The 72,089-nt window shown below is 33.9% G+C and overlaps 3 protein-coding genes across 5 annotated transcripts in view; 2 read left to right on the forward strand and 1 right to left on the reverse strand.

The window, feature by feature from the left end:
- Positions 1–12,455, forward strand: part of LOC108342839 (flowering time control protein FPA) — a 17,670-nt gene extending 5,215 nt beyond the window's left edge. For 2 of the 3 annotated variants that reach the window (XM_052879760.1, XM_017580691.2), the window contains exons 3-4: positions 8,505–9,691; positions 11,022–12,455. In XM_052879760.1, coding sequence (XP_052735720.1) covers positions 8,505–9,691; positions 11,022–12,297 — 2,463 coding nt within the window. In that variant the 3' untranslated portion in view covers positions 12,298–12,455. Of the gene's footprint in view, positions 1–4,632; positions 4,702–8,504; positions 9,692–11,021 lie in introns of all 3 variants that reach the window. The other variant, XM_052879759.1, reaches the window with a different exon arrangement.
- A 25,205-nt stretch (positions 12,456–37,660) lies between these two features.
- Positions 37,661–39,851, forward strand: LOC108342494 (cation/calcium exchanger 2). The gene has a single exon (XM_017580277.2). The coding sequence runs from the start codon at positions 38,010–38,012 to the stop codon at positions 39,708–39,710; it is 1,701 nt and encodes a 566-aa protein (XP_017435766.1). The 5' UTR covers positions 37,661–38,009; the 3' UTR covers positions 39,711–39,851.
- A 12,736-nt stretch (positions 39,852–52,587) lies between these two features.
- On the reverse strand, positions 52,588–55,296 carry LOC108342591 (uncharacterized). Its single transcript, XM_017580382.2, has 7 exons — positions 55,139–55,296; positions 54,945–55,031; positions 54,615–54,809; positions 54,336–54,503; positions 53,927–53,980; positions 53,555–53,701; positions 52,588–53,294 (listed from the first exon to the last, which is right to left on the reverse strand). Exons 1-7 carry the CDS (start codon positions 55,283–55,285, stop codon positions 52,923–52,925), a joined length of 1,170 nt encoding a protein of 389 aa, XP_017435871.1. The 5' UTR covers positions 55,286–55,296; the 3' UTR covers positions 52,588–52,922.
- Positions 55,297–72,089: the final 16,793 nt, after the last annotated feature.

Below are 72,089 nucleotides of genomic sequence, written 5' to 3' on the forward strand. Positions count from 1 at the left end.
TAGAAGGACTGGCTGGAATGCACTATGGAAAACGACAAGTTCCTCCCAAGTCCCATCCATTAGCCGGAAAGGCCAGAAAGCTAACAAACTTCTATATAATTTTTTTTTCTTTTAGAAAACTACACCTTTAAATTTATCTATATTTTCAAATTAAGTATTATGGTCGTGCAGTTTACTATCAAGAGACCTTAAGGATATGCATTCTTTAAAGAATTGGTTCAGAACCGAAGATCTAACTTGAACTGAGATGTATAATTCATCTTGTACATTACCAAAGGCAATTCAAATCACAATTTTAGAAATGGAAACATTGGACATGAATGGGTAGAGCAAAGACGAGAAACTTCAAGCGTAATTTTTATGTTCCAATGATTGAATACACGCAAGCATTTACAATATTGAGCTGTTTGTATTTGTTGAAGCTCAAACTTTGGAATTTCACTTGGTTTCATTATTTCAATTCTTATAATCTCGGAAAGGTTGCATATACCAACCAATCCGAAACAACTATTTACTTCTGGTAAAGTATTGATGACCCTTCACTTAATTGCTTAGGCTTTTATTAGATTTTTTCTTTGACATGATATTAGAGCTTCATTGGTCTAGTAGTCATGGGTTTGCTTATTAAATTTTTAAAAAAAGGTATGATAGATTGTGCATTGTCCACATCTAAAGTCCAATGGGTTCTTATGATTTAGAACCAAGGATAGGGCATTCACGAAGGGTTTGTTTAATGGTTGGATGAAAAGGATAGAATGAGATAAATGATCATATCTTCAATTTGTTTGGTGCGTCAATATGATAAGCTGATCTTTGTTGCGGATTCTATGAAGTTCATTAGTTCAAAAGTTAACCTAACGGGAAGTTTGGTTGAGAACATGTAGGATTTAATAAAGTTTTCTTCCTTTCATACCTCATAGTTGCTCAGGTTCTTTATTCCACAATCACTACCACAATCGTCGCCGCAGCTTCTATCAACACTGCTATAATCACCATTGCGATGAATGATACTGCCAATGCAATTACCATCCATGCCCGTCATTGTTTGCAAATAAAGTGATCACTACCATCAATTTCAACACCATTTCAACAACCACCATTGCCACCATAATTGTACATCATCATAGTATTGCCACCATAATTGCACTACAATAAGTGTTGTCATTGGTGCAACTATTATCATCACCGTTATCACTGTTTTCATTGTCAATGGCACCACTGTTATCAACATCGTTATTGCTGTTGTACCTTCAGTATTGTCACAATAATCTTTATATCACTGTCACCACCATTATTGTAAATGCATCATTATCAGTACAACCATTGCTGCAATTGTTGTCTCAGAAAACATTTATATAATTGCAACCAATATCTTATCACCACTACCCTTTTTCGTTAGAGTAACTTTGTCTATTTACATATATTTTATATTATCTGGTAGCTTATCTTGTGTGCACCAAACACAACAAACACAAGACAAAATAAGAGCTAATACTCATCATTTCTTACTCTTGCTTTCCTCTTATCCTGTCTATCATCACAATCAATTTTTTTAGTAGGTTAAGCTTTTAGGAGGTTCAAATATGTGGGTCTAAACTTGTGAAACATGCTACGGAGAAAGCTAATCTCTTGGAATGTCTGAAAAAGATGCCCCTTGAGAAAAAATATTTGCAGAGCATTTAAGAAAATACAAGTGAACTGCTTGATTCCAAATGAATCAAGATGTAACGGAGGACCAATAATAAAGATTCTATCATGTTTCTAATCATTCATACACCAAATAACTTTAAATTGAACGTTGTGCCAAAATCTTTGCACCTTGGAATTGTTGGATGTTCTTGGGCAAATTTGATCTTTACCAAGAACACCAAAGATTTCCAAAGATGCGAAATTGTTGGGCAATGAACGAGAACTAGTTTAAGAAGTCAATATGTACATCATTTGGTAATCAAGAGACTAGGCAATTAGTGGTCTTCAGATTTGAAGTAAATCATGGATGTTATTATGACCATAATCCATTCACTTGATTCCAAATGGAGCGCAAAAGGAAAGAATCATTATTGACTGCTGAAGTTAGAAATTAAACTTGCAATTACAAAATGGTAAGCTTGGGCTGTCAAGGGACCATTTTCCTTTGTTTGAGTCTGAATATAGTAACACTTAAGAGAATGTGATTTAGAAATACTTTTTTCCAACACACCCTCTATAATTGGTTAATATTTATTGAAAACTATAAAACTATTAGTTAAACCCATTAAATAAGGATTAGATTCATATTATTTTGCAAATCTCAATCAATTTTAGTCAGCAATAGTGAAGTATAGGATGCAAGGTAACTACATATCTTAAGTTAACATAACTTTGATTAGCATGCATGAGTTCACCACTGATTTGGCAAGCCACACTCATAACTTTAGAATTTTACAATGTAGTTAGAGATGTAATTGAAATCCATTAAGCAGTCTTCACTCAGTAGCTTAAGCTTTTGAGAGGGTTGGTTCAATATGGTGTCAAAGTTCTTATGACCAAGTGTTCAACCCTATTTTTCTTATAAGTTACATTTCAGTAAAAGGTAGGTGCATTATCTGTGGTTTAAAGCTCAACAGGCTCTTGCAAGAGCGCTTGTGTTAGAGATCTAATATAAAAGCATTCATGTGTCTTTAAAGGTCTAATGTAAAGTCATTCATGTATCTTTACCTTTTAGCTTTTGCTTATGGGAATAGTTGGTTTATGATGTTATAAGTAGTCTTTGGAGGAAAAAACGCAAAGCAATCTTGCTGTCAAAGGAAACGTAGAAACCAATTTCCTATATGCAATCTTTTCTGTTTCTGTATATTGAAATAGAGATTTTTTTTTCTATTTTATAAACCTCTAGGGATTTTATTGGATGGAATATATGGAAAAAGGAAACAATAAAGGCAAACACTAAAGTGAAATACAAGGGATCAATGTCATGGTTGTCTCTATTTAAAATTATGTGCTAAGGCATGGAAAGTTAGCAAATTAAGTTTCGCTGACTAGAGGGCATGGAAGAGAACAACAGCATTAACAAATAATAGTGGTAAAACAAATCAATTACTAGGAATTGTTGTATAAGTATTGTTATTTGTACATCAAACAATTAATTACCACTGAAATAAAATTAAATTGACCCTGCAAATGAAAATGAAAACCTGGAAACATACCCAGATTATGAACTTCTGAATCTTAACATTGCGAGGAAAAGTTATGATATGAATACCAATTATTCCCAAAACATAAGAAAAGTTTGAATCATTCCATCTGGGCTAAGTAATATTCCTGTCTCCTTTCCTTATATTGAATGACTAGATATTATGTGTATGGTCCTGTATTCTGGATATTTTGCATAGATGTTTGATTATGCATATAAACTGTCTGTCCAACTCAAATTGTAGAGCGAGATACAAAATTACATGGTCAGACTTTTGAAGGTTATAGGGTTTCATATTATGTTTTAAACCGCAGCTTAGACAAGTCGTTAAACCTGTCTGAGCAAAAACGGACATAACTTCAGGGTGAGTTTATTGTTGGATTATATATGCCTTTGACTCGGATTTTATGTCATTAAACTGGCTTCGAACTGGATTAAATTGTGTAACTCTGGTCCCGAGCAAACTGGTTAAAATGTTGAAATATTGCATGGAAAGGACAATCCTGAGTCGAAGGTGCTAACTATGCTGCAAAAACTATATTTGACTAGATGAGCGCATGGCTCCAGATTATTTATGGTTTTAAGGAAATTTTAGAAAACTCTTAAAAAGTAAGTAGATCGAGAATCAAACACTTTGCACTGGAACTTTATCCTTGCATTTTCACCAGGAAACCAACATCAGTATTAATATCTTATATGAAGAAATGTTAATATATACATAATCTTAATTATTATTTTAATCTCCCCCATTTTATGTGGTTCTACTGCTGACCTATTAGTTCAACCTTTAACTGATTAATCCAGTATCTAAACCAAGTTAATGACTATTATTATTTTTAAAACACTGGTTTCATGAATTTATGTGTGGTCTAGTATAATAGGATAGCACTCTAGAATCCTTGTAGTTGATCCTGTTTGGTGAGCATAAGTATTGATGTTAAAAGATAATTTCGCAATCAGATATTAAATTTTACAAGAAATAAGTTTACTTTTTACTCGTCAAGTATCCAATGGATTGACAATTTGTTCCATTTGCTATGTTATTTGGAAATTCGGACTAGGAATGAAGTCATATATCATTATTGTTATAAATGTAAAGAGTTTTTCAATTAAAATGTTAAACTTTTAAGAGATTTTTTCTGAGACACGGTTTCAATGTCCAAGTGTTTAGCAGTTCAATCTTTGTTGTCCTTGTTCTTTATAGTTAAATTAATTTAGGTCTGTTAGTGTATAGCCTTATAGTAGGCTTTAAGTAGGGAACCTGTCCCTGTAAGACAGTTGCACCTATCACTGTCAAATAGTTACTTTCAGCAGTTAGAATTTACCTCTTGTATCTTGCTCTCTCTATATATAGAGCCTCTGAGTACACTACTCTCACAGTCAATAGTACAACTTTGCAGTTCTGCATTCTCATAATTATAACTATTGATTTCTGATTTCTTATGATGATCACGATCTAGGGTCAGAGAGCCCTGCAGCCTGGGAGCTTCAAGGTCAACTTTTGCTCACCTGACTTCAACCCTCTCACTGTGTGTATCTTGACATCTGTTGACTATTCTAATTCATTCCAATTATGCAAGGGCTGGTTAACTCAGAAGTGAACCTCTCAATGTCAAGAAAGGATATCAAACAGTCTCACTTCTTTTCAAATCAAGCCATTTCTGCTTGCTTGAAATCCATTGGTGGTCTGTTCCACAGCTGAAATTAAAAAGTATATCTAGGCCTAGGAAGTAGTCCAAGTCACCAAAAGCTCTTTGGAGAGACATGAATTGAGTTTGGAAATCAATTGCTGAAGAAGAGCAGATAAGATGAGCTTAGCCTCAGCCATGTTGGCTTTGGCTTAGATCACTAATGTATTTAGCTGAACTGGACTACTTCAGTGTTCTCAATTCAGAATTCTCTCCAAAGGAGTTGAGTTCGGGTGACCCTTATGGGACTGCTTCCTAGGCATTGAGGTTTAGCCTCAACCTGATTGACCACTCTATGTTTTACAAAGTAAATGCATCATTTTGTTATCCAAAACCACTGTGGCTGAGGCTAAACCTATCTCATCTACTATGGTGGGAGGCTATAAACTAACTAAACAAGGTTGACTTTTATCTGATACATCCTTTCCCAGATTATTCATGGGGCACTTTGATAGGCCCCTAAAAGGAGAGTGGAAAAGTAGGAAAGGGAAGGGGGGAGGAGACTCAACTAATACTCCAACTTTTGGAGTTAGGCACCTGTTTGTTTAGTTTTGTCAGCTAATCTCTATGTTAGAACATTTCTGTGAATGCTATCATGACCTATGTAGTTCTATTCAGTGTGTTGTGCTTGGAAGCATTATTCCTCTTCGTTCCAAACTCAAGCGTAAGCCAATATGATTGATTGATCTATGTGCCTCTCTTATTACTTTTTTGTATTCCCTTGGTCCTGTGATACAATTCAATCCTTATATGGAAAAATCTCAATTTGAGGAAAGCCTTAGATGGCTTCTTTATGAAAAGAACAATATGAATTTGGGTATAGATGGTTTTTCTTTTTTCTTTGTGACATTTACCACATTTCTGATCCCTATTTATTTTTTAGTGGGGTGGTATGCTATGAGAAGTTACAGGAAAGAGTTACAACATCTCTAATGATTGTCATATTCCCTATGCTAGATCCTCTATTATTCTATGTTCTCCCTGAAAGCATGTTAATCCATATGTCATGTGGAGCTGATAATCTTCTATTTGCTAGAAAAAAGCTTTTCCATTGTTGGAGCTCCTATTGTTCCTGCTCTAGCTTCCATTCCAGCTCCCTTCGCCTTGAAGATCATCAAATTCCATCCAACTCACTCTGTAGTTTCTATGTTACTTGCTTTTTGTACTTCTGCATGTTGGGAATCTAATAGAACGAGATTTTCTATTTGGATTTGTTGGAAATCCCTTATTGACTAGAGATAAGATCAATTTATAGTATATAAGTGGGTGCAGACCTCACCTTAAAAGTTGGTTTTGTGGAGTTAAGTTAAGCTTAAAGTTCATTTTTTAACATGGTATCAGAGCTATGTTAGGGCCTATCTTAGCGATATTTTTTGTTTGTTGGACATGTTCTTTCACCCGCTATCGGACTACCCATTAATGTCTAGTCTCACGCTCAAGATGTATATATCTCAGTGTGAGGAGTGTGGTGGAAGTCACATATCGACTAGAAATAAGGTCAATTTATAGTAAATAAGTGGGTGCAAACCACACCTTACAAGCTGGTTTTGTAGGGTTGAGTTAGGCTTAAAGTCCACTTCTTAATAGGCATTACAAGTGACAACTATATTTTTAACTTGGAAAATAACTTTTTTATTTACTTGGAAATCAAATTGAGCTTCCGCTATTACTTATTTGTGTTTCTCTATTTATTATGTCCCTATCAAAGCTCGTCTAGTAACTATGGGATATACTCAAGGTTATGGCCTTGACTATTTTGATACTTTTTCTCCTGTGGCTAAAACTAGTACGGTTTGTATTTTGCTTGCTATGGTTGCCATTCGTTAGTGGCCACTTTACCTTTTGGACATTAAAAATGTCTTTCTTCATGATGAGCTAGAAGAGGAGATATACATGGAGCAACCTCTTGGGTTTGTTGCTTAGGGGGAGTCTGGGTTAGTTTGTAAATTATGTCGTTCCCTCTATAGCTTGAAGCAATCACCTCAAGCTTGGTTTGGTAAATTTAGTCGTGTTGTGCAAAATTTTGGACTGAAACAATGTGAGGCGGATCATTCAGTGTTTTATGGTCATTCTTCTCTGGACAAATGTGTTTATCTCATGGTGTATGTTGATGATATTGTTATTATAGAGAATGACGTCACTTGAATTACTTAATTAAAGAATCATTTGTTCAACCACTTTCAGACTAAAGATCAGGGTCATCTAAAATATTTTCTTGGTATTGAAGTGACATAGTCAAAAGAAGGTGTCATCATTTCACAAAGGAAATATGCTCTTGATATTTTAGAGGAAACAAGCCTGACAAATTGCAAGCCCATTGATATTCTTATGGATTCAAATCAAAAGTTAATGAGATATCAAGGTGAATCTTTCTGAGACCCAGAGAGATATAGAAGTTTGGTTGGAAAACTCATTTATCTTACATAACATGACCTGATCTTTCTTATCTGGTGGGAGTTGAGTCTATTTATGCAAAACTCACATGTTGACCATTGCAATGTAGTGATTCGCATTCTCAAATATGTAAAAGGAAACCTAGGACATGGATTGTTGTATGAGAACAAGGGAAGCATTCATATCGAAGGATATTGTGATGCAAATTGGGTTGGATGTCCAATTGATCAAAGATCTACTACAAGATATTATGTTTTACTTGGAGGGAAACGTGTATCTTGGAAAAGTAAGAAACGAAGTGTTGTTGCTCGATCTAGTGCTGAAGCTAAAGCTGTACTGTGACAACCAAGCAACCCTTCACATTGCCTCAAATCCAGAGTTTCATGAGAGAACAAAACACATAGAAATTGACTGTCATTTTATTAGAGAGAAGTTGTCCAAGGAACTTGTTACAGAGTTTGTCAACTCTAATGAACAACTCGGAGACATTCTACCAAATCTAAGGGGCCTAGAATTCAATTTATATGTTTCAAGCTTGGTGCATATGATCTATATGTTCCAGCTTGAGAGGGAGTGTTGAAATGTAATATGTTTTCTAGTAGGCTTTTTAGGAGCCTTCTTTTTTTAATTTGTATGTTGAACTACTATCCCTTATAAATAGGGTAGTATGATGTATTAAGGTTGAGAGAACCGTAGTAATAAAATTTTAGTTTCTCTCCCAACTCTTTAAGTTGTTCAAAGAAGGGGGAGATAGTTGTCTTCGGACATTGCTATCATTTTCATCTTGCAAGGTGTAACCTTCGTTTATGTTTACTCGAGAGGATATTAGAGGTTGGTATTAGGTAGTTAGACTTCAAGGCTAATGTAAAGCTTTGTTGAATCTTCATGACCAGGGTCAACGATGCATTGGTCTTTCATATAGACTAGTGGTATTGAATGATCTATAACCGATTCTACCATGTAGGATAAAATTAAGTTGTACTTGTATTGAAGAGCTTGGAGTGATTGATGATTGCCATGATGTATTATGTTCATCCATTATTTTTGTATTTTCCCATGAAGTCTTCATAGTTCATATTAGTAAATTTCTTTTAGTTTAATGTCTTTCTGTTGGATTTTTAGATGATGATAACCACTTAATCTTCAAAATTGGCATCTGGTTATGGAATAAATATTTTCCTTTCAGAATGTTAAAAATAGATAATGAAATGTATGATAATTTCACCAATAAGTTTTGTTCTTAATCACAGGATAAGTCATCGGCAGTACCACGCGATGAAGATTACTCTTGGGTTGAACGGAACTCAACATTAAGGGGTTCTCCTTTGTCACAAAGAGAGTTTAGGGGACACCATGGTAGTCCTGGGCTGCAGTATTCTGACAAATCTAAGCTGAGTGACAAAAATCCAGAACCCAGTGAGGTCCTGTGGATTGGGTTCCCGGCTCAGTTGAAGGTGGACGAATCAATTTTAAGAAAAGCTTTTTCCCCATTTGGTGAAATAATGAAGATTACAACATTTCCAGGTCGTAGTTATGCCTTTGTTCGCTTTAGGAGCCTTACATCTGCATGCAGAGCAAAAGACAATCTGAAGGGGAAGTTATTCGGAAATCCCCGTGTTCATATTTGTTTTGCCAAAAGTGAAACAGGTTCATCAAACAGTGAGAGGAGATCACTTAATGGCCCTCGCTCTCCAATTTACAAGTCAAGTGGTCGTGATGGATCTTCCGATAACCTCAGACAGGATCGGAGCTTCAATGGTGATCGCAGCATTGGTTCCCCAAATCAGTTCCGGAATTGGGATTCTGATCCTTATGATCACAAAAGGGGTTCTTCATGGATGGGTGGAACTAACACATATGAACAAAGGAAAGTTGGAGAGAAGGGGAGAACACAAGGAGTATCACAAGAAATCTATGAACTTATGAATAGTCCATCAAGAGAAAGAGATGATCGATTTCCTCAAAAAGGTGCATTCTACGAAGATTTGCGAGCCTTTACAGATGTTCATTATCTACGTGAGGCTAAAAGGCCGAAGATTGGTTCTCCTCATCTTGAAAGAGAGCTTCCAGAGTATCCCTTCTCTGAATTAGAAAAACAGAAACAAGTTCTCCCAAGACTTTTATCTGAGTTACCCGCACGTGAGCCTTTTGATAAAGGCTTTGACACTGGAAATTTTACTTACGGCCAGACTCTTGAACGCCCCCCAAATTCACCTCTGCCTCGTTTAGATAGACAAGAAAGCTGGAAATCTTATGATAATTTCCAAATGGGTTCCGGTGCTCAGCAGTTAACTTATGTTGAAAAGAAAAGATTAACGCCTGAACCCGATACTTCATCTTTAACGGAGTGGAAATGGGAAGGAACTATTGCTAAAGGTGGAACCCCTGTCTGTCGAGCACGCTGCTTTCCTGTGGGGAAAGTCCTAGATATCATGCTGTAAGTATAAACTATTTTCAAAAGATGTATTTGGTTTTTAGATTCAGGTAGTTTTAGCTTTGAAATGTCTATATCTATATCTATACTTATATACATATACATATTTTTCTTTTTCTGTTTCTTAAGTAGTCAAGTTCTACTGAGACCCATTAAATAGAACTGCTTTCGAAAGGGTTAAAATAACATTGAGATGTGTGAGGGTAAAAAAGGAAAAAATGGCCACTATTATACGAAATATTCTTGCTGTCTATTGGCCCTCGCTGACCTTGGAATTGGGTCAGTCTCCCGTCTTAAAAATGTTGATTACAAGAAAAAAGAGGATACAGTGATATAACTAAATTTTGTAGACATTTTTATTGTCTAAAGCTTATATTTTGCTGAAAACATAGCCTCATTGGTTTTTACTTGTCGGAAAACTTACTCGATACCAATTGGCATTTAGATAGAATTTTGCAATATCCATATAAGGATTTCAGATAAATGCTCGTGTTATTCTTATGTAGAATTAGTTGGGGGTTGGTTTGTTCAGAACTTCAAAAAGAAGTCATCGCTGGAGCTTTTACTGATTAATTTAAAGTAATTGAGAGGAAATTAAGAATTTAGAAAATGTGCATTTAGAGGTAGAACTTAATCTAGTCATCTAAGTATATAATAGATAGCTGAGATGGTTGTTTATTAATTATGAATTTATGCAGCAAGGTTATCAAATTAAACATACATCTTTATTTATAATGCATACATGTGTATAGCATCTTATTAATGTTCGAGTTAAAACACTTTTCTTCAATAGAAGTCCTAAACGGACAATAATACAGGAAACATAAGTGAATCCAAGTGTCAATGTGCACAATGGAGAGTGTAATTATGAAATATAGGTAATAAAGGAGAGATTAATTATAAATATCTTAATTACCACAGTTATGTGGATCCTAAAATAGGCCCATTGCAATTCCCAAGATACAATATCCAAATATCTAACAAGATGCATAAAAAAGAATTCATTAGCAGATAATCAAGAACAGAATAGGAGGATAATGAATCCCCCTAAAGCAACCAGAGAAGACATAATGGAACATTAATAAGCTTAAAAGCAGCTCTAACATCTTTGTATGTAAACAATAGAATTCTCCTCTCAATAAATTCGTGACAGCCACATAAAGACCAAAAGATCAAAACCCTGCTTTGAAATGGTGGTGAGGGAAAATTCTGATTAATAACTCTTGCTTAACCATACTCATCAATATTACAACCACGTTAACCATGTTTACTATCATTAGTGTTCTCTTTCACATGTTTATGTTGGGTATTAATGTCAATACATTGATTTCAGACCCGAATTCTTGGATTGCACAGCAAGAACTGGTCTAGATATGCTTTCAAAGCATTACTACCAAGCAGTTGGTGTTTGGGTTGTTTTCTTTGTGCCTGGAAGTGATGCTGACATGGAATTCTACAATGAATTTATGCATTATCTGGAGGAAAAGCAGCGCGCTGCTGTTGCCAAGCTGGATGACAAGACCACTTTATTTCTTGTGCCTCCATCCGAATTTTCAGAGAAAGTACTGAAGGTACCTGGTAAGTTGAGCATATCTGGTGTTATTCTGAGGTTGGAGAATCCTGTTTTAAATCATGGTCCAGGACACATGCAACGTGAAATGACAAACGAAAACCTGTTGTCCTATAATGAGAATATACTGCATCTGAAGTCATCATTTCCTTTGGAACGTGTACCTACATCACCATCTATTTCAGAATTGGGTAATTCTGGAATCAGCAATCTTTCATTTCTAGGAAATAAATTTGCAGCAGCTCCATCAGTTTCTGATTCAGTTAATGCCATGGCTACCATGTCCGAGTCTCATGACGAAAGAAATCGCAACTATCCTGTCCAGCAGCGAAATTCTGGACCAAACTGGTCTTCTCAAAATCTGCAGAACTTCTCAAGTAGAACTCAATCATTGCAAGCATCAGGTGGTACTGTAGAACATGTTGCCGATGAACGCCAACTCACCATTCCAAGAGCAGTGACAGATGTAAACTCAATTCAACATTCCAGTGGAACTTGTGTTATTCCATTTTATGGTGATAACAAGTTGTCTTACCCAGATATAAGACATTTAGATCCTTTATCAGTGCCTGTGGGAGCCCTTCCACCAGAACAGCTTGCACAACTAGCTGCATCTCTTCTTGAGCAGCAAAGGCAATCAGGAAGCTCTTCGAGTACATCTGCATTGGCCGATCGTGATCCGCGCCAGATTAACAGATTTAACACGTCTGACATCTCATCCAGATTTAGTACGTCCGACACCTCATCCCGACCATCCCAAAAGTATGCCACAGAAAACAATCTCGTGAGTTCTGATCTGTCAACATCTCAGCTGGGTCAAATGCTACAGATGCAAAAACAGCAACAGATTTCAAATGCGCCCCAGATGTCACAGATGGTTCAAAGGGAACCACAAAGAGAGAGTACTGGAAATCAGCTGGTGGTGACTGATAGCAGCTTGCAGGAAGATTCTGATTCAGATCCACAGAAACGTCTGCAAGCAACACTTCAGCTCGCTGCTGTTCTTCTACAACAAATCCAGCAAGGAAAAGGAAGTTGAACGGTCCCATGATTTCTGTTGCTTTCTTGGTTTAACGTCTTAGAATGACTTCAAAAATTAGAAAAGGTGTTCATGGCTGTAAGTAGGATGATCACATTTTCAATTTTATGGATCGCAGTGGATTGGTAATGGAAATACTGCATATTTAGTTTTTTAAACCAACCTTTAGAACTTTCCATAAAGTTATTATTATATTATTTCTTAAAACAGCTTTTTCACTAAGAAATAATGTTTTTGAACCGAGATCACTCGTTTAATCCGGCAACACATTGTTTGAGGTTAAATGGTCAAACCGAGATCAAACTGGAATCAATAAATTATTTTAATGACTAAAAATACAGAACAATTTTTAAAGTGTATAATCATTTTTTGAAACTGAGTTAAAATAAAACATCAATTTATGTCTTTAACTGAAATGTGTATTGTATTTAGATTGAAATTTTGATAGTACATGTTAATAACAAATTTATTTGTAGAAAAAAATGACAAACATTTTAGGTTGAATTGTACTTTTTAATAAGATTTAAAATTTTAATTTATTGCTTTTTTTAATTAAAATCGTTTTTTACCATTTTAACTGGTTTTTGAACAGCTTTTGATCTATTGCACTTGTCTGATCATCTTCGTATATTATTGGTTATTGAAATGTTGTATTGTTCATTCGGTTTCACTTCTAATAACTTTGCCCAATAAACATGTCATACTTGTGTTTGTTTTTTTCTTTCCCAGCACACTTTCCCACGTTTGTATGCTTATTTTCTCTCCCTTGCACAATTTAATTACACAATAACAATTAAGATCAATATTAATGATAAAAATTTCAATATTGTGAATTAGGAACGAAATTTATTATTATATTTTTTTAGAATCAATTTTCAAACCGTACAAACAAAATAAAAGATATTTATATGATTTTAATCATTAGTAGAATTTCTTAAAGAGTATGAACAAGAAAAGAAATAACAAATCAAATCAAGGAGATAAATCAAATTCATAGAATTATCTTTATTATGTCTCGATAATAGAAGAATGGGACTAAGTCTCTGTATCTCGAAGGATGCACAACTTCCCCTCCACTATACATATACCATATAATAAATCCAAAAGTCTTAATTCTTTTATGTCTAGTAAACTTGAGTATGCAGTATAGTTGAAAATATAAGATGTCATAATTTTCATCCCCTAACCTACATGGTGGAACAAAACTTTTGTTAAATATATTTTAGATTGGAACACCATATGAAAATAGAAAACATGAGTGTACTAATATAAATGTATCTAAGTGGTTAAATGTTATAAGAACTTGAAAGTATAAAGAGTTTGAAAGGGAGAGCTTGAAGTATAAGAACTTTGAAGTATAAGAACTAAGAAAGCATAGAGTTTGAGAGTATTGTAATCCTTGAGTTGTTGAACCATAGTTGAAGTCGAAAGAAAGAAAAGAGAATCAAAAAGTAAGAAAACAATTGAAAAAAAAAATTGACTTTTTATACAAGTTAATGCTAGAACTAATAGGTTAACACTCCAATTTGTATAAAAAGTGACATTTTTTTATATCGGTTGGAATTTTAACCGGTATAAAATGTCATACTTTTTATACTATTTGGTTAGTTAATCAATATAAAAAATCTAGATCATATAAAAATTTATTCTTTTTTTTAGCAAATTTCCTATATCGGTTTCAAAACATGTATAAAAAGAGAATTTTTTATACTAGATATAGCGAGTATAAAAAGTTGAATATTTTCTATACTTCATGATAAAAGATGTGCATTCATTCAGACAAAAATCTTGAATAGGTCATTAATATGTTATTGGTTTCGTGAAATATAATGTTCAATTGTTGTTTGTTTAAATATATGTTCGAGACAAATATGTGTTTTATATGTTTATATTTTCTTAATGCATTTATTTTCTTGTGTTGTATGACATTCAATAAGGTTGAATGGGTCCTAGATGCATGTAAGATATTGTGTAGTGTATGTTCAATTATGTGCATTCACTTTATAGAATTTAGTCTCCAATACATAATGCGGTGACATTTTTGAAATGAATAAAAAAATTATTTATATCAATTCTATTTATAATTGAGATAAAAAATGGACGCGGTGATATTTTTGTTATAAATAAAAAAACTTTTCGTACCGATTCTAATCATAATCGATATAAAAAGTGAATACAATAATAATTTTGTAACAAATAATTTTTTTTTCTATTTATAATTAATATAAAATATAATTTTTATTTTCTTTTATTTCCAAAAACGAAAAATATCCACTCTCTATTTTCGTCACAAAACCTAACAACTTTTTGCATGAATAATTTGATATATAATACTTAGTATATATTATTAAATTTTTTCTTTACATAGTATTATGATGTATTTATAGCCTCAATTCACCGAAGTTGAGGAATGTATACAGTAGAAAATGCCTGCAGAAAAAATTATCATCGTTAGATCTCACCCATCACTTGAGATGCTAATGTTGAGTACAACTTTTATTTCTTGTTTTCTATTTTTGGAACGGTATTGAACTTTAGACATTTACTAATTAGTTAATTGAAGGAGATTAGAAAATAGATATTTAATCTTTGGGAAAAGAAATTAGTAATTTTTATAAAAATAATTGTACAATGTTTTGATAGAAAAATGTTACTTATCTCAATAAATAAAAAGTATATGTTAACTGCTTATGATGGTTAAGTGCAGATGTTATATAGGAAATGGTTAAAAAAACATTTTATTAGGTTTTCTGGTTTAGTTTCAGCTTAATTCAATATCTAAAAGTGTCTAATAAAAACACAATCCCATGTCAGCACTTAGATGAACAAATTAAACCAACGCCAAACAAAACTCCTTCCATCAACAATAACAGTGTTGAATTTATTTATCTTGCTCCCCATATGTAAATCTACTATCAATATATTGGTAAGATTAATATTCATATATATATATATATATATATATATATATATATATATATATATATATATATATATATATATATATATTTGTATGGTATACGGATCGGTCTCAAGAATTACATTCTTGACCAAACAGTTAGTAATAATGACCGTTTGGTCTATTCTCTATGTCAACAGTTAATCAGGTAAAATGGGTCTGTGAGCGATTCGACTGTAATTGGGTCAGTACATATACTATTGTTATTGGGCCAACGTCAACCATAATCTTATTGGGCCATTAGGCTGGAAGAGTAAGCAACTAACGATTCCATAACAATAACAGACTGGTTAAAGAAGACTACGAAAAGCTATCAACCACTTGGCTTGAGAGCGAAGAGCCTGGGGCAGGAGGTTTAGAGGTCAGAGATCAAGGGAGGTGATAACAGAAAAGTTAGTCTCTCGGTCCTACTCAATTATATACAGAAACATTTTGGCGCCTTCAAACTCGTGAGTGACACCAATCCTAAACTTTTGGATTACAATTTCACCATCTCGGTTCTTTTTTCTTCCTTGAGCGGTTATGATGTTTTGCTAGCCTGTGAGAGGAATTCTCACTTAGATATCATAGTCTTGTAATATCACTTGTGCTGTTTCACCAAAAATAAAATATACTGTGCCTTCAATAAGACACTTCACAAAAAAAATGTTTACCCAGCATAACATATAAAGTGTCTTCATATCCCAACACCTCAAAGTTGTAAAATGCAGAGAAATCCCCTATTAACGCTAGGGCAACGACTTGTTCGTTTAAAGGTCCTGTTGTAGCGTTACATTCAATTATGTACATTCATGAATTCAATAAGTGTTAGCTCCCGTGCAATGCCACGTTCAATGTCGTACGATCATTGGTACAAATTTAATCTCCATTTTATACTAAACGATTGTGCACAATCTAATGAACTACACAACTCTGTGTTCGTAGACACCGACACACATTATTATTGGATTTTGCACTAGACATGCAATAATAAATATTACTATTTTAAATGTATTATGAACAATTTAGTGAACATAATGATCAAAATAACATCTAAATAATCTCACTTATATGAATTCAAACAACTCAATCACTCCTTACGAAAATACAAAAGACTTATAGAACTTTTATTGTATTCATGTATTACAATAGAAACATCTTAAGAAAATATTACTACTTTGATTGTATGCCAAAACATTTTTTGCATCTACTTCACAAAAAAAAAATGTTTACCTTGCATAACATATACAGTGTCTTGATATCCCAACACCTCATAGTTGTAAAATGCAGAGAAATCCCCTGTTACCGCTAGGGAAACGACTTGTTGGTTTAAAGCTCCTGCTCTATTCTTGAAAGTAATGTTACTCACGAGAAAATGTGTAGTTTTGACAACTAAGTTGCAGTGTCCAAGGTATTGAGACCATCACGCCCGTTTTTAGTTCTCGTAATGATAGTGATGCCTCTTCCATCCCCAACCAAAAAGAGATTAGTCTTGTTAGAAGGAAATATCAAATTCTCTTGGTATATGCCCCCTTTTATTTTTATAATAATTCTCCTGAAACTCAACACATGAGGAACTTCTATGGCTTTAGAAATGGTAGTGAAATTACCACTACCGTCTAAAGCTACGACCACATGATACCTCAAGACCTCCAAGTCTTTTCCATCCTCTAAAAGCCCCCGACACCATTTTGGGGGAATACTATAATTGACAATGACCAATAAGGTGACCAAGACTAAGAATGAGTTCTTCATGGCTAGGTTTAATAGAGGTTACTCCTAAGAATGTAGTACGTGAATAAGTTTAGTTGAAAACAAACATATGCATACATATTTTTTCTGTTATTGTTATGGAATCGTTAGTTGCTTACTTGTCCAGCCCAATGGCCCAATAAGATTACGGCTTGCATTGGCCCAATAAAAATAGTATCTGTACTGACCCAATTACAGTCCAATTGCTCAAAGATCCATTTTACTTGGTTAACTGTTGACGACACAGAGAATAGATCGAATGATCATGATTGCTAATCGTTTGGTCAAGAATGTAATTCTTCATACCGTTCGACCTAGATCTTATATACCATACAAAATATTAATTTTTTCGAAATAATTAAATTTTTGTAATATTTAATGACTTAATACTATAAATTGATAAATAATTTATTTCATTTTTATCATTTGATATTAATCTTATAAATCATAAAAACAAAACTTCAAACATTAACCCATAAAACACGTTTCAAACTGCAGTCTTCCAATTTTTTCTTTCTTCTATGACTTTTTATTATAAATTATTATTTTTTGAAACAATATTTGTGATGTAAAATTAACATTATTAACTATTATAACAAAAAAACTGAAAAACATTAACACATAATATCAAATTCATTTCCTTGTGAATATATCTCTACATTGTACATAATTGTTATATTTTTACACATATATATTATCTATTTTTTTTTATATATATACCATTAATTTGTATATCTCTTGAAGATGCACAACTTCATCTCCACGATACATATATTATATTATAGACACAAACAAACAAATAATAAAGGCTACCAAACCCAAAAGTCTTAAGCTTTTTATGTTGAAGTCTGTAGTAGTTGGGTAATATAAGGGAGTAGAGTTTTTCCTCCCATAACCTACATGGTGTAAGGAAAAGTTTTGTTAAATATATTTTAGACTGGAACACCATCATGAAAATTTAAATGAAAGGTAATAATATGAATGTATCTAAGTGGTTCACTATTATAAGAACTTAAAAGTATAAAGAGTTTCAAAGTATAAGAATTGAGGGAGTATAAAGAGTTTGAAGTATAAGAACCGAGAAAGTATAGAGAATGTATAGAGAATTTGAGAGTATTGTTACCCTTGAGTTGTTGAGCCATAGTTGAAGTTGAAAGGAAGAAAAGAAAATCAAAGAGTAAGAAAACAATTGAAAAAAAAATGACTTTTATATTGGTTAATGCCAAAACTGGTATAAAAAAAGGCATTTTATACGAGTTAACACTGCAATTTGTATAGAAAGTGAATTTTTTTTATACCAGCTAAAGCTTTAACTTGTATAATAGCATTATTTTCCATACTGACTGGAGCGGAAACCAGTATAGAATGTCATACTTTTTATGCCAATTGGTTAACGAATCGGTATATGATAAGTCTATGTAAGGATTGATGCATATGTGTTTTATTGATTTGCAAAGAATAACTAGCATACAATATATAGACTATACAAATATCTAGATCCTACAATTAAGGAGAGAATATATCAATTATTCAAGACATAATCAATTATGCAGAAGCTAAATAAGATAAATTACAATCAAATATATTATTTCCTATAAGTCTAGATCATATACAAATTTATCCCACTCCCTAGCGAATTTTCTATATCGGTTTCGAAACATGTATAAAAAGAGGACTTTTATACAAATCTATAACCAGTATAAAAAGTTGAATACTTTCTATACTTTGTGCTTCTACCATTATAGAAAGTCTTTCTACAATACTGCAATATTCAATTATGTGCATTCATTTTCAGAAATTGAATCTACACCATGTGTTCGGAAGAGGTGCATTCAGGCAAAAGCTTGAATGGGTTATTAATCTATTATAGGTCTTGTGCAATATGATGTTCAACTTATGTTCCTTTAAATATATTTTGTAGATATATAATGTGTTATAGGTCTCGTGTAATATAATGTTCCATGTGTTATATGTTTTATATGTTTATATTCTTGTAACGTATTTATCATCTTGTGCAGTGATGTTCAGTTTAGTCTATTCATTTTGAAATAGTCAATCTTGACCATTAATTAAAAGGTAGTGCACAAATATGCGCAATCTATCACTTTCAAAAAGGCTTAACTTGTCATAAATGTATGTCAAATTCGTGTAGTGTTACATTCAATTAGGTATATTCATGAATTCAATAAGTGTTAGGTCCCATGCAACGCCAAGTTTAATGTCGTACGATCATTTTCAAATTTAATCTCCATCTTATAGTAAAAGATAGTTCACAATCCAATGCATTATGCGACTCTATGTTTGTAGACACCGACACACATTATTATTGGATTTTACACTACAGATGCAATAATAAATATTACTATTTTAAATGTATTATGAACAATTAAGTGAACATAATGATCAAAATAACATCTAAATAATCTCACTTACAATTATGAATTCAAACAACTCAATCACTCCTTACTAAAATACAAATGACTTATAGAACTTTTATTGTATTCATGTCATACGATCATTGGTACAAATTTAATCTCCATCTTATACTAAACGATTGTGCACAATCTAATGAACTACACAACTCTGTGTTCGTAGACACCGACACACATTATTATTGGATTTTGCACTAGACATGCAATAATAAATATTACTATTTTAAATGTATTATGAACAATTTAGTGAACATAATGATCAAAATAACATCTAAATAATCTCACTTACAATTATGAATTCAAACAACTCAATCACTCCTTACGAAAATACAAAAGACTTATAGAACTTTTATTGTATTCATGTATTACAATAGAAACATCTTAAGAAAATATTACTACTTTGATTGTATGCCAAAACATTTTTTGCATCTACTTCACAAAAAAAAATGTTTACCTTGCATAACATATACAGTGTCTTGATATCCCAACACCTCATAGTTGTAAAATGCAGAGAAATCCCCTGTTACCGCTAGGGAAACGACTTGTTGGTTTAAAGCTCCTGCTCTATTCTTGAAAGTAATGTTACTCACGAGAAAATGTGTAGTTTTGACAACTAAGTTGCAGTGTCCAAGGTATTGAGACCATCACGCCCGTTTTTAGTTCTCGTAATGATAGTGATGCCTCTTCCATCCCCAACCAAAAAGAGATTAGTCTTGTTAGAAGGAAATATCAAATTCTCTTGGTATATGCCCCCTTTTATTTTTATAATAATTCTCCTGAAACTCAACACATGAGGAACTTCTATGGCTTTAGAAATGGTAGTGAAATTACCACTACCGTCTAAAGCTACGACCACATGATACCTCAAGACCTCCAAGTCTTTTCCATCCTCTAAAAGCCCCCGACACCATTTTGGGGGAATACTATAATTGACAATGACCAATAAGGTGACCAAGACTAAGAATGAGTTCTTCATGGCTAGGTTTAATAGAGGTTACTCCTAAGAATGTAGTACGTGAATAAGTTTAGTTGAAAACAAACATATGCATACATATTTTTTCTGTTATTGTTATGGAATCGTTAGTTGCTTACTTGTCCAGCCCAATGGCCCAATAAGATTACGGCTTGCATTGGCCCAATAAAAATAGTATCTGTACTGACCCAATTACAGTCCAATTGCTCAAAGATCCATTTTACTTGGTTAACTGTTGACGACACAGAGAATAGATCGAATGATCATGATTGCTAATCGTTTGGTCAAGAATGTAATTCTTCATACCGTTCGACCTAGATCTTATATACCATACAAAATATTAATTTTTTCGAAATAATTAAATTTTTGTAATATTTAATGACTTAATACTATAAATTGATAAATAATTTATTTCATTTTTATCATTTGATATTAATCTTATAAATCATAAAAACAAAACTTCAAACATTAACCCATAAAACACGTTTCAAACTGCAGTCTTCCAATTTTTTCTTTCTTCTATGACTTTTTATTATAAATTATTATTTTTTGAAACAATATTTGTGATGTAAAATTAACATTATTAACTATTATAACAAAAAAACTGAAAAACATTAACACATAATATCAAATTCATTTCCTTGTGAATATATCTCTACATTGTACATAATTGTTATATTTTTACACATATATATTATCTATTTTTTTTTATATATATACCATTAATTTGTATATCTCTTGAAGATGCACAACTTCATCTCCACGATACATATATTATATTATAGACACAAACAAACAAATAATAAAGGCTACCAAACCTAAAAGTCTTAAGCTTTTTATGTTGAAGTCTGTAGTAGTTGGGTAATATAAGGGAGTAGAGTTTTTCCTCCCATAACCTACATGGTGTAAGGAAAAGTTTTGTTAAATATATTTTAGACTGGAACACCATCATGAAAATTTAAATGAAAGGTAATAATATGAATGTATCTAAGTGGTTCACTATTATAAGAACTTAAAAGTATAAAGAGTTTCAAAGTATAAGAATTGAGGGAGTATAAAGAGTTTGAAGTATAAGAACCGAGAAAGTATAGAGAATGTATAGAGAATTTGAGAGTATTGTTACCCTTGAGTTGTTGAGCCATAGTTGAAGTTGAAAGGAAGAAAAGAAAATCAAAGAGTAAGAAAACAATTGAAAAAAAAATGACTTTTATATTGGTTAATGCCAAAACTGGTATAAAAAAAGGCATTTTATACGAGTTAACACTGCAATTTGTATAGAAAGTGAATTTTTTTTATACCAGCTAAAGCTTTAACTTGTATAATAGCATTATTTTCCATACTGACTGGAGCGGAAACCAGTATAGAATGTCATACTTTTTATGCCAATTGGTTAACGAATCGGTATATGATAAGTCTATGTAAGGATTGATGCATATGTGTTTTATTGATTTGCAAAGAATAACTAGCATACAATATATAGACTATACAAATATCTAGATCCTACAATTAAGGAGAGAATATATCAATTATTCAAGACATAATCAATTATGCAGAAGCTAAATAAGATAAATTACAATCAAATATATTATTTCCTATAAGTCTAGATCATATACAAATTTATCCCACTCCCTAGCGAATTTTCTATATCGGTTTCGAAACATGTATAAAAAGAGGACTTTTATACAAATCTATAACCAGTATAAAAAGTTGAATACTTTCTATACTTTGTGCTTCTACCATTATAGAAAGTCTTTCTACAATACTGCAATATTCAATTATGTGCATTCATTTTCAGAAATTGAATCTACACCATGTGTTCGGAAGAGGTGCATTCAGGCAAAAGCTTGAATGGGTTATTAATCTATTATAGGTCTTGTGCAATATGATGTTCAACTTATGTTCCTTTAAATATATTTTGTAGATATATAATGTGTTATAGGTCTCGTGTAATATAATGTTCCATGTGTTATATGTTTTATATGTTTATATTCTTGTAACGTATTTATCATCTTGTGCAGTGATGTTCAGTTTAGTCTATTCATTTTGAAATAGTCAATCTTGACCATTAATTAAAAGGTAGTGCACAAATATGCGCAATCTATCACTTTCAAAAAGGCTTAACTTGTCATAAATGTATGTCAAATTCGTGTAGTGTTACATTCAATTAGGTATATTCATGAATTCAATAAGTGTTAGGTCCCATGCAACGCCAAGTTTAATGTCGTACGATCATTTTCAAATTTAATCTCCATCTTATAGTAAAAGATAGTTCACAATCCAATGCATTATGCGACTCTATGTTTGTAGACACCGACACACATTATTATTGGATTTTACACTACAGATGCAATAATAAATATTACTATTTTAAATGTATTATGAACAATTAAGTGAACATAATGATCAAAATAACATCTAAATAATCTCACTTACAATTATGAATTCAAACAACTCAATCACTCCTTACTAAAATACAAATGACTTATAGAACTTTTATTGTATTCATGTCATACGATCATTGGTACAAATTTAATCTCCATCTTATACTAAACGATTGTGCACAATCTAATGAACTACACAACTCTGTGTTCGTAGACACCGACACACATTATTATTGGATTTTGCACTAGACATGCAATAATAAATATTACTATTTTAAATGTATTATGAACAATTTAGTGAACATAATGATCAAAATAACATCTAAATAATCTCACTTACAATTATGAATTCAAACAACTCAATCACTCCTTACGAAAATACAAAAGACTTATAGAACTTTTATTGTATTCATGTATTACAATAGAAACATCTTAAGAAAATATTACTACTTTGATTGTATGCCAAAACATTTTTTGCATCTACTTCACAAAAAAAAATGTTTACCTTGCATAACATATACAGTGTCTTGATATCCCAACACCTCATAGTTGTAAAATGCAGAGAAATCCCCTGTTACCGCTAGGGAAACGACTTGTTGGTTTAAAGCTCCTGCTCTATTCTTGAAAGTAATGTTACTCACGAGAAAATGTGTAGTTTTGACAACTAAGTTGCAGTGTCCAAGGTATTGAGACCATCACGCCCGTTTTTAGTTCTCGTAATGATAGTGATGCCTCTTCCATCCCCAACCAAAAAGAGATTAGTCTTGTTAGAAGGAAATATCAAATTCTCTTGGTATATGCCCCCTTTTATTTTTATAATAATTCTCCTGAAACTCAACACATGAGGAACTTCTATGGCTTTAGAAATGGTAGTGAAATTACCACTACCGTCTAAAGCTACGACCACATGATACCTCAAGACCTCCAAGTCTTTTCCATCCTCTAAAAGCCCCCGACACCATTTTGGGGGAATACTATAATTGACAATGACCAATAAGGTGACCAAGACTAAGAATGAGTTCTTCATGGCTAGGTTTAATAGAGGTTACTCCTAAGAATGTAGTACGTGAATAAGTTTAGTTGAAAACAAACATATGCATACATATTTTTTCTGTTATTGTTATGGAATCGTTAGTTGCTTACTTGTCCAGCCCAATGGCCCAATAAGATTACGGCTTGCATTGGCCCAATAAAAATAGTATCTGTACTGACCCAATTACAGTCCAATTGCTCAAAGATCCATTTTACTTGGTTAACTGTTGACGACACAGAGAATAGATCGAATGATCATGATTGCTAATCGTTTGGTCAAGAATGTAATTCTTCATACCGTTCGACCTAGATCTTATATACCATACAAAATATTAATTTTTTCGAAATAATTAAATTTTTGTAATATTTAATGACTTAATACTATAAATTGATAAATAATTTATTTCATTTTTATCATTTGATATTAATCTTATAAATCATAAAAACAAAACTTCAAACATTAACCCATAAAACACGTTTCAAACTGCAGTCTTCCAATTTTTTCTTTCTTCTATGACTTTTTATTATAAATTATTATTTTTTGAAACAATATTTGTGATGTAAAATTAACATTATTAACTATTATAACAAAAAAACTGAAAAACATTAACACATAATATCAAATTCATTTCCTTGTGAATATATCTCTACATTGTACATAATTGTTATATTTTTACACATATATATTATCTATTTTTTTTTATATATATACCATTAATTTGTATATCTCTTGAAGATGCACAACTTCATCTCCACGATACATATATTATATTATAGACACAAACAAACAAATAATAAAGGCTACCAAACCCAAAAGTCTTAAGCTTTTTATGTTGAAGTCTGTAGTAGTTGGGTAATATAAGGGAGTAGAGTTTTTCCTCCCATAACCTACATGGTGTAAGGAAAAGTTTTGTTAAATATATTTTAGACTGGAACACCATCATGAAAATTAAAATGAAACGTAATAATATGAATGTATCTAAGTGGTTCAATGTTATAAGAACTTAAAAGTATAAAGAGTTTCAAAGTATAAGAATTGAGAGAGTATAAAGAGTTTGAAGTATAAGAACTGAGAAAGTATAGAGAATGTATAGAGAATTTGAGAGTATTGTTACCCTTGAGTATTTGAGCCATAGTTGAAGTTGAAAGGAAGTAAAGAAAATCAAAGAGTAAGAAAACGATTGAAAAAAAATGAATTTTATATAGGTTAATGCTAAAACTGGCATAAAAAAAGACATTTTATATGAGTTAACACTCCAATTTGTATAGAAAGTGAAATTTTATACAAGTTAACACCCCAATTATGCAGAAGCTAAATAAGGTAAATTACAATCAAATATATTATTTCCTATCATTCTAGATCATATACAAATTTATCCGTCTCAGTAGCGAATTTTCTCTACCAGTTTCAAAAGATGTATGAAAAGAGGACTTTTATACCAAATTTATAACTAGTATAAAAAGTTGAATACATCGTGTGTTCGAAAGAGGTGCATTCAGGCAAAAGCTTAAATGGGTTATTAATATGTTATAGGTATTGTGCAATATGATGTTTAACTTTTGTTTCTTTAAATATATTTTTTAGATATATAATGTGTTATATGTCTCGTGTAATATAATGTTCCATGTGTTATATGTTTTGTATGTTTATATTTTTTAATGTATTTATCATCTTGTGTAATGATGTTCAATTGAGTGTGTTCATTTTGAAATATTCAATATGGACCATCATTTAAAAGGTAGTGCACAAATATGTGCACTTTATCACTTTCAAAAAGGCTTAACTTTCTATTATGAATAATTCAGTAGATATAATGATCAAAAGAACATCTAAATAATCTCACCTACAATTATTGCGATGAATTCAAACAACTCAATGATTCCTTACTAAAATACACATGACTTATAGAACTTTTATTGTATTCATGTATTATAATAGAAACATCTTAAGAAAATATTACTACTTTGATTGTATTCCAAAACATTTTTTTCATCTAATTCTACTGATTAAATTTTAGGGTTAAATATGTTTTTAGTCCTTAAACTATCAAGCAAATTTGTTTTTAGTCTCTTTTTCAAAGTAAGGTACATTTTGATCATTCTCCTTAAGGAAACCATGATTTTTCGTCCTCCAAAACAACGGCATTAAAGTGAAGCTGAGATGGCCAACGATGGAGTGCCACGTCAATTTTGTTTTTTGTCACTCCTGCCATGTCAGCATCTCCTTCAACCCTTCTCCACAGAACCCAAATTTCCCTCAGAAACCCTAGTCGCCGTAATGCCGCAAGCCGCTGTCAATGATGCACTGCCAACACAATGTCACGCCGACCAACCACCATGCCGTTGTGAAGCCGTCGCCGCAGAAACCCTAGCCACCACCATCCTTAAATTCAAGATGGTACAATATTGCGATGAATCAGAAGTAGGAGAATAAAACTGAGAAGATATGATTACTCAAAACAACTGTGAGTCTAGAGGGACTACATACAGAGGAGCGCTTCGGTGACATCAGAGAGCATGTGGACAAATCCCGTGGCCAGAATCACTCTGGCGACAAAGGCCTTGGCACCTACGAGGGCTGTTGTCGCGAAGGAGAAACACGATGGAATTTCTTCCCATTAGTATCACGTTGGAGGTTCTGATTTAGGGTCTGCTTGCAAGTTTGAGGGCGTCGCAGATGGAGGTGGTGACGCGCTGTGGGGGTTGCACGAGCTCAAGGCATGTGTTAGGGTTTCTGTTCTGGGTTTGATTTGGGGTTTTTTAGGCTGCTGCGTTTTCTGAGTTTTGTCTTGCAGGTCAGGAGGAGAAAGTCGCGAGGAGCTTCGCCGTTTGCTTGTTCGACGGTGTCGCTTGCGGCGTAGAGAAAAGTCTCACAGTGCAGGTTTCCTAGAGGATTGAGGGTTTTGCGATTCTGATGGTTATGGCTGTGGAGGCTCGCAACGACGACGAATTGTTGCTCATGGTGGTGGTTCGATGTGAGCTTGGAGGATGACGAGGTTTTGATGATGGCCTCGCGATGATGAAGGGAGAGTGATGGCGAAGAGATTGAACTCCTAATGTTACTACGCTCGTTGGGTGGTGACGCGATGAGGTTGCTCGCGTCTGGGTGTTGATGGTGGAGGTGTGTGATGGAGGATGGCGACAGCTAGGGTTTCTACGGCTGCAGCTTCACGGCGACATGGTGGCTAGCCGACGCGACATTGTGTTGGCAGTGCAGCATTGACGGCGACTTGCGACATTACGACGACTAGGGTTTTTGAGGGAAATTAAGGTTCTGTGGAGAAGTGTTGAAGGAGATGCTGACATGGTAGGAGTGTCAGAAAAAAAAAATTGACGTGACACTTCACCGTTATCTAGCTCAGCTTCTTTTTAACGGCGTTGGTTTTGGAGGACGAAAAATTATGGTTTCCTTAAGGAGAAGGATCAAAATGTACCTTACTTTGAAAGAAGGACTAAAAACAAATTCACTTGATAGTTTAAGGACTAAAAACATATTTAACCCTAAATTTAATAAAATCAAATGAAACAAAAAAAAAACAATTTACTTTCTTAAGTTTGCACTAAAAATTTCACTCAATTAAGTTATAAGAAGTAAGTTTTGTAAGGTAGGTAATGAAGAATAAGATTAGTAAGAATCATGGATATTTATGAGAAATTTTTTTAAATTATTAAAGCAAGGTTTTAATAGATTAAACTTTCCTATTCAAAAGATTTTAGGCTACTCTACTTTAATATGTTACTCAATTTCACAACTGATTTTTGAACACTTTTTTACTTTTAAGAGAAAGTTAATTATGTAAGTGATTTGAAGAGCATTCCCTTGTGTTAGTGAGAAATATTGTTTCTCCTATATTTTTTGTTTTGCTACTTAACTTGTGTTTAAGATAAATTTGTTTCATTGTGTTTTCTAGTTTTTGTGTTGTGTTGCTTGTAATAGAGTTCTACAAGTGGTGATAGAAGATGTTGTAGGAGGCAAGATCACGTGTATCTTGTTTTTCTTGTTTTCCTTAGGTGTTATTGTAAAATTTGAAAAATATAATCCATTGGTGTAACCAGGATATTTTGTCAACTACGATTTAATTCTCTGTTGTGAAAATGGTTGTCAACAAGTTTCTTTTAGTTGAAGGTATATTAATATACCACATGTTTGAAGATGTTAACTATCAATTTTAGACAGTTATAATGAAAATATTCATTTAATCAATTAATCAGAGGATCTAAGATGCTGTTTTAAAGGGAACATTATTCATTTTTAAAAATATCGTTTGTTAAAAATCAACAAGTCATAACATTTAGGCTATGTTCACTTTCAAGTATTGTATTGTTAACATGAATTTGCGAGGACAGATTTTAAACAGATTTCATGTTCATTTGAAATGATTAGCGAGCAATTGAAAACGAAGAAAAACTACATAAGTGAATTTTTCAATATTTGATGATATGCGTGAATTTGAAATGATTCATGATCAAATGTCCATGTTACCCCATATTACTTCTGTTTTCATGGATTCAGTTGGCACTCACCCAATGATAGCTTATAAATGCCTCTAGCGACATCATCCTAGGAAACATGTGATATAAAAGTAACCACATCTATCAAATTAATGTTTTTTATATAAACGTAAAATCTTTATAAAAACAAACTTTTTTTTAATTAAGTCATACTTTATAAATTAGGGTATTTTTCAGCACTGCTTAAATACCATTCATCCATATATGGGATGAGGTGAGAGTCACTTTCTATTTTTGTTTTCATTTTATTTCATAGTAACTTAATCATATGCTTGTAGAAAATTAAAATAATAATAATAATAATAATGATAAAATAATAATAATAATAATAATAATTTTTATAATTATATATAATATTAATACTTACAGTTTTATATTACTTTTACTATTAAGGGTATTTTGGTAATTTTTAATTTATACTAATTAAATAATTTTTTTATCTGTCATATTGGTCAAATACTATACTAATTTTCATAAATTTTACTCTCAAATCCAATCTCACTCACCTTCAAATTTACTCAAACAAACAACAATCAATTCATCCTTAAATCCCCTCAAATTCATTTACTTACTCTTCCCAAATCAATTTTCTAAAGTGAACACAACCTTAATGTTATTCATAGATAATAAAATTTAAAATAAAAATGTTAATAAGAAATAGAAGAAAAATCAATCATTATAAGTTTGTCTTTATCAAATTATTATAATTAATACTTTTTTTATAATATATTTTACTTCATGTAAACATATTGGTTATTAATTATGTTTTGGCTGCATCACTTTTTCTGGGTAAGTGAACATGAGAAGATGATGATTTTACGATGCATTCGTACAACCTTGATGAGTGAGAGAAACATACCATCTCATAGTAATACGGATCTATGTTTTCATCCATAGGAGTTTTAGCTCTCAGATTCTCCAACTTCTGGAACCGAATTGTCAAATGCATGTTATTTTCATATTTATGATGTTATGGACTAAAATATATTTAAGAAGACTTTTTTGCTCTCCTTGCATGTTATAGGATGACGAATATTACACTCAAATGACTTTAACATACCCAACATTGAAAAAAAAGGAATTATGGTTTGAGAATTTTCGCCATATATTTAATATATGTCTTTAAATAATGGTGTAGGAATCATGGCCCCGTTAATCTACCAAGAGACATACAAATGATATGACGTATAGAAACAACTATGATATATAAATATGGAGATATGGTTGTTATGATATAATGTTGAGATATGACTATTATGATATATATAATGTGGAAATATCGCTGGTATGGATATTTTATTACTTTAATAAAATTCTTCTAATTTAGTGTAATTTTTTTAACTACTATTTTTTAGTACATATTTTTTGGGTTAAGCAAATAAACAACTTTAAATAAAAAAAATGTGGACATAAAAACTCATACAAGGAATTTTCTTCTTAAAAGTTAATAACGATTTGTTTTTCATATTATAATCATAATTTTAAGAATTTTCAAACCTAACAATTACAATTAAGTGTAGAAATCATAATTCAAACTAGACAAATAATTGACACAGTCTAAATCAGGACATATCAGATCGACTTTATGTTTGAATGGTTTAGAGCTGATTTACCTTGATGAAAACTTGGGTTGACTTAGTTTGACATAAGCTCAACTCATTGACATGACTAATCAAATAAAAGATGCCATTTGAAAATAAATATGTTAGAGAGAAGTGAGATCAAGATTTAAAGTGTTAGGAAATTACTGGATTTTTTTTTCTCATATAGCATAGATTGTATTTAAAATTACGAGGATAACATATTATGCTTTATATTTACATTAGTACACTTTTTTTCTTAGGTAAGAATTTGGTTGTTGAAAAGTCGAATGCCCACTTGTATTTTAATTTCTTTATAATCTTAGATTAGAATTTCATATTTTAATATTTTTATAAAGACTTTTTTACCTTTTAAGTATTTATAGGAAGAGTATATTGGAATTAGGTTTCCAACAAACCGAATTTTCACTTATATTTTGAACCCTTTACCAAGTCTTCAAAAAAGAGAACAATGGTAATGCACATCAAATTAATTGGAGCAAACCACCTTATAAATGTACATTTTTTTAAGAAATCAATGACCTAACCTCATCATTGGTGCAAGGAACACACCCAATAGCATTAAGCTGACTCACTCATATAAAAAAATGGAATTTCTTTTTACAAAAACAAAGCAAAAACCATCTTGGAGAGTGTCATTGTTCCAGTTGGGGAGTATAGTTGAAGTTTATGTACAAATTATCATTTTTCCTCTAGTAATCGATTATAAGACTCCTGTAATGGATTAGCAGGGCAGAAAATGCTTATGGAGCTAATCTAACTTACATGAAAGTACCTAAATGACCATTTTACTCAACAATTCAATGACCTAATGTGTTCATTGGTGCACTAAACACCACCCATGACCATTAAACTCACTCACCCATCTAAAATAAGAAACATGAAACAATAACTTGAAAGTAAACTCATTTAGGAAGCTTAGAAAAACATTGTTTTTGGGAAATTAGCTGCATTTGGTACAATGGTCTAAAAATTATGAGTTAGTAGTCATTTGAAAGCTCTTTGAGTCTAGATTCCAACAAAACAAGAATCATCTCATTTGGAATTCGGTGGAGAAATTTAAGAGTAAAACAACCAGCAATGGTTAGAAAAACAAACTTGGGGAATGTTGTTCATCCAGATGGGGAGTATAGTTGAGTTTCTGTACAAATTACCCTTTTTCCTCTGGTAATCGATTACAAGACCCCTGTAATTGATTACAAGGGCATAAAATGGCCAGTAATGCTTATGGATCTCATCTAACTTACATGAAAGCACCTAAATGACATTTTTACTCAACAATTCAATGACCCAATGTGTTCATTGCCGCACTAAACACCACTCATGACCATTAAACTCACTCACCCATCTAAAATAATAAGAAACATGAAACAATAACTTGAAAGTAAATTCATTTAGGAAGCTTAGAAAAACGTTTTTTTTGGAAATTAGCTGCATCTAGTACAATGGTCTAAAAATTATGAGTTAGTAGTCATTTGAAAGCTCTTTGAGTCTAGATTCCAACGAAACAAGAATCAAATCATTTGGAGTTCGGTGGAAAAATTTAAAAGCAAAACAACTAGCAAAGGTTAGAAAAACAAACTTGGAGTGTTGTTCATCCACTTGGGGAGTATAGTTGAAGTTTCTGTACAAAACTACCCTTTTTCCTCTGGTAATCGATTACAAGATCCCTGTAATTGATTACCAGGGCAAAAAATGGCCAGCAATGCTTATGGAGCTCATCTAACTTACATGAAAGCACCTAAATGAATTTTTTACTCAACAATTCAATGGCCTAATGTGTTCATTGGTGCACTAAACACCACTCATGACCATTAAACTCACTCACCCATCTAAAATAAGAAACATGAAACAATAACTTGAAAGTAAACTTGTTTAGGAAGGTTAGAAAAACATTGTTTTTTCACCCATGACCGTTAAACTGACTCACTCATCTAAAATAAGAAACATGAAACAATAATTTGAAAGTAAACTCATTTAGAAAGCTTAGAAAAATGTTAATTTTGGGAAATTAGCTGCATCTTGTATAATGGTATAAATTTTTTGAGTTAGAATTCATTTGAAAAATCTTTGAGTCTAGATTCCAACAAAAGAAGAATCAACTCATTTGGAGTTCAGTGGAGAAAGTTTAGAGGAAAATAACCAGCAAAAGTCAAAGCTAACAGGAATATATAAAACATTAGCTTTAAGGATTCAACTGTACATACTCAAATATCCAAAAATTATAAATTAGTAGTTATTGGAAAGCTTTTTGAGTTTATTTTCTAATAAAAAAAGAATTGCATTATTTGGAGGTTTGTGGGAAAAGTTATGATTAAAATAGTGAGCAAAGGTCAAAGTTGACAGCATGTTATCTTAGATGTATATCTTTGCCTCTTGTTCACTAATCTATTATTTATTGAAAATTTCTTTTAAAATTTGTGCATTGTCACAACATTATATGACATATTTCTTAATTAGTAAAATGAAAAATTTGGTTCATTTTGGATCAATTTTTCATTTTTTGACCCAAGACATGATAATTAACTTTAATAGAGGACAAAGTGATTGAAATTAGTGAATGAAACAATTTCTTTAATTTTAACATAATTGTCTTGCATAACAATGTCTAAAACACAATTGACATTATGACTACATCGAACATTAAAAAGTAGTAATTAACTAATCATTCCCCATAATGGTGTCCAGTTTCACAACGTGGTCGTCGCCTGTTCCTAGTTGGATTTCTTCTTCCCTATGGAGGTCTAGGTGGTTCTTCCTGTGAAGGTTGTGCTTCAATATATTCTTCACCTTCATCTCTTCCATAAGCAGCAGAGGAAGTACCTATTTTGTTCTGGATTTCAACAAAATAAAACGAGTTATCATAAGGTCCCCCAACAGCGTGGGCCGAAGGTGGAGTAGGGGCATAAGCTCCAAACAAGCTTGACATACCTAGATCAAAGAATGATGAAATGAAATGTCTTCTTTCATGGTCCCTACTGTCATGGTATTCAGGAGAATGAAGATGTGTCGAAGTCGAGGCACGTTGCATCCTAGGATCATTCAACATTTGTGGCATGGAAAAAAAAATTGCATTCTCAAAATACCAGGACATGTACTCGCTTGTGTGGACAAGTGGCCCTAGACTTGGAATTCCCGTCAATGTTAGGTCACGCCTGTTGTTCCATACGTGTCCATTGGGCATGTCTAGCAACCCAATTCTCATCTTGTCTGCCCCTCATATAAACTTTATGGAGATCATCAAGATTGTTTGGTAATTCAGGAACATGTTATGAAAGGCAAAATTTTAACCTGACCCGATCTGACTGGTGTCATTCAACAAATGTAAAACAAATTAAAGTTGTGCATGACGTCCACAATGTCTGGTCTCTGTAAGCTTAGGCAGGAATAATTAACTCTAATTCCTCATACGGAGTGCTTGTAAACTACGTCAACTGACCATTACTGTCTGATTCATTTTTTATCAAAAAAAAAATTTAAATGACAAATACAATGTTACCTAGTTATGTTCTATATGGTCTAGCCTTGATCGGTATCCGATTAAATCATTGTAGGAGACATTTCGAAAGGTCAAAACACGACCTCCGCTCAATCGACATACAAGTGGGAAACTAAATTGCAACAATGCCCAAGATTGTAACAACGATGCACAACCACCCATGGTCTTTGAATGTCGATCTGTTTCTCTACACATCTCCTTGTACAACACAACTAAACAAGTAGACCCCGAACTATGTCGTCGAGTTTTGCGAATATTACTTAAGAAATTCAAGTACATTAAATGTACTTTATTACCTGTTTTATTAGGCATCATGTATAGGCAACATATTTCGTTTATACTTGCTGGTATAAACTTAAATTTTTGGAGCTTATTAATAATTTTGTTTAAGTTTTATTTTATTTGTTTTTTCTGTTGTAGAGAAAAGTTGTCGCATGAATAGTTGTCGTGGGGTTTATTTCTATTTCTGTCTGTTTTTATAATTAAGTTTGGTTTGTTCAGTCCAATCTTAGCATGTATCTCCTTTTATTAAGCACAACAAGACTAGTCTGCTCGGTCTAGTATTAATTTGTGTTTGATAAGATAGAAGTCAGTCAACCATTAAAGCTTGGCTAATTATTAACCGTTATTATTTTGTTTTCTATTTTCAGTCATTGTAATCAGCCTAAGGTCCATGATGTATGACTATTTAAAGCCAACACAATTTAGTGAATATAACATAGAATAAAACAGTGAGTATTAATGTGTAAGACCCATAATTATCTAAAAAGGTTGTAGGCATGAGTTTCATGAATTAAAATAATAGAAGGTAAGTATTATTGAAGTGAAGTATATCATAAATTATTAGAGTTCTTTATTATGTGTTGGTGGTTATTGGTTTAATTCTTGTTGTGTGCATAAAATGTGTTGTAATTATTTTATTATTATATTAAATGTTTGTATGGTATGTGTATATATTTATATGATTTGTTGTGCATGATTGTAGCAAAGATAATTGTGATGGTTAAATTGATTTGGTGTGTTTTTTCATAACTTGTGTGTGGTGTCTTTGAACCTAGACCAGTCCACTTATAATTATAAACATGTTTTCTTAACTGTGAAAAATATTGTTAAATAATATCAATTTACTTTACATCATGTGAGGGTTTAACAATTTTTGCAATTATTGTGAATTTTTGAGTGAATGCATCAAAGTTGTGATTTTGGTGTTTTCATTATAGTTAGGTTATCTTGGAGCTATTAAACAATTAAAAAAAAAATTTAAGTATTGAGCTTTTATAAAGGTTTAGAGAAATAAATCCAATAAGGTTAGATATTCCTCCTATATAGATTATGTTAAAATATAATCCCTAACTGTCAAGAAAAAGAGACAGAAAACCTTATAGTAGTCGGGAGAGAGGTTGGAGAGGAGAACATTATTTTCTTCCAATGGAGAAGTCTAGGAACTAAGCTGTTACGAAGGCTTATAAGATTTAGAACTCTTTGTTGAAATAGAGGTAAGATGAGCTAACCTTTATTTTGCAGAGTGTGTGATGTTACATGCATAAATTGGTGGCATGATTATGTGTGGTTCTTGGCATTTATGAACTACATGGTTTGATTGTAGGCAAATTACCTGATTTAATGTTAGTTGGTGCATTTATTGTGGCCGACATGATAAAGTGATTTGTATCCTTTTTGGTTTATGAATGTTAAATTATATGTAGCACAATGTGGTATGTTGTGGAGTGTGGTGTTGTGTTTCATGTATGTTGAGTTGTTTTCCAAGCCTATGGTACGTGTTACATGTGTTTTATTGGGATGGATGAATCCATGAATTTAGATTGTGTATTAATAAGTTGTATGTGGAATTAAGGTTTTGGCATGAGGTATGATATATATATATATATATATATATATATATATATATATATATATATTTATTGTGATCTGCATGGAACATGAGTTTTATTTTCTTCCTATTATATGTTTATCATGTTTCCTTGATATTCCATTTTTTATTGGGTAATGGTGGCATTGTGTTTTAAAGTTTATCATGGGTAAACATTGTCATTGGTGTTGTACAAGGGAGTGAGTTTTGAACATTAGAATTTGCACATGGGTTGTGTGTATTGAATGCACTTTAGAGTTTGGTCATATTTCTTTTATATGAATTATGATGTTTTATGCCATGCAACGTTTGAGTAGGACAAAGAGGTCGCTTCGAATAAGTGTGTATGTCAAGCTGTTTGTTGTGTTTTTCCATTGTGTGGTGTGGTGTGGTGGTTCCCAAACTTGTTGTTTGATGTATAAGGTGATGCGATTAAATTTTGTTGATGATTTTGTGGTAGACCATGTTGTTGAGATGACTAGCTTGTAAGTGTGGATACTATGTCTTCTTGTGTATTTATTCGTGGATGGTTCGAACAAGTCCTATTTTGGTATATAGGTCCTGCTTTAGTGAGCAGAAAAGTCCTACTTTGATGTGTAAGTCCTATTTTGGTAAACAAGAAACTCATTGTTCTATATAATCCAAACAATCTTATAAACACTCTTATCCAATAAAATTGATGGGGACACTAAGATATATTTAAGAGATTGATCGTGCATCAGTTGGTTCTTAACATACTTTAAAAATAATTTATTTGTCACAGTAAATTAATTTCAATTTTTAATTACGTAGCTTTGTCCGAATTTTATTTTTTACTTTAAAAGTCACCTTTTGTATAATATAATATACAAATATTTTTTAGCATAAACATTAATGAATGAATTATATGAAGTACTAACAAAATTTATAGACAGTTAACGTAATTTAGGTTTAGGATTTTTGAAAATTTATTTGACTATTATAATAAATTTTACAAAAACATGTCAAATGAAAAAAAAAAAACCCTTGTGAGTGGAGTGTTATAAGGTAATGTCATAAATACAAAACAAACTAACATTTGAAATGAAAGACACGATATAAAGTAGGTGAAGAGATCTTGATAAATAGATTTCAGTGACTTTTTGTAACTTTAACGTAAGATATAGTAATTAATATTTTATGATTTATGGCCTACTTAGCCTGTTTGGATAAAATTTTGATAACCTTTTAGTATTTTCATAAGTTAAAACAATAGGTATTTTTAATTTTTTATCAGCACTAAAACAAAAGGTATGATTGTTGTTAAAAGATGCATATGCACACTTTTTATGAGTTGGATATGAGAATTTTATTCATCTAAAAAAACAAATATGCAAATTAAGCCATTTCAATCAGGCATGAATTATCGACTCCATTTGTTTATGTTTATTTTTTTTATGTGATCTGTTTATTTAAATTAAAAAAAATAATTTATCCAAATGAATACATTTTTGCAAAATTATTTATTTCGAAAATATTCATTTTAAATTTAAACAGTAAATTACAAAGATTTAATTTAAGTAAGAAAATACTCTATATTAATTTTCTTTAAGAATTTGTGTTTATAAGTTACAGTGCATTAACTTTTTCTTTAAGAGGTTATAATACCTATTTGTTCTCTAAAGTAAATTATTCAATTTAGAATGTCGAGTTTTACTAAGAAAATATAAAAGAAAACTAACTGATACGGCATAATTACATCTCTCTCTCTCTTTATATATATATATATATATATATATATATATATATATATACACACGCGCACACACTAGTGAATATACATGTATATTACAATAATGTTTTTTATTATAATAATAAAAATATATTGAAATAAGTTTTATAAATTTTATTATTAGCTGTTTTTATTTATTTTGTCAATAATATTTTATTATAAATATTTATTTTAATTTGAAAAAATAATTAAATTTAAAAACAAAAATCAAATAAGAAATGATTTAAAAGATAAAATTGATAAAATAATTATTAAAAAATATATTTAAAGAATAAAATTGAAACAAAATGTGTAAAACTAAAAGAAAAACAATCCTTTATATAATAATATATATATATATATATATAAATATTAATTACGTAATTTAAATAAAATTTATTCGAGTATGGTTTTACTCAGACAAACTCGTTCTTAAATACTTAGAATAAACTAAATTTAAACTTAAAATGAAGTGATTTTCTTTTCTAAACCAAATAACATCTGTATCTCAATTTTTAGAAAAAAAAAAAAAAAACCTTTATACAAGTCCTTACAAACAAATTAATTTATCTTTTAATTATTCCAAGGAAATCTAAATGGCAACTGTAAGCATTGCACATCCTAAGGAAGGAGTGTGGGGGTGGTGTGATAGCTAGCAACTCCTCCTGACAGTATATGGTTGTAGTGTCTCAGTCATAAGATAGTGTGCCCAAAGTTTTCATTATACAAATCCAATTGTCTTTTCCTTTGCCATATTTTCACCCATTCTTCTTTGTCTTGCCTTCATCACAAAGAAAACACCCATCCACACTTCACATTCCTTCTTTTATTCTCGACCTGTTCTGTCTCATTTAGCTCACTTCTTTAGCTTCAAGTTTACAAATGTATGACTTTCCTTAATCACAAAGTCACCAACATACTTATGTTTCTCTGTTCTTGATATTGGGGTCTCGTCAGTGTTCCTCTTGGTCATTACAGTTTGTGTCCAAAAGCATGGGATACGCTGTGTTCTTGAACGCTTCTTTCCTCCTTGTGACGTGTTCTTTTATGATTATTCATTTCCACACCCCGGAAACACAAGTTGTGGCAGTGACCAAAATTTCTGGCTTTGGTAGCAGCAATGAGCAAGAATGTGAGAGCTTAGCCAGCCTCGATGACTTCAAAGCCAAGTGCCTGTACCTGAAATCCAATCATCCTTGTGCTCCTCAGGGCTATATTGATTATCTATACCTTTTCTATTGCCAAATTGGGAGTTACCCTTCATTAGGTTACACCCTTTTATTTCTTTGGCTCCTAATTCTGTTTTACTTATTGGCTAATACAACTTCTCAATACTTTTGTCCCTCCCTTGAAAGCATGTCCAAATTACTAAGGTTGTCCCCCACAATTGCTGGAGTCACCCTCCTCTCACTTGGCAATGGTGCCTGTGACGTTTTCTCTAGCCTTGTCTCTTTCCAGGGAAGTGGGACACGCAGCATAGGTTTTAACACGGTTCTTGGGGGTGTTTCTTTTGTGTCCTGTGTTGTGGTGGGGACTGTGAGTATCGCAGTACGTCAAAAGAGGGTTCAAATTGATAAGTCCGCGTTTCTGAGAGATGTTTATTCTCTCCTTTTAGTTCTTTTGACCTTGTTTGGTATTTTGATCTTTGGCAAGATCAATGTTGTTGGAGCAGTTGCTTTTACTATGATGTATGCTGTGTATGTGGCTATTGCTTATGTTTCTTCTACCAGATGGAAGGAAGGTGTTGCAGGTGATGGAGGTGGTGATGTTGGTTGCGGAAATGGTTTGAATTTGCCGCTTCTCGTTGGTGTGAAGAAAGAAGCAATTGATTGTGCGGAAAATGGTGCTGAAGAATATGGATTGAATGTGGATAAGTATTGTTGTTGTATGAGATATTTAATGTGTCGAGTGCCACTTTATGTTCTGGAGTTGCCCCTTTACTTGCCTAGGAGATTGACAATTCCTGTTGTGAGTGAAGAGAGATGGTCAAAGGTGTATGCAGTTTTTTCTGTCATACTAGCACCACTTCTAATGTCTGTCCTGTGGAGGAGTACTTATAAGAATGGAAACAGTTTCTTCAGCAAGAACCTTATTGTTTATGGAATTGGAGTTTTGGTGGGAAGTATACTTGGAGTAACTGCATATTTGACAACCAAAAAGGTAGGGCCACCAAAGAAGTTCTTATTTGGTTGGCTTGCTGGTGGGTTTGTGATGAGTGTGACATGGAGTTATATAATAGCTCAAGAGTTGGTGGGGTTGCTTGTTTCAATTGGGTACATATGTGGAATAAGTCCTTCTATACTAGGGTTAACAGTTATGGCTTGGGGGAATTCAATTGGGGATTTGATGACAAATTTAACTATGGCTTTAAATGGAGGAGCAGAGGGTGCTCAAGTAGCAATATCAGGTTGCTATGCTGCTCCCATCTTCAATATCCTTATTGGTTTGGGTTTGTCTCTTGTCACTACTACATGGTCAGAGTACCCTCAACATGTTGTGATTCCTAGAGACCCTTATCTTTGGGAGACAATGGTGTTTTTGGTGGTTGGATTAGTTTGGGCACTTTTGGTTTTGATAAAAAGAGATATGAAGCTTGACAGACTCTTAGGAGGAGGGCTTTTGTTTCTTTACTTTCTTTCTCTGTTTTCAAGACTGATTCATGCAGAAGCTCACTCCAATACTCTAATTTTATGAGTTGTTAGATCTTTATTCTTACTATTTTGTCATAACATGACCCCTGTATTGTGAACAGATTCGTGTACCTATTAGCAAATGACGTTATTTTCAGTGGAACTATATTTCTAATAGATTGGTGAAAATTTGCTAGCTGTGTAATCCTAAGGTGTATATTGTAAAAATATCATTATCCATCATTAATACGATGATTTAAATTGTATTGATAAATAATAAAAGATTTGTCAGTGGTTGGTGAACAGATTCATCGAAGATAATTGCCGCTTTGTTGAAGTCTTTGTTATCTCCTGAATCCTCTTTCTTCCCCCACAGAGTCATTAGACTTGAAAGATTACGTGAGGAAATTGGCTAAGGTGTTAAATATAAATGGATAAATCTGATTCTGACAACCGAAATAATGGAAGAAACCGCAATAATGGAAGAAAAACGGCTCAGAAAAATTAGTGATGATATTAAACTTTATATATATTATTTTTATCTTACTTTTATTTTTTATTTTATTTATTTCAGCAATTTTAATATCTTTTTTATTATTAATTAAACTTCAAAAAGTTTAATAAATTTTAATAATTTAAACAATAAACAAATATATTAAATATTCTTATTTTAAGAAAAACTCATAATAAGCACTTTACAACACTTTTCAACTTTTAAACTGATATATTTCAAGATTAGGATATAACTGATATATTTACAACACTTTTCAACTTTTAAATTGATATATTTAAAGATTAGGATATAACTTATATATTTCAAGATTAGGATATAATTTAACATTGAAAGAGTATGCTTACAAAAGTCAAAAAGTATGTGTTAATGATAAATATTATAATAATAAACTAAATTAATTTATTTCATCAATTGTGTTCTATTTATGCTACTCTTATCCATTTTTAGTACTTTTTCTTCTCAATTACACCAATAATCTAATCTAAACAACCATATACCTAGTGTCGAGGACATTAAGAAATAATCAAATCAAAAGATGTGACAAGCATGTTAGAAAGGTAAGAAAGGGAAGTGCAAAACATACAATATGATTGAGTAGAGGACACTCTTGAGATATCGAGTAAAGGTAACAAATTACAGATACAAGAACCCTGATACATTGACATGTCTACATTGCGAAAATATTCGATTAACATGCTACTTTTCAATTTTTCTTTCAAAATTATCCTTTCATTCTTAATAAATATTAAAAAAAGTAAGACCCACCGTGTCATTTGAACGTGAAAAGCAAAGATGCATGTCAAAGTATTATTTTTGTAGATACAATTTTAAGTATTCTAACATGTTGCGAACAAGAAAATGATAAGATCAATGTTTATGGTCACAATTTAGGTCATCACTCTTGTTGATTTCTTTACCAATTTTTGTTTTATCTTTATTATTTAATTTCCTACAATCTACATTTCAGCAAAACCCTTCACCATCATTCTCTTCTTAATCTATTATTCTCCAGTTTATTTTTATTTTTGATTCCTCCATTAGTCCATATTTAACAACAAAAAATACATAAAATATAATCTCCAGACAGAAATGCATGATCTGTTTATTATAGTAAACATAACGTGAGAATCGAGTGAATTAAGGATTTTTTGTGACCTTGATCCACAATATAAAATAAATATTCGTCACTTTTTTTTTACAAGGGATTAATAGAACACTCAAACACTTAAACCCAAATTGAAAAACATTAAATTTGCTAACCCACTAAAAACGAACTCCCATTGATTATATTGGATTCACTAAAAGATGATGTGTAAAAATCGAATCCAAATCCTTGAGAAATAAATTGGTACATCAGATGGCAACAATTGTGTTTAAAATACACAAAGGGTTAATTTTGAGAGACTAAGTGTTAAAAGGTGTATGAGATTAATGAGTGAAAAATTAATTATGTCTCAAAATACGTAGAGCACAACAACATCCACTAATAATGGGTTTGTTGCCCTTCCCTTTATTGTTGTTAGTCAAATGGAGAGTCAAACCATTGGAGTTACTAGTAATCAAGTGATCAGGGAAATATTAAGCAATCTAATAACAACATATGTTTGACCAATTGTAGTACACGAGTTGAACTTGCATTGCATGAGGTGAGTAATTTTAATGTAGGCTCATCGAAAATTCCCAATGAGCAATACCCATGGGAAATGCCTACTTCACCAAACGTCAATTGATTTGGTCTAGGGAGAATTGGTATAAAACTTGAAACCATAGGAACCGTGTTGTGATAACATCTATAAGACAACAAATTGATGATAGTAACTATGAGATGGTCAATGTGTTATCAAGTAAAATGACGGTTGTGTTGAAGCCCCTACTTCAAACCATAATAGAAAGTTTCCAAAAGGTGGCAAATGAAATTGCCTGAATAAGGGTTGCTTGATTTTAGTATCAGAGCCTGATTTTTGAAAAGTTTTGGGGCTGTTGGGGAATGGGTTCGACTAGTTTCGTTGCATGATTATGATGTTTGTATGTTTACTTTTGCTTATCTCTTGTGTTGTAAATAAAAAGGATCTCAAGATGGGCAAGACCTCCTACTCCAAACGACACTACTGCGGAGCTTGCACAAGCCTTACAATAGATTAGTCAAATTTTGTAAGGACAACAAGTGTAACAGGCGCAACAAATGGAGCAAGCACCTAGACCAAGAGTGGGTATGAATGAGTTTCTACACCATAATCTTGTCAAGTTCAATTGCAAGGAAACTCCAAATGAAGCTGATGATTGGATTTACAATCTTGAGAAGACTTTTGAGGCGATTGAATGTAGAGAGGGAAACAACTTGGTCTTTGCCACCTACATGCTAGCTGGAGAAGGAGAGTACTGGTGGCGTGGAATGTGGAGAGGGATGGATGCTCGAGGAGAGGTTGCCACTTGAGAAGACTTCAGAACTAGATTCTTGGAGAGGTACTTTCCGACTAGTACTAAGCAAGAGCGGGAGATACAATTATTGGCTTTATAGCAAGAAATTATGTCTGTACAAGATTACAAGGAGAAATTCGAGTATCTGGCTCGATTCTATACACAGAATGCGTCATCATCTGTTGAAGGCACTAGTTCATCTTAAGATTAATGATTTTCCATAACTAGTAAAGCAGGCCATGGTGGCCGAGAGACTGATGTCGGGGTATATTTGAGGTCAGGGTACCATCATATTCTTGTCAAGCCTGATGATCTACAGAAGACAACGTTTCATTCACGTTGTGGGCTCTATGAGTATGTTGTGATGCCTTTTGGGGTGATGAATGCTCCATCTATATTCATGGATTTCGTGAATCGCATTTTCTGTTCTTTTTTCAATAAGTTTGTCGTTGTATTCATCGACGATATTCTAATATACTTGAAGAGCGAGAGAAGCATACTGAACATCTGAGAATAATGTTGGTGATTCTAAGGGAACATTAGTTGTTTGAAAAGCTATCAAAGTGTAAGTTTTGGTTAGATGAAGTGTAGTTTCTTGGTCATGTGATTTCTGCTCAAGGAATCTCGGTTGACCTAGCCAAGGTTGAGGCGGTGTTGAAGTGGGAGCGTCCTACATCGATGAGAAAAGTGAGAAGTTTTGTTGGTTTGACAAGTTATTATCGGAGGTTTGTGTGGACAAAGCAGCGTGGGGGTAATTTTGAAGAGAAGAAGAAAAGGTTGACAATTGCGCTAGTGTGAATCATTCCAAACATAAATAAGGCTTTTGAAGTGTACTACGATGATTCTTAACAAGGTTTAGGTTGCGTGTTGATGCAAAATCGGAAACCAATGGCGTATGTGTCACGTCAGTTGAAAGTACACGAGATAAACTATCTGACACATGATATAGAGTTGGCAACGATGGTGTTTTCTTTAAAGACTTGGCAACATTACCTTTATGGGGATAGGTTTTAGGTTTTCAGCGACCACAAAAGTCTGAAATACATGTTTGACTAAAAAGAGCTAGACATGTGTCAACGAAGCTGGATGGAGTATCTGAAAGACTATAACTTTGAACTGCAATACCATCCAAGAAAAGCAAACATTGTGGCAGATGCTTTGAGTAAGAAGAGGGTGTAGATGTTTGCTTTAATGATCAAGGAGTTGGAGATAATGGAGAAGCTATGAGACATGGATCTTGGAGTATAGTTGGGGAAACATTTTATCTGGTGTGGTCATCTGTCAATCAATAACGATTTTCTAGAGCAAGTGAAGGCAGAACAAGAAGCAACATCTATAGTTAGTGACTTCTGTATCTATTTAGCAGTTCATTTCTTGTGGCTGAACAAGTCCGAGAAAGAAGTGCTTATGCTAGAATACACTTTGAAAAGAGCAATGTCGTTCTCAAACAACAATTACAAGCTCGTGACTAGGTTTATGATGCACTTCTTCAAAGATTTGAGAATCTCAAAAATCTGGTCATGACATTGTTGCCTCAATAAGGACAGACTCAATCCTCTCCATCATTGTCTTGGCAACAACGCCCACCAATGCAGCCCATCCAAGTGCAGCCATCTCCCGAGCAACAACCGCCTCCTTAGCAATAGCCTCAGCAGCATGAAGAAGAAGAACAAGATTCAGATGATTATAATGATTATTAGGACTTGATGAACTACGTTTATAAACATTTATGCAGACTTTTATTTTAATACTTATTTGTTTTATTTATTGATTGAATGATACAATAACTATGCATTTTAATGATGGGGATAATGTTTCGTGATTGCATTGTCTAAATTGAGAATTATGTGTGCATTGAGTGTTTTTTGGTAGATTTATTATGATGGGTAAAGAATGTTACCATTTGCACATGAGCCTCTCTTGCACGTTTTCGATAGACTTATCGACAAACTTATCAATCGGTAATGTACACCGTACTGACCTCATTATCGACGGATCTTGGTCATCAGTAATGCAAACCATAACCTGCGAACATTACCGTCAAACTTGGGTTGCGATATTCTACCTGTATTATCCTTTAATTACCGAGGGCCATTATCCCTCGGTATTTACCGACGACCAGTGACCCTCGGTAATTACTGACGACCTATGTCTCTCAGTAATTATCGACGACCATTATTGATTGGTAATTTTTTCCAACAAGATATTTATCAACGGATTTCTGGCCGTTGAAAATTCATCAAAAAATTAACATTACCAACGGATTTTAGTCATTATCAATGAATTTTATCTATCAGTAAATTGAGTTTTTTTTAGTGAAGTCTTGGAAAAATTTTATAATTTAAAACCATCGTTGTTTTATAACATTGTAATGTTTAAAATTATTATTTGAGGATTTAAAACTTATTTTAATGAGAATTATGCTTAGTGTAATCAATTCACGTGATGACAAAATAAAGTTTTTGATAATTCTATTTTCTGCATTGGTATAAGAGTTAAAGTTTTTGTTAATGATGAACTTTTTATAATTTACACGTGGCATGATGAATGGGATTTTACATAAATCAATTAACAAACTTATGCTCAAAAGCAAAAATTCATAAATAAAGATAGTACTGAATACAAGAGAGTTTACATCTCACTCCAACACCTAGGAGATTTAGCTCCTCATAATGAATTGTTGAAATAAGTGGGCCAAGTGTCTCAACCAAGAGGGGGGTGAATTGGTTTCCCTTTAAAAAAATATGGTCTTTAAAAATCTTTTCAGAATATTTTGAGATTTCTTGGAATGCAATCAATAAAGAAAGAAAGACAATGTAAAAGTGTAAGGAAAAAAAGAATCACACTGCAATTTATACTAGTTTGGCCAAGCCTACATCCATTCCTCTTTCAATCAATCTTAGATTGAAGGAATTTTACTATATTGATTAGGTTCCTACAAGCAAGATACAGAGACAACCCTCTCAATGTACTCTCCTCTCAACTCAAAATCAACTATAACAAATACCCAGAAAGAACAACCTCTTTTTGTCAACCCTTAGAGATACCCCACTCTAAGTCACTAGAATTTCTCTAAGTCCTCTTCCTGGTCACAGCAACAGGGAACCATATTCAGACTTGAATGCAAATGAAAACTGATCTGGTACAATACACCTTGATGGACAGAAAGTGATCAACAATGTTGAAGCTCAAAGTTCTTCAAAGAATCTTGATCAATTATCCAAATGTATGAATTCTTGATTCTTGAAGTAATCAGGATGCTCCTGTGATAAATCTCAACAAAAAAAAGTTAGATACTAAAGATATGAATCATTAGTTGTTGAAAACAGAGAGCAATGCGTCTATTTATAAATTTACACATCTTTGATGCAGTTTAAACGATTACTCAAATAATGTAATCAGTTAAGCAATTCCTTCTACATTAACAGATTTACATTTCATAGCATTTAACAGATTAACAAGAGCATGTAATCGATTAACCAAAACATATATGTCACAGTATTTAAAAATATGATCGTTGTAACAATTATGTCTATTCAAGAAAAAGATTTTCAATCAAAGCACAATTTAACCGATTAAGAAATTAATGTAATCAGTTAAGTTCCAAACTTAAGCATTTTTTGAAAACATTTTTAATTTAAAATACATCAATGCACTTAGTAAACATGTGCAGGCATAACTACGAGTTTTAATCGATTATACCCATAATCTAATTGGTTAAAACTTATTGTTTTACCATAGTTAAACATGTATTGATATTTGATGAATCTAATAGATTATTTAAATTCTGTAATCGATTAATTCATATAGATATGAAATGTGCAAAGTGTTTTAATCAAAGATTCATTTTCAATCAATAAATACATAACACAGATAGTTCAAGCACATATACAGATATAATCAATCAACAGTTTATCCAAATTAATGTGCAAGAAATTGTAAAACATTTATGTTGTTATCATAAAAAACTCATGTGAGATATGGGTTTAGCTACATCAAAAACTCATATGTGAGATATGAGTTTAGCTACATGGCTGCCCCTATCAACATGAATGAAAAGAAGTTAAAACATGGAAGAAACTCCATCTCTCAGTCTTCTAAAGATGTTCATTGAAAACAAAGGAAATGTGTGACAAAATTCTCTAAAGTTTCTCTTTAAATCTCTCTAAAAGTTCTCTGAAAAGTTCCTAAAAATTTGTTGTAAAAGTTTTCCTAAAACAGAGGTCAAATCATGTTTCTATAGAGTAAGATAACATGGCCTGGTGGCTTCCACGGCTCCAACTGTGAGGTTTCATCCCTGACTTAAGTTGTGCAATTATGGGTTGGAGCCTCCTGAGATTACTTATAGGTGAAGGATTCTTCACGACTTAGGTCTCAAGTCAGGGCTTGAAGAAACCTTCCAAGGTGGATTTTCTTTGTGTGACTCACCCCATATTTTAGCGCTACAACCATGTTGAATAAGTTTGTTGTGAAATGCTCATAATTTCTCTGTTTTTCTTCAAAATTCAACTTTGACTCTATAATTTTATAAAAACCTACAAAACAAGAAAATTTGGAACGATTAACATAGATTTTTCACAAAATCAAAACAAAATAAGTGTCAAATTAACATTAAAATCAAATCATATTAAGTACTTATCATTCACGTAACTCGTTAGAAGTAGGTTATCTAACTAATTCAAATTTTAAATTCAAATATTGTAATTCTCCATCAAAGATTAGAAAATATAAAATAGATTTATTTTGGATTTTATGAGAGTGACAAATTGTGAAACAATATATATACATTGTGAGAAACGCCACAAACAAGAAAAGTGGTTAATCTAGTCTTTCTTGTTACGATTTGGGTCTAACATTTTCGTTGGTTTATGTTACAACTTCATTTACTTTCCCCCGCTAATTTACTTTGGTGTTATCGTTATTTGATTACAACTTCTATCACCGTACTAACTTTTACCATTTTTACATTGCATTTCATCTATTGTCGCAATGTTTTTAAGTTCATCTTTATGAAAAAACCAAAAGAAACAAAATAAAAATTTATTAGTACGAGATTCTCATTGAAATCCATGTAAAAGAAGATCGAATTGGTTGAGTGTTTGGATGAAAATGGTTCACGAAATTAGCAACGTTTACATAAACTAATTTTCTCCATCAATGCTTACATAAGAAAACACTCAAGTTAAATTAAAAAACAAGTATTTTCCGAATATGTGGAAAAAGTACTCACATCGAATCAATTTAGAAAAAATCCTTTAAAAGCAAGTATTTATTATTTACCATACTTTCAAACTTAATATTCTTTAAATTTTTAATGACTTGGGAGGTAGAAATCTTTTGTAAATAAATCTGTCATCCAATCATCAATTGTCTAAATTATCAACTCGACGCCTGAGATCCTTACTGACCGTTTTCATTTATGGTAAGAACATAAACAATTTTTTCGTATAAGAAAAACTTAATTAATGATATACGTAAAATTTTCAAATACAATTGAAAACTTCAAGGTTATAATTAAAAGTAAATTAATCAAAAAAATAATTAGAAAATTTCGAAACGCAAACAATATGTAACATATAAATTAGAATTTTATTGTGAAGTAATATAACGTGTATAAAAATCCATCCATGTAATATCTGTTAATAACTGACGTTGGTAAAATTGGAAGGTTACGGACAAAGGAATATTCGTATAATTGTCTACCTATAAACAAAAGTTTTCCAACTTAGTTGAAAAGTAAATAAAGATGAAAAAATATATTTGTTATGTAGTAAGATATTTATTATATTTATTACATAAAATATCTTAAACGGTTAAGATATTTATAAGCCACTAACCACATTTTTAGGTAAGGTTGTTATTTTTATTTTGCTTATAAATACAATGACAGAGCAAAAGTTCAGGTACGTTCTCTCTAGGTCTAGGGACCCTAAATAATATTTCAGAGCAGTATCATAATCACTCTCTTGAGAGCTGAGGCTCCATAACTCACATCTGACTTGAGCGTCGGAGTATCTTTGCAGGTACCTTCCCCTCCTTTGGCTAGTATGAACAACAACAATTGAAGAAGAGCAAGCATCCCAGACAGCTAGGAGCAACAAGGACACACCGGACAACATTTACACCGAAACATTTTGGCGCCCACCGTGGGGCCAAGTGTCAACCCAAAGAAGCCACAAGTGGAGCCTCGGCCTCGACGAATCACTTCTTCGGATAAAGCTACTCCATCAAGATGAAGCCGCCGCATCACCGCCAGGAATCTCCTCCGCGAGCCATTGACGCCACCGCGAGCACCTCTGCGAAATCGCGCAAGTGAGCACCTCCGCAAAATCACACCCCTTTGCGGGTCAGATCCAGCGCAAAAACATATCTGTTCTATAGGCTCGTACCTTTGTATCCTTAAGTTCTAAGGAGACAAGAACTGAAATCTAGTGGACGAACAAAGACTCTGTGATCAGAGCGTGATTTACGGCTAGATGATCTTCTCTTCCGTTTAGTGAAATCCCTAGCTGCAGAGGATCGTTTCTCAGTAGGCGCAGGAAAAAGTGGAACCCTAAATCCCCAAATTGAGCTCAGGTTCTCACTCTTCGTCTTCAATGGCAACCTCTCTTCTGAAAACTACACCCAACATGTTCCAAAGACAGCCCCCAAATCGGGTCCACCCATCAGCCTCCGTCGCGCCACCAGGCACTGCTGTCACAGGGGCACCATTAAGTCATCCCCATCGTCTCCACGATCGCACAATCCGCAAACCAAAAACCCTAAAATTCCCAAATCACAACCCAATGCCAGGAGCTCGGTTCCAGTCACATGAGCAGGCTCGTCGGCAGCAAACTCGCAGTTTTCGCGGAAGACTCCCACACGAAAGATCACCTCGTCGTCCGGTTCCGCCTCCGCGCCATCGCAGCGCCACGAGCCAGGGCTAGGTTTGCGTTTCCGCCAGTCCATCCCAAGCCTGGGGACTCCATGGTTTTCGATCACCTTGGATCGCGGCTTCCGTCGACGACAACCTCAAGATCGGCCGTTCCGCAGTATGGCTGATTCTAGGGTTTTTTGGGGCAGAAAGGGATTTTACAGAGAGGCGGGAAGAAGACGATTGTCACCCAGGGTAAACCCTTTCGGTGTCTTGTCAGACCCATTCTCCATGTCTTTCGCAACCCTCGCGCAATCCACGCGTCGTTCGGTTCTGCCTCCACGTCATCCAACCCAAATTCTATTCCCCAAACTTCAAACTCCGAACGACCTTCGACCATTTCCTGTTCGACCACCAAGAACGAGCCGCACTCCATTGTCGGTCATCCATGACCTCAAATACTCCTTCATTCGGCAATTCGGATCCACCAGCGTTCGGTCATTCGACCAAACTGATGCTCGGTTATTGAACCTCCATGACGTTCGGCCCTACTCATGATCGGCCATTTCACCTAACGGACGTGCGGCTTCAAGCGTCCAGCAATCAGCCTCGCCAAACGTTCTTCCTTTCGGCTTCAATGAAGCTCGACCATCCATGGCCACGAGCGTTCCAGCGTTCGGCCGTTCGACCACACTGATGTTCAACCATTCGGCCTCCCTGACGATTAGCCATCCGGCCTCCCTGGCATTCCACCATTCGACCTCCCTGGCGATCAACCATTCGGCGCACTCCAAGGTCGTCCACCTTGGTCGACAGCAAGACCGAGTGTCGACCGTGACCGATCGACAAAACCTTCCTCATCACCGTTCGACAGTGTCCAGATCGACCATAAAAAACGAGCCGCACTCCACGGTCGTCCATCTAGGTCGACCGACAAAGGCGAGTGTATATCACGACCATTCCGTGGCCACGAGCGTACCACTACTCGTCCGTCCGGCCTCACCTTTTGTCGGTTCTTCATTCTCAAATACTCCAGCATGCGGACGCTCGGCCCAATCAGCATTCGATCATTCGACCAAAATGATGCTCGGTTAGTGAGCATCCGCGACGTTCGTCCACTCGGTCCCCAACGTTCGGCCATCCTTGGCCTCGATCGTTCGGCCATTCGGTCTCACCGCCGTTCGGCAATATTCAGCATCAAGCGTCCAGCCGGCGTCCTTAATAACGTTCGTCCGCTCGCCCTCAAATCGTTCAGTCATCCATGGCCTCAAACACTCCAGCATTCGGTCATTCGGATCCACAAGCGTTCGCCAATTCGACTAACCTGATGCTCGCCCATTGGTCCTCAATGACGTTCAGCGTCTTGGTCTCAACCGTTCGGCCAACAACTCTCATTGACGTTCGGAAAATCGGCATGAAGCGTTTCCGCATTCATTCTGACGGCCGTTCGGCCTAAAGCGTTTGGCACTTCGCTCACCATTTATGTTCGGTCTCTACCGCTCGACCATAGATCTATACGAGCACTCAAGCATTGAGCCATTCGACCCCAGTGATGATCAGCCAGTCGGACTCAATAACGTTCGTCCGCTTGCCTCAGTTCAGCTGTAGGTCTCAATGACGTTCGGCCGCCTGGCCTCCACCCTTTCGCCTCAGTCGTTTGGCGATTTGCGTCTCAAGCATTCCAGCATTCGTTTTCACGAACGCTCGACCTAAAGCGTCCAACACTCAGCCTCCCTGACGTTCGACCACTCGGCCTCTACGGCTCGACCATCTATCGACACGACCGCTCTACCATGCGATCCTATTGACGTTCGACTGCCAGGTTTAAAACGCTCTATATTTTTATATAGTGTATATCTTATGCAGGTCACAATAGACGGCCAACAGAAAACCGAGCGTTCTACGGGATACACTCCCTCTGGTAGTTGTTCGCCCAAGAACACCCAGAACATCAACCGCTCGACAATCCATGTCCATGAGCGTTATACGGGATACACTCCCTCTGGTAGTTGTTCGCCCAAGAACACCCAGAACATCAACCGCTCGACAAACCATGTCCACGAGCGTTCTACGGGATACACTCCCTCTGGTAGTTGTTCGCCCAAGAACACCCAGAACATCAACCGCTCGACAAACCATGTCCACGAGCGTTCTACGGGATACACTCCCTCTGGTAGTTGTTCGCCCAAGAACACCCAGAACATCAACCGCTCGACAAACCATGTCCACGAGCATTCTACGGGATACACTCCCTCTCGTAGTTGTTCGCCCAAGAACACCCAGAACATCAACCGCTCGACAATCCATGTACGAGCATTCAAACAGTCGCTCGTTCGGCCTCAAAGGTATTCGCCCTTTGGTTTCTACCGCTCGACCATCCATGTGTACGAGCGTTCAAGCAGTCGGCCGTTCGGCCTCAAAGGTGTTCGCCCTTTGATTTCATGCGCTCGACAACGCACAAACACGAGCGTTCAAGCAGTCGGCCGTTCGGCCTCAAAGGTGTTCACCCTTTGGTTTAAACCGCTCGACAACTCATGTGTACGAGCGTTCAAACATTCGGCCATCCAGGTCCTCACGTTCGGCCTCAGTTCGGCATCAAACGTATTCGCACTTTGATTTAAACCGCTCGGCCATGCATAGCCACGAGCGTTCAAGTATTAGGCCGTTTGACGCCATTAATGTTGTCCATTCGGCCTCAATGACGTTCGTCCGCTTGGCTTCAATCGTTCGGCCTGACATGCCACTCGACCTCTATCGTCCGTGGCCTCAAGCATTCAGCTCCTATGACCTTCGACTAAATAGCCTCTACCGCTCGGCCATCCAGGTCCTCACGTTCGGCCTCACTCGTTCCCGATTTTTTGTCGTTCGGCTTCACATCTTTTCGGTCTTTCAAACTCAACCGCGCGGTCATCCTTGGTTTGAAACGTTCAGACCACAGCGAATACAGCCTCCCTCACACTCATAAGTCCTATAGTTACCACGTCCGTAAAACAGAACCGTTAACTCGGACTTGGGGGGCATGTTATGTAGTAAGATATTTATTATATTTATTACATAAAATATCTTAAACGGTTAAGATATTTATAAGCCACTAACCACATTTTTAGGTAAGGTGGTTATTTTTATTTTGCTTATAAATACAATGACAGAGCAAAAGTTCAGGTACGTTCTCTCTAGGTCTAGAGACCCTAAATAATATTTCAGAGCAGTATCATAATCACTCTCTTGAGAGCTGAGGCTCCATAACTCACATCTGACTTGAGCGTCGGAGTATCTTTGCAGGTACCTCCCCCTCCTTTGGCTAGTATGAACAACAACAATTGGAGAAGAGCAAGCATCCCAGACAGCTAGGAGCAATAAGGACACACCGGACAACATTTACACCGAAATAATATTAATCTATTCGCACAAAAAAGAATAGTATAAAACTAGTTTATTAAAAATCAAATAGATTTTCTTAACTTCATCTAAAGTTTAATTGAAAAGAAAAATTAACTGCCACAATTACCACCGGGTCCTCCAAATAGGAGAATATAACCGTAGTAGCTTCCTGAATCGCCATAGTATCGAACATCATAACATTTGGGATTGTCAGTAAAGGAATGAGTTTCATATATTTTAGCTCCACGAGTTTTTCTTGATGAATCTTGAATCGAAACTTGTTTAAAGAAACAAGCGTGAGAAGCATCATCATCAGGAAAATATCCAGACCCCATTTGAGGACTATGGGTACCAGGATGAGTTCTTGTTCTTCCACCCCACCCTACTTCATCAGCTGAGCTCATATTCGAAAACAATTTTGCTGGAAAATATCCAATAGACTTATTGTCTATACTTATCCACCAATTTTTTGTCACTGCATCCTGAAAACTTACACACTTTTATTAAATATATATATATATATATATATATATATATATATATATATATATATATATATATATATATATATATATATATATATATATCATGCCTAGTGTTATATTGTTTCTACCATACAATATTAATTTCTTTATCAATATATGAATAAACTTAAAAAGTGTATTTAAGAAATCAAAATATATACTATGGTCTTGTATGAGTTAAATCTGGCTTAGGGCAAGTTATATACAATAATTATGACCTGAGAAATAGAAAGGGAAGCTGCATAAGTTGGTCCTCCATAGACAGATAGGTTGCCTATGCGCATACCAGGGTATAATTCTTTGCTAGTTTGAACAAAGCCTGCACATTTAATATTGTAGCATCCTGTCTTCTTGTAGTTATCAGACTGTAAATTTTTATCAACATATCAAATTTTGAATAATGATATTAATATGATACCTCAATTAATTAAAATTTATTTTGGATATATATTAATGACTTAACTAGGTCGTGCTACGCAAAATCAAAAAGAGAAAAAATAATATCCTTCATTAAGTACCAAACACTTATCAAGGAACACATCTATGTTTCATCTCTATATTATAAACCAAATGTAAAGATATGTTCTTACCGTCCACGAGGTAAAATAGTGGGTTCCATAATCACCATATAGTTGTGGAATCACCTGAAGTAGTGTATTGGATTAATTACAATAAACAAAAATATACGGACACAAACATATATACAAAAGCACACATACAAAAACAAACACACACAAACTCAAGTACATACAAATATAGACATACACACACAATATAGAAACATAAAAATACAAATATACGGATATACACACACAAACACACACATGCATGCACACACGCACTCATGCACTCACGTACTCATACAAACGTGTGACCACTAACACACACTTACTCACTTACTCACTCACTCACACACGTATATGTCAAAACATACATAACGCAAACACAAACACCCACATATATAAGTCGAAAAAGTTAATTGTGAATATTTCAACTTACATGCCATCCTAATGAGATTTTGTTAGTTGATTCTATGGGACCATTTTGAACCCATAAATGAGACATAGAGATTTGAAACTTGGTGTCAACTCGTGGATTATAAATACTATTTGTTCCTTTTACTCCGTAATAAGGTCCAAAATGTGGTTTAAGAGAAACTTCTGCAAGCTAAAATATTCAATATAGTTAAATAAATACTCAAATTGAAAAAAATAGATGGAATAGAATTTTAAAATTAAAACACCAATATTTTAAACCACATTTAAAAAAAGAGCTTACATGAACACCAAGAAGGTCTTGAACCAATATATGATCATTTAATAATGATTTTCCTTGAATAAAGTCATCTTTTTTTGTTCTCGGTATAGGAACAGTCCCCATCGGACATTTATTCTTATCCAATCCAAAGATGGATCTAGGTTCTAAATTTTCTTGACTTGACTCTCCCGTAACATTTAGTAGGTTGGGTTTTCTCTAAAAATAAAACAATATACAAACAAATTTCAAAGCATTAAAAACATGGTAAAAGAAGGATTGAAAGTTAACCCCAAAATATTGAAAAGAAAATGACAGTCAAATTTTTTGTAATTAAAGGTTTTAATTATATACCTGTAACTTATGATCCTTTAGTAAATGATGGTCAAATGATGGTTGTTTGTAAATGTCAATGCAATCAACAATATTTCTGAATTCGGTCTATAAAATTCAAAATAAAACACATAAGAAAATGATTGAACTTGGGGTATGATATCAACTTCAACTAAAGGAAACATATGATGAAATATAATTTTTTTTTAAAATACATGAATACTCTTGATCGGAAACTTATTAATAAGTTTAAGTTGTTTCTCCAACTCTAAGTCTTCATTTAGTATAGTGTGAATTCCATAAACTTTATGGCTAACATGACTACACAACAAATATAGGACAAACAACAATATATTGATCATCTTTTACTCAACTATTACCATCTACAATGAATTACAAATCTCACGCACATACACACACATAATATATATATATATATATATATATATATATATATATATATATATATATATATATATATATATATATATATATGATATTTTAACCTCCTACGTTCATTCATGAATGCTATGAAAATGTATATAGTAATTAATGCATACTTTTTATTATTCAACCGTTATTAATTATATAGCTTTTATTATATGTTTTCTTTTATTAATTCAATCTTTAACAATTTTTATTTTGTGCTTAAATAAATAAACTATAAAACATATTTTCATGAGAATCAGATCCTTACAAAAGTGTCTTACTACACTAGTGAAAAATACACATAGTACTATGCCATTTTAGATAGGTTGGAATGAAACTAATGTAATAAAAAAAACACAATGATAACTTTATGACTAACATGATTAGTCAACAAATACAGGAATAACAATAATATATTGGATCATTTTTTCACAACAATAGTTGGATAATATATATATATATATAATAATAATAATAATAATAATAATAATAACAATAATAATAATAATAAATTGATTAAAATATCCAAAGTAAGGATTTTCGTGAATGTCATAAAAAAATATATAATGCTCAATTGGTTTCTTCTCATTTATGATTTTAACTCTCTTTTTTAAAATTTGATCAATATATTTAATGTATAATAACTATTGCACGTTACTAATTATGTAGCAATTAATGTATAAGATTTAATATTCAGATTTTATTATTTAGTATTTATTATTCAACATTTATTACATGGAATTTATTAGCATTTATTATATATATTTTATTAAATTTTAATAAATATATGTCACTTATAATTATTTAGTGTTATTAATAAGTTTTGAGTACAAATACTTTAGGTACATGAGAAAATTTAATTAATTTCATTTACAAAAGTTTTAAATACATTTTTAGATTTAAAGGGTTTTAAGTGAAATTATATTGCAAAATAAATATATTGTGTTTTGGCAAAAGCAAAAAGAAATTTAGAAGATAAACTTCTCCCTTTCGCTTCAAATCCAAATCTAATCTTTGGAACAATCGTAACTTTCTAGATGGCTCAAATCACCACAAATGTTGTTACAAAGTATAAGATGTTGACACTCCATTTAATACATTGTATAAAGAGATGTTTTAATATTTAGATAATTTAATTTACAATTGTTCTAATGTTTTCAATTAAAGAAAAACAATTTAAATTTAAATAGTGGTGCATCTAGATGCCATTATTCTCGTTATCATAAGACAATTCTAATAACCATTATTATAATAAATCATGAAATGTAGTACAGAATTTCTAACTTTCGTAATTCTAAGTGCCAATCTAATCAAGGCTGGTAGAAGAAATCTTTTGGTAACGAAAGACTTGAAGAAAACTGATTATGCCCGAATCTCTTAATAGACGGTGTTTCAAACTTAGGACGTGGATATTTACAAAATACTCTTTTACAGTTTTCTTCAAGTCGGTTTAGATTATCCTGCACACACTTGCTTAAAATCCTTCTTTGTCTTAGTTCTAAATTGTACGGGGGTGTACCTTTTAAAGACACTCCAACGTTTAAATTAGTGATTAAATTACAATAAATTTTTAAAGTCACAATAAATGCAATCACCTATCTTCTTACTTTTTACCTGTATTTATAGGTTTTGAAATAAATTTATGATTAACGAATTGGGTGATGCTTAATGGTATCGATCACTTGGACCGATAATCTTGATTGGATAATGTTTAATGGTATCGATCACTCAGACTGGTCGACCATTCAATGATCTTGACCGTAGTTCATGAGCATGAGGAGGGAGAGTACGAGGCTTTTATTGTGGATTTGGCTTCGAAGATGTCAAGGTAGAGACATGTCATCATATCATGTTTATGCCTACACTAAAGAAGCACCGATATAAGTCCTCGACCTATTCCTTTTATTTGTTGCTTTAGTGCTCTCATCCTATGCTTTTGTTAACCGTGTTGATTAATCCTTTGTTGACCCATAGAAGAATAGGCCAAGGACTTAATTGTTTCTCTAGTATAGGGACTGATAGATCAATGATTTGTAAGTGATTTATTCCAAAGGGTGTTGTTATCCCCTTTGACCGTGGTAATTTTTGAAGAAAAATGCTTTATGCTATCTTGCTTTTTCTCTTTAAAATTGATGTCCTATGCATTTACAATCAATGAGTAGTGCATTATTTTGTTTGACTTTCATTGTGCTATGCTTTCTTTTGAAGAGTGTTTTGAATTTTATTAGTGATTTAAAAATAGATGTTGAATTGTTGTGTTTATTAAATATCTTGTTTGCCTTAGCAGAATTCTCATAAACGATTTTTAATGTTTAGAAATTAAAAAGGAAACTTGTACATATAAGCATTAGGCTGATGTTCATGCTTTGCTAGCCACTATGTTGGGAAAGATGTGACCCACACAAATAATAATATTTTTCAATTCACTAGAGTTACTTTTCATTGAACCTTGGCAACCTTTAAATAGGTGCAAATAGGGCCTTGGTGTTGGGTACAAACAAAGTCCCACATCGGATAAAATAAGAGATGAACATGGGTTTATATACACATAACATAACTCCATTGATAAGAGGCTTTTTGGAGTGGTACCAAAAGCAAATCCGTGAGGGCTTGGCCCAAAGCGGACAATATCTTATCACTATGGAGATATCTATGTGTATGTGTGTGTTGAACCTCCCTACAAATGGTATCAGAGCCCATGGTTCATGTCTGGTGACCGGGCTCAGTTGAGTACGTCCCTCCATGATCAGGTGAAGCCATGGCAGGTGGCCAGTGGCCGATAGCTTGGAAGTGAATCATGAGAGGTGGGGAGCAAGAGATGCTCAATGTTTGACCATGGATTGTGAAAGAGAGAGTGTTGACCATGGTGTACTCAAGGATAAGAAAAAGACTTTCGCTATAGGGGAGGTGGTCCTTTGTTTGAGGGGAGGATGTTGGGTACAAACAAAGTCCCACATCAGATAAAATAAGAGATGAACATGGGTTTATATACACATAACATACCTCCATTGATAAGAGGCTTTTTGGAGTGGTACCAAAAGCAAATCTGTGAGGGCTTGCCCAAAGCGGATAATATCTTATCACTGTGGAGATATCTATGTGTATGTGTGTGTGTTGAACCTCCCTACACTTAGGCCAAGTACAAATAATAAAAACTGACAATAAAATATCAACTAACTTAAAATAAAATCTACTTAATCTATCTCTATCTTATATCAATAAAATAAAATAATACTCTCCTAAATAAAAGGAAAATCAAAACTACCTATATCTATTTTATCTCTATCAAAATCAAACTAAATATTACTAGACCCAAAAACTAATAAAATAAGATTTAAACAAAATTATTAATAAAACCCTAAAATTTAAGTTTATCATAACAAACTTCCCCATAAACTTAAATTCTTCCTTCCTTCATTCCATTTTCCATGTGCATCATCCTACACCGGGTTTGCTTCTTCCAATCAGATTTGAGTTGGAGTTATCCAAGCTCTTGCTAGTCATATCTTGTTTCAAACATCTTCTCTCCAAGATTTTCAGCTTTAGTTCATACAACCGGTTCTTCTTTACTTTTACTTGGGTCGTAAGACAACCATGCTTATACTTTAAATATAATACATGGTCCTTCGTAAAAACTGAATTACCTTTTTCAATTATCTGACTCATGCTTAAAATATTGCTCTTCAGCTCCAGAATATAGTAAACATCCCTAATCTCTTCAACTCGTCCATTCTTCTGCATATGTCGGATTGTTCCATGCCCTTTCACGGCCACCTAGGAGTCATCTCCGTAAGACACAAATTTTGGCCTCCACCTTGGTGAGTTTATCAGAAAAGTTCTTGTTTCCACACATATGATTGTTTGCCCCAGTATCTAGATACCATACCGAGTTGGTAGAAATCTCATCATCCTTCATCTCTTCTTCATCTTCTTCTTCCTTATTTTTATTTGGTTCATGAATGCTATATGCTTTCTCTTTCTTTTCAAGAGCCGCCTTCTTCAGCTCCTCAAGCTCAATCCTTTGTTCATATAGAAGCCTCCCTATCCGTTGAATCTCTTCATCTTTTTGTTTGAGTTCTTTCTCCAAATTTTTCTTCTCCACAATTGTTGCATCCTTTACCGAGATCACTTCATCCATTGTTGGGATCGGGTTCTCCATGTCCATTGCATCCAAGCTCTTAGCCATTAATAGGATTCCTCACTCTTCTTCAACATCTTCAGTAAGGAGATTCGTCTCCCCCTTTGTCTTGGTCTTGCAATACTTTGCAATATGGCCTACCTTACCACAATTGTAGCACTTGCTTGATCTACACTCATTTTCATAGTGGCCATACTTGCCACACTTAAAACATTCAACTCTTGACCGATCTCCTCGACCTTTCCCTAGTCCTTGGTCACGCCAATTCTGCTAACCGATTTGCTCTTCATCATCATTCTTAAAATTACCTCGGCCACGTCACCTCAGCCTCGGCCTCCTTGCCCTCTGCCGCCAAGACCTCGACTCTGAGGAATCCGAGATTTATTCGAGTCAAACTGTACCTGTAGTGCTTGATCGTCGGGTTCCTTCCTTTTCTTTTTCTTCCTCAATTTGTGGGCTTTTAATGACCCAGCTAACTCCTTCACAATGAGAGTTGACAAATCCTTTGTCTCTTCAATAGTATAAAGCCGATTTGTCTTTCACTCGTGTCTTCAATGCAGCAATATGGTTCACTGTCTGATGCTCATCATCCCCGGGTTCATTGTACTTGTCCTCCACTATGTCCCATACGTCTTGGGATCCAAGAAGAACCTTCATCTGCAAAGACCAATTGTCGTAATTGGTATTTTCCGGCAATTGTGGCACACTCATCCCATTGAGACTACCTTTGTCATCTCTCTCACAAAAAAAATCAAGCACTCACTTTTTCTCTCACGGTGTTTGACTCTCTCCTCTCTCTCTTTTTCTCTCTCTCGGTACTCAGAGCATAAAGCTCTGATACCACTGTTGGGAAAAAACGTGACCCACACAAATAATAATATTCTTCAATTCACTAGGGTTACTTTTCATTGAACATTGGCAACCTTTAAATAGGTGCAAATAAGGCATTGGGCCAAGTACAAATAATAAAATTGACAATAGAATATCAACTAACTTAAAATAAAATCTACTTAATCTCTCTATCTTATATCAATAAAATAAAATAATACTCTCCTAAATAAAAGGAAAATCAAAACTACCTATATCTATTTTATCTCTATCAAAATCAAACTAAATATTACTAGACCCAAAAACTAATAAAATAAGATTTAAAAAAAATTATTAATAAAAACCTAAAATTTAAGTTTATCCCAACACACTATTCAGGTAATTCTATAGTGTATGAATTATGGAGCCTGTTCAGAGCTCTGTTGCAATTTCTCTTATTGAATGACCTTTCTTAACTCATTACAGTACTGAGAATAGGGCTTCGTTCTTTGTTGATTTAATTCCGGAGTGAATATAATTCAGATGCTTGTTACTAGACTTGGAATAGTGAAAGATGAGGCCACTGTGAAATCAATGAGTAGATTTGGAGATTACAGGTTGCAGTATCATACTCTTGAGTCCCAATGAGAAATATTTGAATTTTGAAACAATTAAAACTTGGCTACTAAATCTATTTTAGTCATATTGCTTCACACAATTAGTGAATCCGACAAAGCATCATCTGGCTACTAAATCTATTTTAAGTCCTCTATTTTTTATAATGTTGGAGACAAAAAGGGACATTATGATGATTCATTACTAAATCTATTTTATTATATTCGACTCAGAAAGTTTTTGCATGATTAGATTTAATTCTGGTTTACTAGCTAGCATAATCTATGTTCACCTTAGATTCATGTTTTGCTGGTCTATATGAAATGAATAATGTAACTGGATTTTCTTTGCATCAAATTGCATTATAGTTAACTGAATTGCATTATAGTGAACTAAAAACTAGTTAACTGAACTGTACTACACTATAAGTGAACTAAAAAATAGTTCAGTTCAGTTAGCCTGAACTATTTTTTAGTTTAGTGCAGTTTTCCTAAACTAGTTTATAGTTAACTATAAACTTTTATAGTGTAGTGCAATATAGTGTACTTTGCCCACCCCTAGTTTTTCCCTTGCTAGGAAACGAAGAATCCACTATTGAGGATGTATTTGCTTACAAAAAATTAGAGGCACGTCAACGTGTGTAGGTCATCTTCACATGATTTTAATGATACACATTTTATGATGAATCTATGTCATTTGGTTCTGTCAGCATTAGTGATTATTGTTAGGTTTTATTGTGATTGGTGCAATGAAACTTGTTTTGGTTCTACATGCGGATATAATTAATGGACGAGACTTTTGGATATGTTTAAGATATATAATGACAATTTTTAGCTCATAAAGTTTAACACAACTGTAAGGATTTATATATATATATATATATATATATATATATATATATATATATTTCTGACCAGTGCAAGATTGTTAGCAATTTTGGCTCATCGTCATACCCCATTTTCAAAATACCCTCCAATGAAGGTATTTACATCCAGTGATTTCTAAGAGATTGTTAGGTTCCTGGGTTGGAATCCTAATTAACCACGATCACAAAAAGCATAAAAGATAATGATAGAATGAATTTCTCTTATTAATGGTAATAGAATTCTCTAAACAAGGATAGTTGGGAGCATAACCTCCCTCACAAGATTGCAGCCGCCTGTTAACAAACTCAATAATAAAAAACATAACCCTAACCATAGAATCTAGCTCTATTTAAATTAAATATTTTCCTAAAATATGACTCTATTTACTATAAATAACTTATACTGAATATTTCCCTAGAATATAGCTCTATTTACTATAATTATCTTATACCAAATATTTCCCTATGATATAGCCCTATTTACTATCATTATTTCCTGCCCATTCTAACTGCTACTAGTAACTCTTCAACCGATTGGCTCTAGTTCTTCATGTCTTTCTATCGTTTGGCTCGAGCCCTCACCGTCTTTAGCCGTTCGGCTCGATTCCTCACCACTTTCCATCTTTCGGCTCGACATCTCCCCGCCTTCCACCATTTGGTGCCCTTCTTCTTCTCCCTCACCGTCTTCTATCGTTTGGGTTGATCTCTCCCCGCCTTCCACTGTTCGGCTCGATCTCTTCCTGCCTTTCACCGTTCAGTGTCCTTCTTCTTCTCTCGTATACTTTCTTCTTCTCACGTATACCTTCCAACCCCTAACAGAGACAGTGTCTAAAAAGATGTTGACATTGGACTGTGTGATATAATTTGTAATATTAGATGACTTCGGTTTTTTTCTTTTAATGTATAGGTTCTTCTAATGACCATACAGAATGCCCCTCCTGGACTTGATTATGATCGTGATAAGAAGTTCTCTAAGGTATTGCTGTTCTTTCTAGATGGACTGTTACACGAGTTGTAATTATGATACATGCAATTTTATTTAGTTCATTACTCATGGCACATAAAATTGAATTGTGGTTCTGATATGGTTGTTATTCATAATGTGTTTCTGGTTCAACCATTGTCTAATTAAAGTATTTCCAGTTGTGATCAGTCTTCTAAGGAAATGGTTGCTTTGTGCCTAGTGAAAGACCAAACAAAAAGGCCATCAGTAGAGAAGTTATAGGTTCGAGCTTCTAAGGAAAAAAATTGGTGTTTGTAGCTCCTAAAGCAATGAGGGGTGTTAGAAAATTGCTTCAGGACTGCACCTTTTAATTCTGTTTTATTTTTTATTATTTCCCTGGTTTTAAGGAATCAGTTTAGGTTTGTTATTTTGATTCATGCATTTTATTTAACGGCTTAATTCTAGGAACACATTGTTAGTGGGTAGTTATTTTTAAATTTTATAAATTGTAACGTTTCCTGATTCAATAAAATAAGTTTTTATTGTTCTCCTTCCATATATTCTCCTTCAATATATTTTCCCGTTCCTTTTTGTTCATTTTTGTTCTCTGTTAAAGAAACTTTGCTTTCTTATAAACACTAATAATTGGTATCTAGAGCTTTTTTTCTTACGGGACCTTAGAATGGATTCTGAAACAAGCTTTTCCCAAGCAACTCTTCCAATTTTCAATGGAAAAACTATGATCTTTGGGAAGCCATAGAAGAAGATTATGAAATCCTTCCGCTGCCTGACAATCCCACTGTGGCCCAGATCAAAAATCATAAGGAGAAGAAAACCCGAAAAGCAAAAGCAAAGTCATGACTTTATGCTAGCATTTCTGCAACCATCTTTACTAGGATCATGACTCTCAAATCAACAAAAGCAATTTGGGATTATCTGAAGAGAGAATATACTGGAGATGAAAAAGTTCAAAGCATGCAAGTGCTTAACTTGATGAGAGAATTTGAACTTCAAAGGATGAAAGAGTCTGACACAATCAAGGAGTATTCAGACAAATTGTTGGGTATTGCCAATAAGATAAAATTATTGGGAAGTAATTTTACAGATTCCAGAATTGTTGAGAAAATTTTAGTGACTGTACCAGAAAGGTATGAAGCATCTATTTCTTCTTTGGAAAATACAAAGGATATTTCTAAAATCACTCTTGTTGAAGTGATACATGCCTTCCAGGCCCAAGAGCAACGTAGATTGATGAGGGAAGATTATGCTACTGAAGGTGCTCTTCTAGCCAAGAGCCAACAAGCAAAAAATTACAAGAAGAATCATCCAGCCAATAGTCAAAGCAGTGCAAATAATTACAACAAAGGAAAGGTTGAAAAGAAAAATTACCCTCCTTGTCAACATTGTGGCAAAATGGGTCACCCTCCATTCAGATGTTGGAGGAGACCAGATGCCAAGTGCATAAAGTGCAATCAAATGGGACATGAAGTAGTCATATGCATGAGCAAAAATCAATCACAAGAGGAAGAAGCTAAAGTTGTTGAACAGGAGGAGGAGGAAGATCAATTATTTGTGGCCACCTGTTTTGAAAGCAGTGAAGAAAATGAAAGTTGGCTAATTGACAGTGGTTGCACAAACCATATGACCTATGACAAGGAGATTTTCAAAGATTTAAAGCCAACCAACATCACCAAAGTCAAAATAGGCAATGGTGATTATATTTCAGTCAAAGGAAAGGGAACTGTTGCAATAACAAGTTACTCAGGTACAAAGTTAATTTCTGATGTCCTTTTTGTACCAGAAATTCAACAGAACTTGTTGAGTGTTGGCCAATTGATTGAAAGAGGCTTCAAAGTCTCTTTTGAAGACAATTTTTGTTTGATTAGAGATGCAGCTAGTCAAGAAATTTTCAAAATCAAAATGAAAGGAAAAAGTTTTGCTCTAAATCCATTAGAGGAAGAACAAGCTGCCTTTCCTGTCAAGGAGAACATAACAGAAGTTTGACATAAGAGGCTTGGGCATTATCATCACCAAGAGCTGCTGAAAATGCAGTATAAGAAAATGGTAGCTGATTTTCCAGAACTTGATGATCAAATACCAACATGCAAGACATGTCAATTTGGAAAGCAAAAAAGAAATCCATTCCCAAAGTCAACATGAAGAGCCACTCACAAATTGCAGCTCATCCACACGAATGTTTCAAGCCCTCACAGAACACCTTCCTTAAAAGGTAGTCTTTATTTTATTACCTTTATTGATGACTTCACCAGAATGTGCTGAATTTTTTTCTTAAAGTTTAAATCAGAAGTAGCTCAAGTTTTTTGGAAGTTTAAGACAACAGTTGAGAATGAAACGAGCTGCAAAATTCAGATTGTAAGATCTGATAATGGGAAGGAGTATACTTCAGCAGAATTTGACAAGTTTTGTGAAGATTCAGGCATAGAGCATCAACTTACATTTCCTTACACACCTCAACAAAATGGAGTTAGTGAACGGAGAAATAGATACATCATGGAGATGTCAAGATGCATGTTGCATGAGAAGAATTTGCCAAAAAGGTTTTGGGCAGAGGCAGCAAATACAACTGTGTTTCTTCAAAACAGGCTTCCAACAAAGGCAGTGAGAGAAATGACACCATTTGAGGCATGGTATGGTTATAAACCATCTCTAAAATTTCTTAAAGTATTTGGTTGTTTGTGTTTCACTCACGTTCCACAGATTAAGCGTGACAAGCTTGATAGGAGAGCTTCACCAGACATTTTTATAGGCTACAGTTCTGTCAGTAAAGCCTATAAAATTTTCCAGCCACAAACTGGAAATATTATTGTTAGCAGGGATGTTCACTTCATGGAGGATGAAGAGTTGAACTTGGATGATGCAGAAAAGAAGGGTCAAAACATGGCAGAACTGAAACTCAAGATTTCTAGTTCAACCATTAAAGAAGAAGATGATGAATGGCAGAATCAAATAGTGGATGATGCTCTTGTGAATGGAACAAGGTTGCTCTCAGATGTTTATGAAAGGTGCAATATTGCCTTATGTGAACCTGCTGACTATGCAGAAGCAAAAAATGATCAAATGTGGATAAAAGCAATGGAGGAGGAGTTGTCAATGATAGAGAAAAACAAAACTTGGATCCTAGTAGATAGGCCTCAAGACAGGAAGGTAATTGGAGTCAAGTGGGTGTTTAAAACCAAACTTAATGCTGATGGCTCAATCAACAAACACAAAGCTAGGCTGGTGGTTAAAGGGTATGCCCAAATATTTGGTGTTGATTATTCTGACACTTTTGCTCCTGTTGCTAGATTGGACATAATCAGGTTACTCCTTGCAATAGCTGCACAAAAGAGCTGGAAAGTGTTCCAATTGGATGTAAAATCAGCCTTCCTAAATGGTATCTTACAAGAAGAAATTTATGTTCAGCAGCCCCAAGGATTTGTGAAGGAAAGTGAGGGAGATAAAGTCTATCTTCTCAAGAAAGCTCTTTACGGTCTAAAACAAGCTCCAAGAGCTTGGTATAGCAAAATTGATGAATATTTACTGAATTTTGGATTTGTGAAAAGTCTATCAGAAACAACCTTGTATGTCAAGCACAATGACACTGATATTCTTATTGTTTCATTGTATGTTGATGATCTACTAGTTACAGGAAACAATACAGAGCATATTCAAAACTTCAAACAGGAGATGATGAAGGTGTTTGAAATGACAGATCTTGGAGTTATGTCCTACTTCCTTGGCATGGAGATCAAGGAAGGGCAAGGTGAAATTTTCATATGTCAGAAAAAGTATGCAAAGGAAATACTAAAGAAATTTCAAATGGAAGAATGCAAGCCAATAAGCACTTCAATGAATCAAAAGGCTTGATGTACTTCACGGCAACAAGGCCTGATATTTTAAATGTTGTAAGTATTCTATCTCGATTCATGCATTGTGCAAGTGAATTTCATCTCAAGGCTGCCAAAAGAGTGATTCGGTATGTGAAGGGTACAAGTGATTTTGGTGTTAAGTTCACATGGAGCAAAGAATTTAAGCTGATAGGTTTCTCTGGTAGTGACTGGGGAGGTTCTATGGACGATATGAAAAGTACTTCAGGCTACTATTTTACTCTTGGATCAAGTGTTTTCTCTTGGAGCTCAAAGAAGCAAGAAATTGTGGCTCAATCCATTGCAGAAGCTGAGTTTATTGCAGCAACAGCTGCAGTCAATCAAGCTTTATGGTTAAGAAAGATTTTAATGGATTTAAGTCTGGAGCAAAAAGAAAGTACCAAGATCTTCGTTGACAACCAAGTTGCTATCGTTATTTCCCATAATCCTGTATTTCATGGGAAAACTAAGCATTTAAACATCAAGTTGTTTTTTTTTAAGAGAAGTGCAGAAAAATGAATTTGTGACTTTGATTTATTGCAAGTCTGAAAATCAACTTGCAGACTTATTTACAAAACCACTTTCAGGTAGTAGAGCTTTTAAGGAAAAAAATTGGTGTTTGTAGCTCCTAAAGCAAGGAGGAGTGTTAGAAAATTGCTTTAATTCTGTTTTATTTTTTATTATTTTCCTAATTTTAAGGAATCAGTTTAGGTTTGTTATTTTGATTCATGCATTTTATTTAATGACTTAATTCTAGGAACACATTGTTAATCGGTAGTTATTTTTAAATTTTATAAATTGTAACGTTTCCTGATTCAATAAAATAAGTTTTTATTGTTCTTTATCCATATATTCTCCTTCATTATATTTTTCCGTTCTTTTTTGTTTATTTTTGTTCTCTATTAAATTTTTCCGTTCTTTTTTGTTTATTTTTGTTCTCTATTAAAGTTATAAACACCAACACTGAAGCATTCATTCTTCAAACATTTTAATCCTCCCTAGCTCTCTGTAAAAATACTGTTTCCTGACTTACCCCCTCTTTGGAATCGTGTAAAAGCCCTTATTAGATTAGAACTAATGTCTTCAATTTTTCTAGGTGAGGGATGATGATGATATTGTTAAGATGAGGGAAGAAGAGCAAAACAATTTTTTCACCAATTACAAGGCTGTGAGAAGACCTTGCCACAAATCATTTTCTTTTGTTGCCATGACAGGGTGCAATTGATTCCCAGTCTGGTGCTGGCAAAATGAATTCAGAGAAATCACCACTGAATAAAATCACATCACAGGCAGGGACTATTGATATAAAACAGACTGAACAGAATGAATGCTTAAACAAAGACAAGAAGATTCCAGAAACCAAAATCCAGGAACCCAATATTTGGAAGAGAAATGAGTCAACATGATAGGCAATGACATCTAATATACAGAAAGATATAATTATGGCAAAATTAAAGGCCAAACAGTAAAAAGCCGTCAAACTCAAAGTGGACCACTGTTGCCTGACACAGTTCTCAATCATTCGAAATCAGAAATGTTAACAAAACTGAGTACATTGGTTACCCTTACTATAGATATGATAAACTTAAAATCCATACCCTAGCGGATGTTAAAAGCCTTCTACCAACATGCTTTCAACCTTCACGGAACAATACCAAAGTTTTGGAAAGCATTTCAGACTAAAGAGGAAAAAAGCTTATGCAGTTTTTAGTTTGTAGGTTTTACTATGCTTGCATTACATAGGTTTTATTTCAACAAACTTTTCTATAGGTACTTTAAGATGAAAAAATAAAATAAACATCTTCAAAAATTAAAATTAGTTTATGCATGAACTAACTAATGCAGAAATTTATTTCATTTTCTTCTCCGAAAAATGTTTGTGCAGGAGAAGTTTGTCTAGAAAAGCAAACAGTCATTAGCCTACATAGCCTTTGCTTGGAACATATGTTTTATACTTTAAAATTAAAATCAAATTAACCATTTGCAACAACATCTAACGGCTCTCCAAACTAAGGAACAAAATAGGGACAAGAGAGAGTACGTTGCGTGAAAGCTGATTAATTCTGTTCTTTAAATGAAGTGCATGCACATCCACTTGTTGGTGATGTAAGAAAAGTGATAGATGAACCTCTGCCGAAGGAGAGGGCGTTTTGGATATTGAAAATAGAGTTGCGTATTGCCAGCAAAAATGTTTGTATGAAGTTACATAGGGTTACAAACATAATAGGGTTACAAACATAATATCAGATTATTTATTTCATTTAAAATTTTAATACATTCAAGCTTCTTTGTGCAATTTATTGTATTTTATCGCCACTCGGTCAGCCAGGAACTAAATGGTTGACCATCCAACAAAAAAAAAGGACTGATCTAAAACAGTCATTAATTAATAATTAATTTGAACAATAACCGTTACTAATAGGTAGTTAATAAGAATAATAATCATTGATTGAAAATTAAGAAAAATAATGAAAGTCATTTATTGGTAATTAATGAATCAAATATAATGATAAGATCATTATAATGTTTATAAATATATGTTTGAGGTTTGATAATTTATTTTTATTAATTATCTTTATTACAAGATTAATACACAAAGTGGGTCCGAGTGTTTTGATCGATACCTTCCTATATAATTTGAACAAGGAAAAGAGAGAATTAACGGAATAACTTGTATTATGGAGGACTATCAAAGAAATTTGAGTGTTGAGTAAAGGAGTTCAATGTCTTACTCGACACATTTTTTGACACATTTTGGCACCTACGGTGTAACATACAATGAAAAACAATCACCTAGTCTTTTGGCCCAGCATTATCGTTGTGTATCGTGCTCAACCTTGGCCGGGTGACAATTCGGTACAGCAAGGCTATCTTAGGCCTTAATCTTTTCTCTAGTTTGGCACTTACCGGGACGATCATGGGCTTAACCGCTCACTGGCGAGGTCGCACGTTGTCTCGGAGAACCTCACTCTAGAGTTGACCAAATCAAACCCCATCCACACTGTTGTAGAATCTAAGCCAAAAAATCCTCAAACCGTGCGAGCAAATTAACGCACACGCAGAAGCAACATGAATTCACAAAAACTTTTCTCTCTTTCTCACCAGAACCAGTGTCGGAGGGGGAGACTAAACCAGAGTGGTCAAAACAGCTTGCAATCATTTAAACCGCAGTCAATTCTTAACCACTCTAAGCAACCGACTTTTACCGGTTGAGCTCCGTTGGGAACCTGCTATACCAGGTGGGATTGTTTTCCCTGACAGGGCAGCACGATCTCCTTGGCTGCTCCTGGGACGGTGAAAGATGTTTGTTCTATGATAGTTTTGTCAAAAACCATCTGCATTTATGAGGAGATGACAAAGGCAACCTATGAAAATATCACAACTCCTCAACCTATAAGAAGAAAATGATGTAGAACCTAGAGTTTAGGATGTTCTATGGTTTCTGTCTTTCTTAATTCGTCTTTCTCTCTGTCCAGAATAACCATCATAGTGGCAATTCGAGTAAATGCATATGCTGCTACTTGAGATGCCAACTGGGTACTTTCAAGTTTCATCAAACCGCTTGAATTGCATCCAACTGGAAATGCAAATACATCTAAAAAATTACATCTAACATTTACTGTTGAAGTTGGTTCTGGAATCTCTAAAATGGTGCTAGGTGGGGATGTTGAAAAAAGAAAAAAAATAAAGTACGAAAGATAGAAAAGAGATAACTATTTGAATCAGAGTGTGGTTTGCATTATGACATAAATACTCCAATCTATTTCGGTTTGAAAATAAATAAATAAATTTTTCCGCTTTGGATTCCATAAGTGTTGATCAGAGATAATCTCCAATCACTGTGTTGTGCGATCACCATGACCATCTACATCAAGACCTTGGAAGACAGGTATGTTGATTCTTGCAGGAGACAGGGTGTTTTGCCTAATTATTTTATTTGGGCAAGTCTTTTCAAGGCTGAGGTTAAAAAGTTCAATCATAAACTGTGCAAGCTGGAGATTTTAATTGATGACCTAAAAGATGTTGATATTGCTCGACTTCTTGACTTGTGCATGAACTTTTATGCTTCTGAAATAGAAGTTGTTGATGTACGTAATGAATCATCATGTGTGTTAAATGGAGAACATGCATTGTCACTGATATGTGCTGTTAATAAAAAGCTTCGAGTAGCCCATCTGCAGGATATGTTACATGGGAAGGACTTCTTACGAGATATTTCACAGAGTTTTGGCATGCCAAGTTTTGACATTGAGGTGCTCAGTCAGGAGTGCAGAAGAAATGACTGATGAAATGCATGGGAATACCGTTAGAGGAGTGGGACACGTGGATGATAATGATGAAATCATGGTGAACCGAAAAAGTGAGAGGAAAAGAGTAACTAACTCAGCACTCAAGGATTACGTTTGGAGTTATGCTCTTTCCATTTGTTTCTCTATTCTGATACATGGTCTTAGAGTTTTTCATACTTCATTGTAAGAAACCCATACTTAATACATAATACAATACAGAGTGTTGTTATTCAATTATTTGTTGGGAACGATACTGTTACATTTGGTGCTTTCACTGCCACCATGGCTGAGAATACTCGCTTGAAGGACCTTGATGCGAATGTCAAGAAGATTTTGGAGCTCATGGAAAAACGAGATCAAGATTATTTTGCCAGGTTTAAGAAGCTCGAATTAGCTCTCAAGCAAGTGACCAGTCCGTCCTCCATCGGTGGCTCGAACTCAACTATGATGCATCCCAACACACAACCCTTTCAGGTGCGCAACATCAAGTTGGATTTCCCACGCTTTGATGGATCGAATGTGTTACAATGGATTTTCAAGGCGGACCAATTTTTTGAGTATTATTCTACTCCAGATTTACACCGTTTGACGATTGCAGCGGTACATATGGACAAGGATGTGGTTCCTTGGTTCCAGATGATGAGTAAGAATAATCCATTCCAATCTTGGGCTGCTTTTACTCGAGCATTGGAGTTGGAATTTGGTCCCTCCCCTTTTGAATGTCCCCGCTCTACCTTGTTTAAGCTTTCGCAATTAGGTTCGGTTAATGATTATTATATCGAATTTACTGCGTTGGCTAACAGAGTTACTGGGATTACGGTAGATGCCCTCTTAGATTGCTTCATCAGTGGCTTAAAAATTGATATTCGCCGTGATGTCATTGCCCAGAGTCCTTATTCCCTCCTTAAAGCCGTCTCCCTTGCTAAGCTTTACGAGGAAAAATATTCCACCTCCACCAACCCAGCTTATACCACCACTTTTTCCAGACACCTTAACACCAACCCATCCCCCTACCTAAACACCAATCAGAAAACACCATCCATACCTGCGATTCTGCCTAACCCTTCCCAGAAACCTTTTACCCACCTACCTAAATCAACCAATATCAAAAAAATATCTCCAGCCGAAATGCAAATCAGACGCGAGAAGGGCCTTTGTTATACATGTGACGATAAATTTTCCCCTACGCATCGCTGTCCTAACAAACAATACCT

Source organism: Vigna angularis, chromosome 6, assembly GCF_016808095.1.
Source record: "Vigna angularis cultivar LongXiaoDou No.4 chromosome 6, ASM1680809v1, whole genome shotgun sequence".
Classification (NCBI taxonomy): domain Eukaryota; kingdom Viridiplantae; phylum Streptophyta; class Magnoliopsida; order Fabales; family Fabaceae; genus Vigna; species Vigna angularis.

What these genes read in the sequence shown, in the direction of transcription:
- LOC108342591 (XM_017580382.2), bottom strand. Translation starts at nt 55,285, where the DNA reads ATGATCAATATATTGTTGTTTGTCCTATATTTGTTGTGTAGTCATGTT. An exon ending in AAGACCTTCTTGGTGTTCAT is followed by an intron (nt 54,504 to 54,614) that starts GTAAGCTCTTTT and finishes TGAATATTTTAG; the next exon opens with CTTGCAGAAGTTTCTCTTAA. An exon ending in ACTATTTTACCTCGTGGACG is followed by an intron (nt 53,702 to 53,926) that starts GTAAGAACATAT and finishes AAAAATTTACAG; the next exon opens with TCTGATAACTACAAGAAGAC.
- LOC108342494 (XM_017580277.2), top strand. Translation starts at nt 38,010, where the DNA reads ATGGGATACGCTGTGTTCTTGAACGCTTCTTTCCTCCTTGTGACGTGT.